Genomic DNA, 71,778 nt, shown 5'->3' with positions numbered 1-71,778 from the left:
AAATACACACTCGCGAAAATTCGTCGCAGTGCATGAATAATTAAGAGCGAAAGTCCGAAAGGGGAGCTTATGCCAGGGTGTTCGTTAGAAAGAGTGCACGTGTGTGAGAAAATTAGATCACACGAGTGTGGGCTTCGCAACACTGTAGAGTAAAGCAAATTAATGAAAATAGACCACAGAATCACTGTCAAAACGTGCGAAGAAATAGAACGAAAATATTATTGCACCTTTTCCCGTACTTCAACCAGTCAAGTATCACTTAAAGAAATATTCATCTTTTGCCGTAAACTTTATGAACCCTACTAGCACAGTTGTTATAAACTAGTTGTGGCAACCGATTAATGACTAATTTCAATCATAAATAGATTGCAGCAACCAGAAATGATAAAAGTGCTGCTTGGGAAAATACGTGGATACAAGCGCTTGGTCCGTAGGTCCATAGAAAATTCTTACGTTGCATTACAGATAAATCCGTACATCAGGCATCACAATGGGCCGTATGAATGAAAGAGTAAGAGCAAACTCTCCCATAAGATTTACGCGGGAAAAGCAAAACAAACTGTTTTTTTCACCGCCAATTCACCGTGCTAAGCAAAAAAAATAAGAAAAATGACTTACGACAGAAAGCAATGCTGGTCATCATTTCCTTGTTGTCTAATTCTGTTATTATTCTTGCGTTTAGCGCGAGTCTGGATAAAGAGGACCCAACTAACAATTCTAAAATCGCTTGGTTTATTTTAATTTTATAAAGGTGTTATTGCGATATGGAACATTACCTCTGGTTTATCATGGTGTTGCGCAATACCAAGATGATACAATTCAAAAACTATTTATAGCCAGCTATAAAACCAAAATAAAACTGTTAATAAAGTAAATTTATTGTTCACTCACTCGGGGCCCCTTGTCACTCAGTCACTTGTACATCTGTTTTCGTAACGAAAACTCTCATAATGCAAGAAACAAAACCCTTTTTTTCATTTGAATATGTCTACTCCCTTTGTCAGTTCCGCTCAGGTTGTCCCCCAACTTCTTGTAAATCTGTTTTCGTCTCGGTAATCCCTATAAATCGACACAAAGCCTTTTTTACGTTTTTGAATCTCTCTTTTTAATGGCCACCTTATTCCCCTTTCAGAAATAAAACAACTTGTACAACTGCTATCGTTCCAAATGCAAGAGAAATGCGCCCCTTTACCCATTTCAACATGTCTCTCCCCTTGTAAGAGACCATCTCCCTCTTTCGTCAACCACCGGTGCTGATTCTTTTATGCCAAAAAACGTGTGTTTGACAAACGACGTTTAATGAAGAACAGTTCAGAAGCTCTGGAGCAATGGCGGAACATACATTCATACTCACGTCAAGGAACATTTTGTGCCAAGTTTGATGAAGAATTGTCCAGCCATTTCGGAGTTATGGCTGGATCACTGTTATGAACCCCCTCCCCCTGTTATGAGCTCCCCTCTTTAACCCCCTGAGTTCGGATTCCGTTCTGCCGAGGAACATGTGTGCCAAGTTTGGTGCAGATCGGTCAAGGCGTTCTGGAGTTATGGTGGAACATATAAACATACTCACGCTCACTTATATATATACTAGCTGACCCGACAAACTTCGTATTGCCACAAATTAACCTGTGTTGTACATAAATCATGAATCTCGGATGATCTTTGTCACTTCTCGAGTTTTGCAAGCCCCCCAGTGGGCGGCGCCTCCGACGGCGGGTCACCGGCAACACTCGCGACCGGCTCGTCCTGAATGATCTAGTGTTACTATAGATAGTTTTTGTGGTCTTGTTATTGATTAATGTTTAATGGAAGAGTCTCGAATTTCTCAAGTTGGATTAGTTTTTGAGTTTCGCAAAAATTTCTGTTTTATTTGTATGAGAGTCCATATCCCCCTACCACAGGGGTGAGAGGTCTCTAACTATCATAAAATAAATTCAAGACTCAAAAATCTCCTACATGCTAAATTTGGTTCCATTTGCTTGATTAGTACTCAAATTATAAGGAAATTTGTATTTCATTTGTATGGGAGCCCACCCTCTTAAAAGGGAAAGGGGTCGTAATACACCACAGAAAAAAATTCTGCCATCTTAAACTCTCACATGCCAAATTTGGTTCCATTTGCTTGATTAGTTCTAAAGTTATGAGCAAATTTGTATTTTGTTTGAATGGAAACCCCCCCCCCCCTCCTAAAAAGGTAAGAAGTCCTAATTCATCATGGGAAAAATGGTTGCCTCCAAAAACACCCACATGCCAAATATAGTTCCATTTGCTTGATTAGTTCTCGAATTATGAGGAAATTTGTATTTCATTTGTGTAGAAGCCCCCCCTCTTGAAGTGTGGAAGGATCCTAATTCACCGTAGAAAATATTTTTGCCTCCAAAAACCTCCACATGCCGAATTTGGTTCTATTTGCTTGATTAGTTCTCGAGTTATGGGAAAATTTGTATTTCATTTGTATTGGAGCCCCCCCTCCTAATGTGGGAAGAGGTCCTAATTCATCACAGAAAAAATTCTTGCCTCCAAAAACACCTACACGCCAAATTTGGTTCCATTTGCTGGATTAGTTCTCGAGTTATGAGGAAATTTGTATTTCGTTTGTATAGGACCCCCCCTCCTAAAGTGGGGAGGGGTCCCAATTCATCATTGAAAAAAAAAATTGTCTCCAAAAACACACACATGCCAAATTTTTTTCAATTCGCTTGATTAGTTCTCGAGTTATGAGGAAATTTGTATTTCATTTGTACAGGAGCCCCTCCTCTTAAAGTGGGGAGGGGTCCTAATTCACCATAGAAAATTTTCTTGCTCTCGAAAACCTTCACGTGCCAAATTTGGTTGCATTTGCTTGATTAGTTCTCGAGTTATGAGGAAATTTGTATGGAAGCCCCCCCTCTTAAAGGGGAGAGGAGTTACAATTCCCCTTATAAAGAGGGAGGGGTCTCAATTTACCATAGAATAAATTCTTGTCACCGAAAACACCCACATGCCAAATTTGGTTCTATTTGCTTGATTATATCTCGAGTTATGAGGAAATTTGTATTTCATTTGTATAGGAGCCCCCCCTCCTAAAGTGGGGAGAGGTTCTTATTTATCATAGAAAACATTCTTGCCTCCAAAAACACCTACATGCCAAATTTGGTTCCATTTGCTGGATTAGCTCTCGAGTTATAAGGAAATTTGTATTTCGTTTGTATAGGAGCCCCCCCCTCTTAAAGTGGGGAGGGGTCCCAATTCATCATAGAAAAAAATTTTGTCTTCAAAAACACACACATGCCAAATTTGGTTCCATTTGCTTGATTAGTTCTCGAGTTATGAGGAAATTGGTATTTCATTTGTACAGGAGCCCCCCCTCTTAAAGTGAGGAGGGGTCCTAATTCAACATAGAAAATTTTCTTGCCCTCGAAAACCTTCACATGCCAAATTTGGTTCCATTTGCTTGATTAGTTCTCGAGTTATGAGGAAATTTGTATGGAAATCCCCCCTCTTAAAGGGGAGAGGAGTTATAATTCCCCTTATAAAGAGGGGAGGGGTCTCAAATTACCCTAGAATAAATTCTTGTCACTGAAAACACCCACATGCCAAATTTGGTTCTATTTGCTTGATTAGTTCTCGAGTTATGCAGAAATTTGTGTTTCATTTGTATGGGAGCCCCCCCTCTTAGTGGGGGGAGGGGTCTCTAACCATCACTAAAACCTTTCCTGGCCCCAAAAACCTCTACATGCAAATTTTCACGCCGATTGGTTCAGTAGTTTTTGATTCTATAAGGAACACAGAACAGACAGACAGACAGACAGACAGACAGACAGACAGACAGACAGACAGACAGACAGACAGACAGACAGACAGACAGACAGACAGAAATCCTTCTTTATAGGTATAGATAGATTAGAACTCAACACCGAAATCATTTTTTTTAATGCGATGCTATATTCCCGTTTTTAAGCACTTTTTTGGTCGCCAAACAACAATTCATCAACACAAACTGTGGGTTGCAGAGAGGAAGTTATTATTATTTATCGGTTTTCATGTCAGAATGCAACTAGAATAATTTTGCTAGGAACTCAGATTGTCTAATAATATATATTTATTTTATTTAAAAAACTGCTTTTCAAAAATTGCATAATTATGATGGCGCGTTAATTTCAGCTACTTATCATTGCAATATGCACGATAAAATTTAATGCGCATATGCTGCATAACTATGGAGACTGCTGAAAATTTATTATATATTCTATATTTTATTATAGTCGCAGTAAATATATTTTCAAGTTAATAAAGCTGTCTGGAACATTTAGCATTATACAAAGCAACGTTTATGCTTTATTGCTTTCTCGAACAAAACGAAAAGCTTCATTAGATTAAGGCGGTTGTCGAGAAGCAGCGAAAAGCATAATCGGTTTTATTACTGTATTCAGTAGTGCGTAATAAATCAACTTGAGCTTATGACCTGACTTTTCTAGAGGTTATGAAAATCTTCTGAAGAGTGTCGTTCATTGGAATTGGTCATGAAAACCAGTAGAGGAACGTAATAAACCTTTATTTCCTGCTTGGGTAATGCCACCAGTTCAGAAATCTTTTCAAAATATCTCTTCTACCAGCACGCTGAGTAGAAGAGTTGAGACCACTAACGACACCACATAGTTTTACTAAGGACAGCCCCACATTAAAGGGTAGCATGGTCAAAAATCGTAGTGATAAGAAGCTAGATCTGGCCAAAACAGCACGGAGCAACTGCGGCTCCTAAAAAAAAATAAAAAAAGCAATATGTGTTCTATAAAATATTAATTCATATAAATATTTGTTACCATTTTTTGACTGGTGGGTTGTTCAAATTTCAACTTCTGTTTCGTGGTTCCACTCTTTAGGTGCTTGAGGGCAATTGATCACCGTCAGTCGCAGTATTTTTTCGAAATAAAATTTTCCGCAAAAAACGAAAATTTCTGCTATCATGATGGCTTTCGTTTCAGATTGGGAAGCGACCAAGACGTGGATGAGGATAACGATGGCACTAATAAAAAAGCTCAACAAAATGGTACTGCCGAACCAAATTTCGATCAACTTGAGCATCATTATTCTTTGATGACGGGCAGACGTCTAGCACTAAACCAAATAAAAGCTATGTTTTTGAAAAAATACCTCAGCTTTATCAGAGCTTGGAAAATCTCATCGCTACAAACTACTCTCTCGATGTTCTACATCATAATGATAATAGCCATCGTTCGGTCTTTCCCCAACAATGTTGTGCTGCCACCATTGGAGATTTCGTTCAATGCTTACAAAAAAACTGTGACAGTTCTTCAAACGACGAACACAAATGGTTCAATTTTTACCAGTTATATGAACTTATTTAAAAATCTGTCTAATACTAACGAGCTGACCGTAATAACGTCACCTTTTACGGAGTACATACTGAATAAGGTAACTTTCTATATTTATATTTAATTCTGATGTTAAAATATTTACATTTTCAGTCAATCGAGAACATCAAGGCCGTAGATAACACCTACATGGTCGGTGCAACGCTGGACGAAGCAAACCGAAATCTAACCGCCTGGTTTAACAACAAAGCTTACCACACGGCTCCGCTATCTTTGAACTTAATTTATAACGCAATATTGCAAACATTTTGTAACAGCTGTGACTTAAAAGTATTTAACAAGCCTTTACCCTATAGTTCACGGGTCAGATTTTTGCGACTGCAGGCGGGTAGCAATATGGGATTCCAGCTGGCATTCAACACCGGATTTGCGATGGCCTTCGTGGGTGCTATGTATATTATGTTCTACATTAAAGAACGTGCTTCCGGAGCCAAGTTGTTACAGTTTGTTAGCGGTGTTCAGGCAGCGACGTTTTGGATTGTGTCCTTCCTGTGGGATTATTTGGTTTTCATTGTGGCGATGATGCTGTACATCGTGACGCTGGCGGCATTCCAGGAAGAAGGCTGGTCATCGGCTGCCGAATTGTGGCGCGTCATCTTGGTGATGCTTTGCTTCGCTTGCGCAGTGATTCCCTTCACCTATGTGTGGTCATACTTTTTCCAAGTTCCTTCAACTGGCTTTATTAAGATGCTGATATTTAACATTTTTACCGGAACTGTGATTTTTACGTGTATATTTCTACTTAAATACAGTGAGTTTAACTTGAAAGATGTAGCGGAAACTCTGGAATGGATTTACCTTATATTTCCGCATTTCGCTCTGAGCCATAGTTTGAACAACATCAATCTGGCTTTGACGATCCAGCAAATTTGCAAAGCGCATTGCGAAGCGATGCCCTTTTGCAGCGAGGAACTTTTGTGCAGTTTTGATAAGCGATGTTGTGGTAAACTTATCCAATTATAATAAGAAATTCGTATTAAATTGTTTTTTTCTTCTTCCAGATACTGACATTTACTCCTTCCAATCGAATGGTATAAGCCGTAATTTAGTGTATATGCTAGGAGTTGGAGTAATATCATTTGCCTTTATACTAATCAAGGAAATGAGGTTGCTTGAGTGCAGAATTAAATGTCGCATACCTTGGGAAAGTGCAGCGATAGAATCGACCGCAGGATCCAGGGAAACCATACCTATTAATGAAGATTCCGATGTAGCAGATGAACGTCACCGGGTGGCTCATTTTCAAGATTCCGATTTTGACCGACACTCTCTGGTATTAAGAGATGTTTCGAAAAATTACGGATCCTTTCCAGCAGTTAGTAGAATTTCGCTGGCCGTTGAAGACTACGAATGTTTCGGTTTACTTGGAGTGAATGGTGCCGGCAAAACGTCGACATTCAAAATGTTAACAGGCGATGAAAAACTATCCTCCGGTGATGCTTGGGTCCGTGGCATGAGCATTAAAACTCAAATGAATGAAGTGAACCGGCTGATAGGATACTGTCCGCAGTTTGATGCGGTTCTTGAAGATCTAACAGGTTACGAAACACTGAGAATGTACGGACTTTTAAGAGGTGTTCCGAATGTTATGATGGACACAATCATCCACAAGCTGGCTATAGATCTTAATTTCGCAAAGCATCTCGATAAACAAATCAAGTCCTATAGTGGAGGAAATAAGCGGAAATTAAGTACTGCTCTTGCCTTGATTGGAAATCCGGATGTTATCTATCTGGATGAACCTACGACGGGAATGGATCCGGGCGCCAAACGAAACTTCTGGAATGTGATTTGCAGAATTAGGCAAAACGGAAAAGCAATAGTTCTAACATCACACAGTATGGAGGAGTGCGAAGCTCTTTGCACGCGAATCGCAATCATGGTAAACGGCGAATTTAAGTGCCTTGGATCGTCTCAACATTTAAAAAATAAATTCACTGATGGATTCTTTTTAACGATCAAACTTTCGAAATGTGATAATAATGATGATCCTAACGATCATACGAGTCTAGTCATGCAGTATATTGAAGAGAATTTCGATGGAGCTCTACTGAAGTACAGAGATAATAACAAGTTGCAACATTTTATTTTAACTTTACTATATTTACAGAGAACAATACCAAGATTACTTAATGTATCACATAACGAAAACATCCCTAAAATGGTCGTCGATGTTCGGGCTGATGGAGCAGGCCAAACGACAATACAATATTGAGGACTACGCTTTAGGGCAAACTTCTCTCGAACAAGTGTTCTTGGCATTAGTCGCTTTTCAGCGAGCAAGTGATTAAAACTGTGTTAACAGAAATCTTAAGTATTATATCTTAGAATAGCTAAAACGCAATAGGTACTTCAATATTCGATGGATCTGATTTATGTTCTCGGGTGCTACACACACAACTGAATAAGCTGCAATAAATATTTATAAACAAACAAGGAAGCTGCAAGCACAGTTCACAACCTGAACCGTACTTCATCGAACGAAATAAACATTCTGGGATTCATTCGTCTTATTTTATCTACCTCACGCAACGTGAATCCTGGACAGTCGACTATTTTCAGACGTTGCAATGCGGGAAATCTTTTTACTATTATTTGCAGATGGTTCTCCAGTAACTTTAAAGTGAAAGTGAAAATAAATTGATAAACATTTCCACTCAAAATTTAATTTATCACTTACCCTCTTGTAATGAGTAACGGACATGGTTACCACATTGTAGGTTGGAGTCAACTTGAGCACTTCAGGATAAAATTTAACATTGTGCAGTGCTAATGAACGCAAATTATCGAGCAGCATCAGATTTTCGAATGCATATACAAAGGTGCCAGCACCCGTGGTTTCCGATCCCAACGTTAGTTGCTTCAGGTTCGGAGGTTTCGTATTCAGTAAGTTAACTTTTTCCGCAGCAATGGTCATCTTTTCCAGATGAATCAATTTGCTAACGTTTGATAGCTCTATCGTGCCTTCGCATACTTCCAATTTCAGTTCAACTAAATTTGGTACGCTCTCGTAGATTTCCTGCATAACATAACTATCGATAAATTTAACCAAAAGATGTAGTCTCGTTAGCTGTTTGAGCCTTCGGAAAAACGCTATACTGATATCCTGTTCGCTTTTGATCATTCCTTTCAAGCTCCTGTCAACGGTGAGCTCTATCAATCGAGGAAACTTTAAATTGTAGAAATAATATCCATCCTTAGAGTCAAAAACTACCGTCAACTTAATCAATTGCTCGGCGAATTGATGCAATATATCCATGTGTTCTTCGGAGCGTACCAAGAGCGAAAGCTCGGTTAGATTGGGTGCACCAACTCTAAAATATTCGACATGAGCAGCTTCGAGCTTCAATATCTTCAGGTTATTTAGAAACACTAAACACACTCCTCTGTCCGTCTTGCACGTTCCCGAAAGATGCAACTCGCTGACATCTTCCAAGCTAAAGAAAAGATTATCCAAAACCCATCCCAACTGCTGGTCAGAGCTACGATTATCCAAACGCAAAAACGTTGGTCTTGGATTAAAACCATTGATGAGCCTTAGATTTTTCATCATTTCATTAAAAAATTGGCTTTCAAGTTTCAACGACAAAGCTGGATAGGTCCTGGAGAATGTCATCTTTGCGTCCAGCAGTCGACAACCCTCGATGTGAACGATAACATTTTTTCGCAAATATTGATCGGACAAAAGAACATTATTCCAGCGAGTGCAAACAGGAGAAAGTTTCCTGCGGTTTTTGAAATCCATATACTGGAAAATGTTCTCCAGAATCTGCAATAGAAGAGGCGCATTATTCGTCAACACCAAGACAGGGTAAAAATATACAAACCTCATTAGGAAGCAATTCGAAACAAGCCATGGCATGCGAAAGGTGCACGACCTAAACTACGCCTGGACGCTCGCTATCAGGTGTAAAAACCAAATCCACACGCATGGATTGAAAGCGATAATAGACAGACATTCATGTTAATGTATCATCAGCAAGCATCACATGATAGGTTTTGTTTTCATTTCTAAACCACAGTATCATACTGTCATTTTCGCTCGATCTGATACTACTGTAACTAATGCACAATCAGAGTTAATATTCGCTTTTGCAATAATGCAGAAGTGATTTTTTTTTCCTAGATAATTGATCGGAATCAGTCAGTGTGTGGCTCTGATGAACAGTAAAGCTAGACTAAGTTAGACTAGACTAAACACGCGAATGCAAGCCTTTCCACCGGGAGATAAAACAATCTCACATTATTCGAGAGTTCACTCAAATCTTAAAATATTCTCTCGGGGGTTACGAATTTTGATTCTCTGTTTGCGTATTTTTTTCTGCTGCGCTATTATTAAAAAATTGACTTTTGAATGAACAAAATGTTTCAAGCCTAATTTCAAATTTTTAAAGTTGTCAAACAACCGAATTTTTTTGAGTGTTAAATCTTAAATAATGAAGAAAAAGCTTTCTATTTAACTCTACAGAACATTCGCATTAATTATATTTTATTTTATAATTTTACTTACGCATATTATCTGAAAAATTACTTCCCTATTCACAATACCAAAAACCTCAACCGCTTGTCGATACTAGTGATCTGGAGAACAATATCTATCTTGCAATTTATTTGCTACATTTGCCTGGAAAGCTTCTACAGAAATTATAAAAGGATTTCCCATTGGTGCTCTTTTGGTTTGTTTATAGAAGTTACCTCCAAATGTGAAATTTTGTATAATTTTCCTCCCTATAAACATTTAGCCAGCCGTTCGGTACTATCAGTTTAATTTTTTCTAATTGTTCTCTCTGGCATGCCGGACTGTAACGGTGCAACTAGAGGTGGCATTCGTTGCAGTCATTCATTTAAAGGGTATTACGGTCAAAATTTGGTTGATTTAAATTTGGGCTTCAAATGGTGAGTTGACAACCTGGAAGGAGCGTCAAACACAGCTCTGGTCCTCACAAGCTCCCGCCTCACGCCTCCACGAGTCATATGATACCAAATGCGGCGTAGCCCGGGCAATGTTGTCAATCTGACAATAGCGAAGTGAGGAGGTGCGACGCGAATATTGGCGCGGTAACCATAGCATGGCGGTAGAGGAAATGCTTCGTCAAACACTAGCGTCTGTTCACCAAGGGTGTGTATACCACAATAGATCTAACTAATGGTCGCAGTGATCCAGGCTCCCATAAAAAAGGGGGGTGCGGCTCAAACAGCGTCTGTTCTCCATGTTAGGGGCGGCTGATTATTATACTCGTCCTCGTGTCGGCAGGGACTCTAAACAGTGCTGTGCACGATGGTCCTCCGGCGAGACAGGGGGTTAGGGGCAGTCCCAACAAGCCGCCCTGGGAAAAAAGTCACCAGCAACGAAGAAGTAAATAGGGATCGGAACAATCGGCGACGACCTACGCGACGAAATATGGGCTACGATTGGAAACTCGGGACATGGAATTGCAAATCGCTCGGCTTCCCGCGTTGCTATAGGATAATCTATGATGAACTAAATCCCCGAAACTTTGAAGTCGTAGCACTGCAGGAACTTTGCTGGACAGGACAGAAGGTATGGAAAAGCGGGCATCGAGCGGCTATTTTCTACCAGAGCTGTGGCACCACTAACGAGCTGGGAACCGGCTTTATAGTACTAGGAAAAATGCGTCAGCGGGTGATTGGTTGGCAACCGATCAACGCAAGGATGTGCATGTTGAGGATTAAGAGCCGTTTCTTCAATTACAGTATCATCATTGTGCACTGCCCTCCCGAAGGGAGACCCGATACCGAGAAGCATGCGTTCTACGCGCAGCTGGAGCAGGTGTAGGATGGCTGCCCGTGACGGGACGTGAAAATCGTCATCGGTGACATGAACGCGCAGGTAGGACGGGAAGCTATATATAGACCGGTAATCGGGTCAAACAGTCTGCATGCCGCAACGAACGACAACGGCCAACGATGCGTAAATTTTGCAGCTTCCCGCGGTATGGTAGTCCGAAGTACCTTCTTCCCCCGCAAAGATATTCACAAGGCCCCCTGGAGATCACCAGACCAACGAATAGAAAACCAAATTGACCATATTCTAATCGACGGTGAATTCTTCTCTGATGTTATAAACGTTCGCACCTACACGTGTTCGTATAAAACGCGTCGAAGTCGTGCGCCGTGACCCAAAATCGGGCAGCTACGAGTCACCGGAGTTGCCCAGGAATACGCGCGGCAGCTGGAAGCAGCGCTACCAACGGAAGAGCAACTTGACGCAGCAACTCTTGAAAATGGTTGGAAATGCATTAAGACCGCCATCGGTAGTACTAGGTACAATGAATCCGAACCGAAAAAACGATTGGTTCGACGGCGAATGCGAGCAATTAGTGCAGGAGAAGAATGCAGCACGTGCGAGAATGCTGCAACACCGTAGGATGGCGAATGTGGAGCGATATAAACAAGCGCGGAACAGGCAAAACTCGGTCTTCCGGAGGAAAAAGCGCTAACAGGAAGAACGAAATCGCGAGGCGATCGAAGAACTGTACCGTGCTAACGATAACCGGAAGTTCTACGGGAAGCTAAACCGTTCGCGCAAAGGCTATGTGCCGCAGGCCGATATGTGTCGGGACTCAGACGGTAATCTTCTCACGAACGAACGTGAGGTGATCGAGAGGAGGAAGCAGTATTATGACGAGCACCTTAACAGCGATGTAGCTGAACATGAATGTGACGATATGGCAATAGATCTTAGAGCACGTGCAGAAGACGACAGAATACCAGCCCCCGACCTTCAGGAGGTAGCAGAAGAGATCGGACGGCTGAAGAACAATTAAGCGGCTGGGGCTGATCAGCTACCCGGCGAGCTGCTGAAATACGGCGGTGACGCACTGGCTAGAGCGCTGCATTGGGTCATTGTCAAGATTTGGGAGGAGGAGCTACTACCGGAGGAGTGGACGGAAGGCATCGTCTGTCCGATCTACGAAAAGGGCGACAAGTTGGATTGTTGTAATAACCACGCAATCACACTGTTGAACGCCGCCTACAAGGTACTCTCCCAACTTTAATGTCGTCGATTATCACCATTTGCAAAGGAGTTCGTGGGACAATATCAAGCGGGATTCATGGGTGCACGTGCCATCATGGATCAGATTTTCGCGCTTTGGCAAGTGTTGCAGAAATGTTGCGAATACAACGTGCCCACGCATCATTTATTCATCGACTTCAAATCGGCGTATGACACGATCGATCGAGATCAGCTATGGCAGATTATGCACTACTACGGATTTCCGGATAAACGCCAAAAGCGTGAGATGGTGTCCAAAGACAAGAACCCTCCCAACATGCCCAGAGGTCCGCCAGCATACTAGAGCTGATGCCAACTAGTGGAAATCGGGTAACCAACCCCAGTAAAAACCAAGATCGTCTGACAGGGAAGGAGTGCTAGAACAAGGAATAGCCCAGCCGTAAGAGTGTGGTCCAAGTCACCGGTGGCTCGTGACAGTGACCCCACTGCAAGGTTAAAGACAGCGTAGATCATGACCGTGGCTATAGTCATTCAGGAAGTGACGACCGGAAACGGGGGAATGCGAATTCTGAACAGTAGAACGGTAAACTTTTTAACTACAGCCTGATGAATGCATTCACACCGAGTAATGATTAATCTAATACTCTGACGAAGATGTTTTATGAGCTTCTCGAAAACATATACAGTCAACTTTTACTCGTTGGGCTATCTTTAAGTGGGCTACGTTTTAATCTGGCTCCCGTTAATTGGGCTATAGCCCATCTAAAACGAACTCAAACGTCATTTCTGACAGTGTATTTTTTCTTCCGTGGGGCTCTTGAATGAACTAATTTCAAATGCAGAAAATAATTTATATTTTTAGCATCACGGCGAAACAGTTAAAAATGTCAATATACGTTGACATTGTCGTATGAAATTCTACTTTTTACTTGTAAAGCAATCTAGAAAAGAAATTTCATCAACGGAAAGATAAAGTTTCAGTTTGATTCCGTGTTTAATAAGGGTATATATTTTTATAACCCTTTCTGCGAGAATTTCGACAAAAACATTCGATGTATGCCTCGGTTCCGACAGCTCAGCCCAATTAACGAAAGTCTTTCACTAAGTGGGTTAAGAGTTTAGTGCAATTAGCGAAAGTTGACTGTATAGATAGTGCTCGGGGCATGACATAAAGCTCGCCATTGAAGAGTTCTTTCGTCCCGTTCCTGTATAGAAAGCTTCCTCTTTGCACGGGGAACATTTGGGAGTGCATCTGGAAACATCCCAATATGGAAGCCTTCTCCCAGACCGGCCACATTTTGGTTGATGGTCGGCATTTTTCGGATGTCGGACGTGCGGTCTTTCCAAGGATCTCCTCGTATCTCGTAGTAAGCAAGACTAGCGCCCAGCTGCTCAACGTATTTAAAATCGAAACCAATGGGAAAGATACGATTGAACATATGGCGGTTATCGGCGAAATGAGTTACTACAGAATACTTTCGAAAAACTGAAGGCCGGATCGGTGAACAAGTTGAAGAAAACCTGAACGAGTAGAGGAATTACGTCCACCATGGGAGCACTATCGTGAGTGGTCTTGGGTTTAGATACTATCGCTGTAGTCACTTCCAGTGAGTGACTAGACTCAAAGCGCCACTGAGTGCTTGACGAGAGAAAACACACCAGAGTAGAGAATACATAGGAGCTGCAATTGTGACACTTGTCGACTCGAATGTAGCAATTATCGAGGTGTAACTCTCCTCAACTATGCATTCAAAAAATTTTCCCGTACCACGTTTCATAGACTCAGGCCGTTACAGGAAATGTTTACTGGCGAATACTGGTGCAGTTTTCGCAAATTATAATAGATCACTTTGGGACAGATCGTCGACAAATTTCGAGACTTTAACTTGCAGACTCATCAATTATGCATAGACCTTATGCATAGCTATAGCGGATTAGTCTTAAAAACGGTTTTCCAACCAAACCGATTAGATTTATACGGTAACAGACGGCCACAAGCGTGAACGCTGAAGCAGACCGGTCGAAGAGCTCTTCCCAAGTAACAATATGGGGTTTATTATACTCTTACGGTGGAATTACGGAATTATGTGGCGGATACTCCTGGATTCCGCTTGAGACCGATTTTCGGACTCTGTCATAAAACTAAAATAAGTAGAATGTTTTTACCTTTGTTTATGGTCCATTATGTTATATCTAATATGAGCAGAGAACCGAAGGTATTGAGTACATTGTAGCAAAATAAAAAAATCCGATAGCATTGCTTCAATTCACAAGCGTTTCTGGATTGTTAGAGTCAATAGGAGTCTAGCACTAGGCCCGTAATTGTGCTGTACACTATTTAACAGTTAGCTGCGAAGTCTGCGGAACAAAAAAGACCAGTCGGAAAGTAGCGCAAAGACTTTGCTTTTGGCGTTTAATGAACGGGTTGCAGTTGACGACAAATATACGGGTGTCGGGTTTCTTGAATCGATTGTTATGGGGTAGTAAAAGACGATTTAATTTCGATGCTAAATAGTTTTATGTTTCTCCTACGGATAACTATTGAAAACAATGAAAAATAAAAACAATTGTATTCTTCACAATACGTATTGTTGGTCCATGTCCAAAACAAAATGATCCAATCAAGTTCAAGAAACCAACGAATAACTGTCCTTGATCTAATCAATCATAAAGCAGAAATGTGTAACATACTGTTAGTGAATAATTCACCTTGAATATTCTTAGCAAAATGGGAACATGTCCATGAAGAAATACATTAGCTGGCAAGAATTGAACAAAACAGTTTTTTTCCTTTTTTAGTCGCAAAATGCCGCTAGCTGCACATCGCCTTCCCTTGTAGCATTGATAAGCGATTAGAATTAAAACAATAAATACACGGAATATTAAAAAGGCGATTGAAATCTATGTGTATACAAATTATATAAATAAAACGGCAAGGTTATATTCCCTACAATCTCGGTAAAGTGCAGTATGGTCTTCCGTCAGTTCTGCTGGATCTCTTGAATTGTTCAGTTCGTCACAATGCATGCTTGGGCAAGTTATTTGCTGCTAGTGCTAGTTCACGTAGTTTACTCAGAAGAAGGTAATATCAAAGTGTTACAGTTTTTAACATATTTTAATGTACAATATCCTTGAATCTGTCAAGTAACCAACAAACTACCGGCACCGGGAAAATGTGGTACCATGGTCACTGATAGGATATACGGCGGAAACCGAACGAATATCGATGCTTATCCATGGACAGTGAATTTGATTTTTCGAGAGTCAAGGCGGGATGCCGATCTGTTTCACTGCGGAGGAAGCTTGATCTCAGAGAATTACGTCCTTACGGCTGCACATTGTCTCGATGGACTCACTGATGATTACAGACTGTATGAAATGTCTTGCTATTGGAAAGTCTAGAAATTAAAGCTAAACGTTTTACTTTGCAGAGATCGCATCCGTTTGGGAGAGTGGGATCTACTAAGTGAACAGGACTGCGACTCAGAGTCCATCTGCTCCGATCCACCGTTGGATGTTGGAATTGAAAGTATGGTCAGTCACGAAGGGTTCGACAAATTGACGCTAGTTAACGATGTTGCGTTGATAAAGTTAAACCATAGTGTAAACTTTACGGAATTCGTATCGCCAGTTTGCTTGCCACTTTCGGAAACTGCAAAAGCCCTGGACACCGACGATACGAGATTCATTGCTGTTGGCTGGGGAAACACGGAACATAAAAATGGAACATACGGTGGAAATGTTTTTCAGTTGAAACTTTCACAAGTCTAATGGATTTATTTCTTTTTAGAATATGGAAGTCGCTACAAATTGTTTGTTCCGTTGAAAGGTGTTTCCAATGTCATTTGTGATGGAGCCTATGATGAAGATATTATTTCATCGCAATTATGTGCGGGAGCGGAAAAGGGCAAGGATACTTGTCAAGGTGACTCCGGCGGTGGCTTAGTAGCTGCTGTTGATGGTGTTTACTACGCGTACGGCATTGTAAGCTGGGGGTACGGTTGCGGACGGCAAGGTGTACCCGGAGTGTACACTCGAGTAACGAGCTTTATGGACTGGATTTTAAAGCATTTAACATAAAAAAATGGTTTGCGCGAACGAAAATTTTTGTTGAAATTATTCCGTGCATCAATTAAAAATGTCAAATTAAGCTTCAAATTAAAAATAAATTTTCGTGTAATCTCCTCGAATAGTTACATGTACATGTAGGTACATGGCCAGACTCAAGGTGTCATGTTTTACCGAGAATGGATTAAATTAAATATTTGGCTTTTTTCGCCGGTATAAGAGCTTTACAAATCTATTTCCTTTTAAAGGACTAATTATACGATGTGAATATTGCATTGCTAATCAAATAGAATAAAACCATAATATATTTGAGATTCGTTGCAAATGATTGACCTTTCTAATTTGATGGTAAGTGATGACTTATTTGCTGGTTATTGGAAATCTGTGTTGCAACAACCTGCAACAAACCTTGTTTATTCAGCTGGCGGTACGTGTATCTCAGAATCCAGTGGTCCGATTTGGCAGAAATTTTTGTTCAGCATGTACAAACGAATTATCTAAATTATTACGTAGCCGTTTTTTGATATCTCAATTTTTCAATTTTTTATAAGCTCGCAATGGGCGATTAGTGATGAAACAACACCTTTATTTTGGAAATATGCCACCATTTTGATAATTTTTCGAATTATCAAAAACCGCTACGTAACAATTTAGGTATTGACCTAAAGCATCAAAATCATCCTTGAAATTCGTTTTCCGATACTCCGTTGGTTCCCGGCACGTACCGCCAGCAAGGAACTATTAGCATCCAAGCGCCCAGCTGCCACCAGGTTAATAATCACTATTTTGGCATTCAAAAAACAGAAAATACATGTTCGAATATACCTCATCCTATAATCAAAATACCTCAACACTTAACCATTATTTTTCGACCTTCCAGAGTAGGGTCCCCCCTTAATACATGTAGGTAGAAGATAGGTAGCTAAACTGAATTACATTATCTGTTCTTATTAATCTTAAGCAGTACAAAGCATGGTGCCTCTTGCTGTATCAAGAATTCGTCTTCATTTCACTCGGTCCTGGGCTTTGGTTTGGGATCTACGGAGCGGTGGTCGGGTTGGATCAAACCCAAAGCCGGTTAGCGAAAAAGGTACTGTTATTGTTTTGTAAGAACCATAAGTGATGTGTCTTGTTTGTTCGTGTTAAGTTGTTCTTACGTTAAGCAAAAAAGTCAATTTATAAGTTGGTATGATAAAATGCTTATTTTTTTAATATTTGGCACTGAACGTCCGCTCTAGTGGGAGTGGGAGGACTAAGCTGATATGGACGAAAATAAACGATGGGGAGTGGGAGCGTTCTTAAACGCTGAAAAGTACCGCTTTGAACGATGACAAAGGAGGGAAATGCTCGATAAAAATACATGGTTATTCGAAGGATACTAAAGTAAATATTTAGGAATGTCGATCAAAGATAGTGTTGGTATTTAGGCAAAACGTGTGTGACAGTTATTTTTGTTGATTTTTCTTCCAAGAGTGATAAAATATTACTTTGTTTCAGCACAATTTAATAGTTTGAGTAAGTTCTTTAACCAAAAGCAGTGATAGCTGTGAAATAGAGGGGTGTCCTTCTTGCCATGTGCCCCCTCCCCCTAGTAATGCTACGTCATTTAGAAAAAGAAACGATATCATAATTTTCTCGAAGACAAAAGCGACCGACACCGCCTTTTTCAAGAATTTACTCATATACTAACGCCGTCTGGTGACAAATTTTGTTTCACTAACCAAAATGTCACGGCCCACTAATGAACTCTTCTGAAGGTAGTAACATTCTCGCGTTACAAAAGATAACGGTAGTACTGAAAGGTTAAATGCTGATACGTGCGAACATGTTGAGTTCAAAATTAATAAAATGTTGGTTTTGTCATTTGTGCCGAATGCCGTACCCAACATTTTCGAGCTTGGCTCGCGACTTTCATACACAGGTTGAACATGAATCATCAAACATGAATGTCAAACCTGAGAGCGAAAGAATGCACTGACGTCGGCGAGTGCTGGTTTATGAAGCAAATAACACAGAAGTTTCTTTCCTTCCTATCGTAAAAAGCGCAACTTTGACGAACACGGAGACATACCCAACCGACATTAAATTTGAAATGTCTGTTACAGCAAGCGAAGAATAGGACAGCGAGTGTTATATCTGTTTGTCGGTAGCACATACAGTTACGAATATGTTGGTCATAAAAGTTGGTGAATTCAGATTTGGTCAACATGCTCCGGCCACAGACAAACAGACATAAGTCGTCCATAGTCCGGCATAGTGTCATCGTCCGGAAAGTAAAAAGTAGTTAGATTAAAACTTCTCACTCGGTGGTAATCTGCAATTGATGTAGGAAGCGGCACAATATGTGTCGATAACCCAACCAAACGCGTCGCTATTCTTGAGAAGTGGATTTTGCGGTCTCCTTTTGTCCAGCGCCTCTATGGTTCAAAGGTACAAGTACCAGCGAACCACATGCCCTGGCGGGTGTTGTGGGTTCGAATCCGGTTATAATCTCAGATTACAGCTTGGTTCGACTCATGCACCTTCCAGCATTGGACAAAAGGTAGGAGTCAAAATGACTACTTGTCAAGCATAGCTACCAATACCCCCCCTCCTTCCTTTCCGCTCTTCCCCTCCTTCACCAAAAAATTTTCATTTCTTTCCCCTACCGTCCCTTCATCAATTGTAGAACCATCGTTTCAAAAAAATATTAATATATATGTATGACCGCATTTCAAGGTCAAGACTAAAAACTTGAGATTAGTCTAAAACAGACATAACTCTTGTAAGAAAAATCATCAAAAATTATCGTACCTCACATTTTGCTTGAACACAGCGCCATCTATGATCGACATTCCCAAGTATCAAATAACAACAGGAGTATCCCTTGAACTAGTATTTTGAAGTATTTTTTAGGGGGTTCTTTCGTTAAATTGGCTTTCTTTCATTAAAAAGCGCCAATTCGACCAAAACGGAGACATTCCCAACTAAGCCCAAATTTGAAATGACGGTTTAACTGGTGTGAAGAATGGAAAACGAGTGTTATGTCTGTTTGTCTGTGCTCCGGCTCTAGCTTAAATCATTAAAGGAAATGGATATAGACCAAACTCGTGTTTTTAGTCTTTGACCTTGAAATACGGCCAGGCATTAATATTAATTTTTTTTTGAAACGGTGGTACTACAATTGCTGGAGGGACGGTAGATAAAAGTAATGAAAATTTTTGGAATGGAGGGGAAAGAGCGGGAAGGTGAGGAGGGGGGGGGGGGGGTTATTGGTAGATACGCTTAACAAGTAGTCGTTGTGACTCCTATCTTTTGTCCAATGCTAGGAGACTGCGCTACCCCCTTGTTGTCCAGTGCCTCTGCGGTTCAAAAGTATATGGGTACAGTATAATCAATATATATAGAATGCCAGTGTCGCTGCAGTACGCGTGGTAAACATCACACATGTTCAGATAATGTATTTACACTAAATACGAAAATGTGTGTGTGCCTGAGATTAATCAAAAGGGGAATCTTATTGTCAAGCTGCCAAGTAATGTGATTGAAAACTTCGCTTGCTTCAAATTTCTGAAAAAATCGGTGCAAAAGGACGCAGTTGTGGGATTCTATTCATCCGGACGAAAAGAAAAATAACGTTTAAAACCATTTCACTGGCATAAAAACAAAGCGGAGAGCGCACTGATGACAGCACCAACCAGCGCACAGATAAAGAACAGATAAATAACAATGAGCCACTTTGACAATGAAGTTCCCAAATCACAGACTTGATACAGATTGTTAGCATCATGTTTACCACAATGAGTCCTGTAGAAAAACAGCGACACTGGCGTTCTGTATATATTGATTCTACTATGGGTAGCAGCGAGCCACATGCCCTGGCGGGTGTTGTAGGTTCAAATCCGGTTATAATCTTAGATTATAGCACAGACAAACACACGAGACACTCGCGCTAATTCCATCGTCCAATCAAAAACCACTCATTTTTCCAAAAAGCATGTTTCGCAACATGGCCACACCGCGGCGCGCGGGTGTTACTTCAAGTTTTCAGTATAAAACCATACAAATGTAAAAACCCTACAGCATAAAACCCTGCAAATGCAAGCTACTCCGCGACATGCATAACAGGGTGCTAGTGTGCAATCAAAATGTGTAGGACGATGGTTTTTAAGGGATTTTCTTTTATGTGTCATGTCAGTTCGTCAGTGATTATAGTTTGGTTCGACCCATGCACCTTCCAGCATTGGACAAAAGGTAGGAGTCACAACGACTACTTGTTAAGCGTAGCTACCAATAACCCCCTCCCCCTCACCTTCCCGCTCTTTCCCCTTCATTCCAAAAATTTTCATTACTTTCATCTACCGTTCCTCCATCAATTGTAGAACCACCGTTTCAACAAAATATTAATGATTAAATAGTGACCTGACCGCATTGCAAGGTCAAAGCACTGACGAACTGACACGACACATAGAAGAAAATCCTTTAAAAACCATCGTCCTACACATTTTGCTTGCACACTAGCACCCTCTGTTATGCATGTTGCGGAGTAGCTTGCATTTGCAGGGTTTCATGCTGTAGGGTTTTCACATTTGTATGGTTTTATACTGAAAACTCGAAGCAACGCTCGCGCGCCACGGTGTGGCCATGTTACGAAACATGCTTTTTTGAAAAATGAGTAGTTTTTGATTGGATGATGGAATTAACGCGATTGTCCCGTCTGTTTGTCTGTGGTCAAAGATTAAAACACGAGTTTGGTCTATATCTATTTCCTTTAATGATCTAAGATAGAGCCAGGGCTTGGCCGGGACATGTTGACCAAATCTGAATTTACCAACATTTATGACCAACATGTTCGTAACTGTATGGGGGCCTTAAAGTTTTAAGAGAATATTTGGATATTTACAGTGTCTGTGCAGCGGAAAACACAGAAGTTCACCATGCACCGTCACTTTTCATGCGGGTTCGGCGGGTTGTGTTTTTCGCGACTGTTTTACGGGAAGTTCTAAATTAACGTGGTTTTTATGCGAATTTTGTGATTAACGCGGTTTTCTACACGAATTTCTCGACTTTATTCGGTTTATTGATACGCGGTCTTGATTTACGCGGAACGAATCCTTCGAGTAAAAAGCACTTTGAGTGTAAATAATGGATGCACATGTTCACCTATATAAAAATGTCTTGGTAATTCCAATCGAGAATCATAAACTTGATCTGATGGCAACTCTGCTGTCACCAGCCTTGTACTAGTGTCAAGCATAGGAAAACTGCGAGTTAAACAGCATTAATTTTTCCTGCTTTTGGTGGCGATAGGCCACGGTGAATTTGGTATTACCGTAAATTATAAACCAACTCTGGTCCACTTGGGTTTGCCGTGAATTCACAGCGACTAGCTTCCCGAGAATAGCCTGATCTGGCCAACGATGGAGCTGCTCGAGCAGTTGCAAAAAGAAGGATGGTAAGGCGAAAAAATATTGATTTTTAATCCCTTTCCTTGTGCGTAGCCTTCAGCGAACCCTCATGGAGTGATAGTTTAGGAAAAAATAAACATTTTTCTTAGATTTATGTTAATAAACATTTCAATCAACAGGTATTTACTTTCATCTGGATTGGAAAAGCTTCTAGAGGAAACTACTGGAACCATTGGGCCTAAGCAGGTCATTAAACTGGCACTTGATGTAAGTTTCATACTGTTTATATTTCAGTAGCGACAGCAATCGTAATTATGTAGGTACCTACCTAGAAGCAAAAACTATTTCAATATTTAATAATTAAACTTTTTGATTGAAACAAAGTTTTTGATTGAATATAAAATTAAAGTGAAAAGAAAATACGTAGGTATTGAAACCTAGTGCAATGCGCGAATTTTACAATTTCTAGCGATTAGCGTTTCGAATGTAGGTAGGTATTTAAGTAATTTTTACAGTCTACTGGAAATAATTTTTTATCGCTTTATACTGTGAAGAATTTTTGAATTCTATAGGAAAATAATCAAAACTATCAATGTATTAAAATTGATAATTGAAGCATTGTGTTCAAACAATGCGAACACCTAGTGCGGTTGAATTTGCATGGCAAAGTTAATATTTGTTAATACGCAGCAATCATTTTGTTGTTTTTCAGGTTGACCTGCGGGAAATTGGAGGAGGAGCCTTGGCTGCGCTCACCAGTCGAGCCACCAAGGTTGATTCCATCGATGGTAATATTGTAGTGCAGGTATTGAAGATTCGAAACATTTCTGCACCGAAGGCCAACGAAGAATCCAAAGTAGCTCCTCGTATGCTAAAGTTGACCTTGACCGACGGCCAAACGCAATATTCAGCCCTAGAGAATCAACATGTTTCTTCGCTGAGCTTGGACACACCACCGGGAACTAAGATTTATTTGAAAAATGGACCCATTAAAGTTACACAAGGTTTGCTAATACTAAATGCTAATAATGTCAGTGTACTGGGTGGGAGAGTATCTGCGTTGGTAGATAAATGGGAAATAGGACGCACAATGGCAAAATACGCTAAAGGAGGTAGGATTCAGCTGAGTGCTAATGGACCTCCACCGTGGATTCCGTTTGGCCAGAAAATTCAACAAACTGTTCCTGTTGATAAAAACTTCAAGAGCTTGCAGGTTAAGCAAAAAGATGAGTCAAAGGAAAACGCAGAGTTTACCGCATTGCGAAACGATGCAATTGCTGAAGCAAACAAATTGGGGACACGCAAAACCTTTGGTGGAGGAGCGAAACAAATGGTTGACGCAAATGTTCAGAAGATCATGGATAAAGGGTTTACGGAAGATCAAGCAACGCATGCTTTAAAACTTACTCGCAATAATGTTCACCGTGCATTAAGTAACCTACAAAGAATAGAAGAACGGAAACAAAATCAAGCGGACATGAAATCTGGCAAACATGAACCACCGTCTAAATCGGGTAAACGAGGAAATAGTGCTAAACGAGATTCTGAATCAGAAGGAACTTCAAAACCATCTACTAAAGTTTCTCTTTTCGACTTTTTGGAAGATATTCTTCCGGAAAGTGACACAAGCAACAAAAAAAGTGATAGCAAAGAATCAACGCCATTCAGTGCGGCAGAAAATAAGCACTCAGGGGAAAATGTGGCGGCTAAAGCGATCCCTAATTCTAACCCCCATTACAATACGTACCCAACCAGTCGATCCTCTAATCGCGACAGTTCCTCGGCACAGCACCAGTCCAATTCGTCCAATCAACATTACAATAATCCAAGCAAAAACTACAATCAGCAACGTTTCGAAAACAATATCTCAAGTAGTTTTGCCAACAGAAACTCTCAGGCTGGCCCTAGTAATCGAAACTATAATTCACATCAGCAACAACCGCATCAATCGAGTTCCAACGCGACCACTGGGTATAAACCATCCAACGACTACAGTAGCAGTCGCTATCGTGGTGCTCCGAATGCACCCAGCAACAATCACGCTAGTGACACATATCAACGAGGTCGCCATGAAGCGAAATATAATCAGTCGATGTCTTCCTACCATACAAACCAAAATCAACAACCGCAGCATCAGTCGCACTACCATAATGACAACTACAATAACAACAATAATGCGCCCACAGCGGGACACGGATCCAAATATCAATCCAACGTTAACGGTAGTGGGAAACAATCTAATCCAAATTATGGTTATGGAAAAACAGAAAGCAAAGGATCTCAAGGATATAATAATCAAGGTGAATCCAGAAAGCAGCCAAATGCTCCGAGTCACTACCAGCAGCAGCAGCAACAACAACAACATCAACAACCACAATTCCAATCAACCCAACAGCAGCCACCCTATCCTACTGGAAGTCAGAAACAAGTGCAAGGTTATAATGTCAGCAACAATGCAACTGGCAGTCATCCAAACTCACACCACGGCAGTACGAACAATGCGTATGCCCCAGTAAATAGTTCGAATAACAATAATAACAATATTACCAACTTGAAGGTAAGGGTTCTGTACCATTTTTTTTTCGACTATCGACTATCTATGTTTTTCAGCCGCAGAAAGGAACCAGATTCAATAAGGAAGAATCACAGAAGTTTTCAGCGCCTCCGGCGGCAATGTCAACTGCACAAGGACGGAAACCGCCCCATCAAAAGATGCACAATCCACAGCAACCAAATTCAGCAGCAAGTCAACCTTCAGTAAGTGGAGGAGCACAGCAGCCATTTCAGGCCGGAAACAAACAAGCAAATACAGCACCCACTGCTAACAATAACAAGGTGGCTCAGCTGACGGAGGCTACTGCAAATATGCAAATCAGTAGTGGTAAGCCGTTTAATAACGGTACCAATAATACGCATGCACCGAATTTGCCGAAATCTTCTCAAGCTAACATGAGTGGCTCCACTCCAGTCTCGACAGCGCAAATTCCAATGCCACCAAAGAATTTCATTCAACTGCCAAACGGATTCAACTACAATCCGTATCAGATTGTAGGTTTTCAGAACAAGCAGACCAATGAGTTTGCGCTTAATGTGCTGAAAAGTCAGCAGTTCGATGCCATGCAAACGGCGCATCTTGCAGCGGCAACACAACCTGGTGCACCACAAGCCATTCCAGGAGTGGGTATGCCACCGACTACAGCTGTGGTTCCAGCTGTTTTGGGCACTGGACCTGCAGCTCCAAACGTTCATCCCGTTATGCCAAGCGGCGTACTACCCAGCTGGAAAATCGGTGATCGATGCCTCGCGAAGTACTGGGAAGATGGAGGCGTAAGTTAAAGGTTTAATACTTTAAGAATGAATCCTTTTTAATACGACTTTCCTTCCAGTTCTACAATGCCGAAATTACCGGAATCTCAGAAAACACGTTTGTCGTATGCTTCCTGGAGTACGGCAACTACGAGGAAGTACTCAAAACAGATTGCATCCCAATAGGCGCCCCTGCAATGCCGGGTCCTGCTCCATCGCCACACGTACATCCACCACCGCCGGCTGCTATTAGCTTTCATCACCCATCCGTTGCACCGCACCTTCCTCCGGGGGCACCATTGATGCCAGCTCCGCAACCGCCCACTGGTGCCTATCCCGGTCAGGGACCGGACGGGCAATCCGTGCAGCACTTTAATCATGCATACAAACCTCAACAAACGGGTCAATATGCGCACCATCAGCATCCTGTCCATCAACAGCCACAGTCACAGCATAGGCCTTCGAAATTTCGAGAACAACGGCCAATGTACGTACCTCCAGCGCAACGGAAATAACTTTCCCGGCTCGAGGGGGCAAAGCGTCATATTATGTATTTAAGCACACACAAACGTACGAGCCATCATTCATCGTATTGCTAAGCCAGAGGTTCGCTTTTCATGTACTAATCGTTTTTCTGCCTCACGATTTGTTGTGTCCGCAAAAGTGATAAAACGGAGGGAGAGGAGCTAAAAAGATGGGAATATTTTCGTACTGATCTTTCTGTTTATTTATATAAAATTGTTACTGTTTTGAAAGTACCATTCAGCAAAAGATCGACACATGTTCGCGTAATTTTCGGCATGATACTAGATTGCATTGTGTAGATTCTTCATTAACGCCAACAGTTTGTTCTAGTGGGCGACGAATGGTTTGCTTTGTCTCCGGTTAAAATTTACTGTCAGATAAAACGTGGAATAAACACTAGAGTATATAAATCGGAATGCATAACCCGTTTACAAACTATGTTGTATTTAATACATGATAACATTTTTGAATAAAAGGCGTTTTAATAATCCTAATTTCCATTTGAATCCATTAGTTATTCTTCATTAGGATGGCCAGCGGCTTGTTGGTGATAAATGAGTGTACATATTTTGTAAGCAGGACCAACCATGCCAACGATGCATTGACACTAAAGGTCGAGTTTAGATGTTGAAAATTCCCAACGACTGCGCTAGGAGTACTTAGAGGCACTGATCAGCAGATGCGACTAGTATGATCCCCGCCATCATGGGACTTGTGGGCGGACTTCCTGACTGTTGGGACGAGACAGAACTCCACAAGGGTTCTCAGCCTTTTATCTAGTAACTCCTATCCCTTCCTCTTCGTGGTACCAGCCGGAATACAAGCAACCTTAGCGGAGATCGACTAACCAACCCCGGTAGAAACTAAGGTCATGTGCAGACAGGAAAGGAGGCACTCTTGACGACTTGCTTATTCCCCAACCAAGTGAGCGGTTGTACTGCAGGTTAGGAGCGGCTCACAACAGCGATTGATCCGGTTCGGGCGGCTGAATTAACAATGTGTTGTCTCGGTACTAAAATTAAGATGTCAGCTTCACCACGAGATTCGGCAGCGAGGCCCCAGTAAGACAACCTACCTAAACAAAATTACTACCGAAAATTCGACTCTGAACAACTTGGACAAAGGAGATGAAAAAAGGACATGCAATGGATGCTAGGTACCTGAAACTGCAGCTCGCTGAATTTTATGGGTGGCTACAGGATGCTGTCCGAGTTAGTTTGTTAGAGTTCTACTGACTGGGCTGTTTTCCTTCGTCTTTAGACTTAATTGGCTGTCTTAAGATATAGCCTGGTGAACAAAATTCCTGTAATAGCCAAAATTCTTAAGACATCAGGCTGAACAAAATTTCTACAGTTTACTCGGTTGTGGGCTACCGGTTTTCAATTCCTTGGACACCGTGTACTCTCCACCAGATCTGGCTCCATCTGGTCTTACCATCTCGCACGCTGCGCCTCTGGTGGCCTTGTTGCTACCGGATTTAAAGCAAGCACTATTTTTGCAGGGTCGTTGTCCGGCATTATAGGAGCATGCCCTGCTCATCGTATTCGTCCAACTTAAGCCACCTTTTGAACTGGGTTCGTCATGGGCGAGTTCTTGGTTCTTCCTCCGCCTCTATACTCCGTTCTCCTGTACGCCGCTGAAGATCGTTCTTAGCACTCGTCGAGCACTCGCAGGTTCTCCTCGAGCATTGTCCTTGTTTCATGCCCGTAGATAACAACTGGTGTAATAGGCGTCTTGTACAGGGTACACTTCGTACGGGCCTTAGTCTCCACTTTTCGTTCCTTTCACGACCGTCCGTCAAAATACTGCCATTCTTATCTCGACACATTTCGGCTCGCGGCACAAAGCCTTTGAAAGATCCGTTCAATTCGTCAAGTGTTCTGGTCGAACACTTAACGTTCCTAAGATGCATCCGCTCCAATTCCGCATACCCCTGCTCTCCCGGATAGCACTTTTTCTCCCGAAATATTTAACCTTCCGTTACTCGCGCTGTTGTATTTTGTACAACACTTGTAGATTTTTGGATGCCATTTTGTTTTAAAGTAACAGATTGATGTCAAACCAAAATGTATTCTTCAATAAACTTATTATGAACAAAATGACATAATTATTCAATACGTTAATGCTTTAAACTGTTCAGCAAAATAGATGAGCATAAACCGAAATCGCAGAAACGATGCAAGCGACGTGTGAGGGGTACCGCATTTGGTCTCTACTGGAATTTTCTTTTATTTCTTCATAAGGGAAAATGGCTTCTGTATACAGCAAAGTTATTTAGCAGTTGATGGTCTTTCCGCAGGTGTGCAAAAGTTCATAATTTCCTGACTTCACGGCGCTAGTGTATGGGCTAGTTTTCTGAATGTATTCTCTCTACGGAAGCTGTTTATTTGTAAGATCCTGTTTTCACAAAATATTTTAGTGGACCAAAAATGCTAGGCTGATGAACGGAAGAATCCAATTTTCACACTATGTGTCATCACTGTGCAAAAAACTTTCCAAACATCCTACCCAAGTAAATCAAAACACCACATCAGCCCTACTTTCTAACCACAGAATGCCATTGATGCCAACAGCAATAGCAGAAATGTTGTCATAGTTCATGTGATGAGATGTTTTATGTGAAAAATATCTAAGAAAATATGATAACGGATTGAAAAAAATTTAATCAATAGAATGTTACATCATTTAGAAACGATAAAAGGATATTTCCGAATGCAGCAACTTGTAAATGGCCGCAATCGTAAGATGTACAATTTACAGCGGGTTTTGGCGCCACCTGGTGACAAACTTATAAAATTTTATACCCCTAACAAAAGGCCTTAACCTACTGATTACCTTTGCTGAAGACAGTAACTTTCTATATAGCCAGGATATTCCGGGATAAAAAGTGTTGTACAAAATACAACGCGCGAGTATCCGTGTTACAAAAGTTGGCGCGAGTAACGGAAGGTTAAGTTCGCTGCATTTTCTTCTGCCTGTGTCTTTCTAAGTTCCAACGTCTATCGCTGCGCTTTTTTGCTGCCCGCGGATCGTTTTCCTCATCCATCACTATCCTACGTTCAATCATCAAACCCCCTGCAGAAATCACACCTGTCTAGGTTTATTTGTTTTCCTAGGCTTACTGACCTCTAGTTCTTTCCTTCAATTGGGTCCGAATTAGCGATAGCGAGTAAGGACGGATCACTCTTTCTTTGTGAGGCGATCGAAGCACCAAACAACAAAATCTGGCTGGATTATCAATTATGCCAAAAAGTCGTTATGCCAAATAACCATTATGCCAAATGACCGTTATGCCAAATGGATTTATGCCAAATGGCGTTATGCCAAACTGCATTATGCCAAATGTCTTTGTTATGCCATATAGGGTAGCCCCGTTTTAACCAACAGTCCTCAACAAAAACTTCGTTCAGCTCGTCGCCATCCGGCATCGCATCTTCGAGTGAATGTACATAGTTAACGGTGGCGTCTGGCTGGTTCAGCCGCGCGAAATTTAGGCTGGGCTGGTGTCGGTACCGAATGTTATGCCCAATGAGGAGTTTTGGGCGCATCTTAACCACCACTAGGAAGTGCACAGAGTCAAGGTTAGTGGACATCAAAGACGTCTGAGAAGTGCCGACAGTCGATGAAAACGAAGCCGATCTGTGATTCTGTTTGACTTGATGACCTCTAGGTGTACTTGTGTAAGTATCTATGCTGGAAGAAGGGGGACTCGGTAGTCGCGAGGTTACCGAGTCTGTTTTGACAAGTGGTCGTTGGTTCGAATCTTAGTAGGATCAGGCCATTCGATGTCAAGTGACTTTAGCATGGCTTTATTCTCAGGCTCTTCATTACCCTTCCTTCATACTAAATTCTATATGACCTCCATAAAGCACTCTTGACAGTGCAAAAAGTCATTCTTATAGTTAAATGCACTGGTCAGTCTCGCCAAGGATGGCTGTAATACAGCAAACACCCAGGCGATATCACAATAGATCAACAATACAGGTCGCAGTGATGAGTCCATACAGGAAAAAATGCTAGAAGAAGGAAGTTTAGAAGAAGAAATTTGTGTTCCTCCTTCTGGTCGACCTGAGCATAGAAATCTTCGATGGCAATCTTGTTTTATGCAGCGGTGTCTTATTCACGCTCCAACTGCGCGTAGAATTGTGCAAATTGACGATGCTTATGTTGAAGAGCCAGTACTTGATTCTCAACCTGCACATTCGAGGTTTGATTGACCACCACCCAATCACCCGTTTCCGCATCTCGCCCGTCACCATGAAAGTTGTACCGAGCTTGTGTGTGTTGCCGCAGCAGCTTTGCTAGATGGTATGTCCACCTCTGAATGTACGTACTGTTGAGCTTTTCCAGCACACCTCCTGCAATGCTGGAGTGCTCTCTTGGAAGTTAAGAGAACGGCAGTTCCACGCCCCGAATATTTCCAATTCATAGTCCTTTTTTCGTCGCAAAGTTCTATTCAATTGTATCGAATTTCTTTGTTTATCCTTTATCGCTTATTAGTTTTTCATGAGGCTCCAGCCGAAGCTCAAGAATTCCATCGTACATCTGGCGAAAGTCGAGAGGCTCCCTACGGTGTCCGGTCTGTTTTTTTAAAAACCTCACCGGTATCAAAAATGAGGGGCCCAACGTGCTAGATAGCTTGACCAGGTTGAAGCCGGCTTGCGCGTGTTGAGATGCTAAACAAATTGGCGACGAGTAGTCCAAGATGTACAACAGTGCAAAAAGAAGTTATTTTTATTGGAAATAGTATCACTCTAGTCCCAATACTTGAAAGTGATTAATACTCATGTCTTTTCTTCAGTAATCAACAAGTTAAATGTTCAATTAAACTTCAAATCCAAATATAAAATTCAATACCAATATGTTGTAAAGACAAAACATAACTAGAAACAATTACCTGGTGACTTGAGTGATACGAGTAGTAATCTATAAAACACAGAAATATAAGAATTAATTTAATTAGTTTTACATCACGAGGTAACAATTGCAACTCACCAATCAAGTTTTCTCCATTTTATGAATTTCTTTTGACATTCAATTCCGATTATACACGATGATGTACGTTTCTCTTTTTTCATTAATATAAAACAGCTTTCTAATAGTGATGTTGTTTATGTTATATATAATATGGCTTAGAATAGCGATGCGAGGTGCAACCACCACTGTTTAAATTTCAGATCTGCTGTCTTTGTTTAAATTAAGTTCACTGAACACAGCTCGTGTAACCACTGAAGCAATTCCAAATTCCTCTAGATCTAGGATTTGCTGTCTCAAAGTTGGTTCCATATTGTTGAAGATCAACTATAAAATAAGAACAAAAATATAACCATTAAAAAACAAGAATACAAAGATCGACATTGTTCAGTACCTTTTTAAGAGGGTCCTTCTGAGTCTCGTTGGCGTATGGAAGCAATATCGCAGCCATACTGACACGGTTAACGTTGATGCAGACTTCGGCAATATCTAGCAGATTAAGCGAGGCCGATATTGGGCACTTTTGCAGTAGTATCAACGATTTGGACAGAACCGCATCTTCATCGATGGACCGCACACGGCTAGCATTCCGGAACGGTGCTTTGATTATCGTTTCCCAAGCCATCCGATAGCCTTCCAGTGTTATGAGCTGCTCATGCGCGGACACAATGTCCAGCAGCATTGTCAGATGGGACACCATGTTAGTGCGAGCCATTTGTTTTAGGAGACCGTTCCAGATCTGAGGTACAAAAATGTTGTAGCCTAAGCAAATATAGGCGATTACTTCGAGACCCTTTGAGTTAGTTGCATGCGACTGCCAAAGGCGTTTAAGCAAGCTCATTTTTTCCGTTTCTTCAAATTTGCTCATGGTGAGATTGTTGAAGCCGAGCGATTTGAGGAAGTAGATGCACTTCAACACAATGTAGTGGCTTGGATTGAACACGTGTACGTAGGACATGCAGTGATCATCAATTAGCTTGCTGAAGCAATCATAGATTTTTAGCTGTTTCTTAGCATCTATGTTTGCATCATTTGTACAAAGCTGCGATATGAGAAACTGGACACTCTTCTCTCTATCCCAGCTTTTCAGAATGTAGTGAGCCCTTGCGACGTACTCATCGGCGGACGTAGTTGCCAGAGAGTCATCTTCCATGTTGTGATCTTCATACAAAGTTTCTTCCATATTTTCACTTGAATCGTTGGCTGACCCGAAAATCGAGAGCCATTTCTGAATCAAAGTCACCTGAATGGCATCGATGTCTATCTGGTGTAGTTTCGAGATTTCGCAAACCAAACTGTTAATGTCGACTTTCCGCTGCAGTGTTTCGCTGTAGAGAGCATGAATTAGCTCTTGAGGATTTTTCACCAAAGCCAATAGCTTTTCGTCGTTGACACCATACTGTAGCAGCAAATGTTGAGTTTTAAAAATGGGATATTTTCGAAAAATTTTCTCCACTTTGTCTTTTGCATCGACACTGACGGACAGTGCGTCCTCGTTCTGGCTCGCAAATTTGTAACACTCATAGGCTGCTTCCACCTGGTCGGCACCCTCCGGTGCATTGTTTGTAACGTAGTACAGAATGAAAAGTTTCGACAACAGATCCGACACGCAATCGACCACTCGAAGGATCTGGGAAAAAAAAATCACAGACAAATTTAATAACGTTTATCGTAATTAAAAATAACCCTTACCGATTGTAGAAACGCATTATTAACAGGATGCAAATGCCAGCCCCTGGCTGGTGTTAGCTCATCAGCTTGAATCTTATACTCAGAGATCGAATTGATTACAGCTGCCTTACAGAAGTAGTCCTGCAGGTCAATCGGGTCCATGTTTTCGAGCCGAGCCTTCAACTGTACAAGCACCAGCAGTTTCTTGTAGTTATCGATCGTAATTTCTTCTTTCAGCAGAGTCTTCAACGGGTGACGGATCAGTAGCATGAAGGGAAGACGATATTTTGCAATTTTCGGTAACATTCCGCCATCGGGATGAACCTTGAGCCACGCGTCAAGTTCAACTTGTCCGGCGCGATGAGCTCGTTTGATGGTCAGACCATCTTTCAGATAGTCCAGTATTTTCTTCCATAGGGACATTTCTTCCTGCAGTTGATTGATTTGAGAGAAAATATTTAGCACGCAAAGGAACTTTTCGTAGAAATAGTAGTTCATTTCTTCCAGATATTTTGTCAACCGTGTAGCGAGTAGTACATGGTTTGTCACTTCATTTATGTACGGTTGGCATTGATTTAGGATACCTTCCACTGTTGTTTTGATGGTTATGAGCTCCTTGCCAAAATTGTCTTGGGTTACTTCAAACTCAAGCTCTTGTAAACTCAGTATCGTTATAATCTGAGATACTAAGACTTGCTGGTAATCCCAGGAGAAATTTTCACTCATTTTACGAAGCAGTTCTATGCTGAGCACTTTGCTTTTCATTTCCTTGGTCAGATCAATAATATTGTGGAAAGACAGCGTCTTTTTGGATTTTAGAGATGGATCTAACTTACACAGCTCGTAGAAGAATTTAAAGCGCATCCGATTGCCACGCTCTTGCACAGCTCGTTCCATTTCGCCAATATTAATATAGTAAAATTCCAGTAAAGTGTGGAACGCTGCTCTCTGGGATTCATTTACCATATTGCAACGTAAATATTCTAAACACTTATCTTTATGAATGCATTGGAACAAAACGAAGACGGCCACTGAAATGAAAAGAACGTCTTAGCATTCAAATCAAAACGCACTGCTAACTTGTGATACTTACTGCTGTAATCCGGTTCTTTTTGCGATAAAAAGTATTTCAGCGATTTCCGTCTAAGATTCTCAGCAAATTCCGCAGGAATTATTACCCCCGTCTCCTTTTCATAGGATAGAACCAATTGAACTAACTGAACAGCTGCTGGATACTTTTTATGTTTTATCAACGTTTCTAGGGTGACTTGAAAGTCCATTTTAATGTCATCCAGACTGATGGGCGACATTAGTTCATGCAAATAACGTCGTGGTGGTTCCATTTGGTCCGATTTGAAAGCTCTAACTACCACCTGCAGAGCTTGTCCAATGCATTTGATAGTTGTTTCCTGATCGTCCAGCTGTTTGATTCCTTCCATGGCATCATCGTTAATGTGAACGATATCGAAGGTTGAGAGGGAATCTCGTTTGTAGCTTTTTCTCATCGAATCATTTTTGCCATTAGTTATGGCAAACATTTTCGTAAATATTTTCTCTGGCAGAGTAGGTCTTTTTCTGTATTCTTCCAGTACATCTATCTCATAATACTGACTGCCCAATTGAACCCACCGTAACAGTTCTAGTTTTACGATTCCACTGAGAGTCGATTCTTTGTAGCAACTTCTTAATAATTTATCAGCCAGAGGGTATGTCAATGGATCTAGTTCCCAGCTGGTATTTGATTCGGCGAAATACTGTATTTGTTGCGTAAGAAGCAAAGCTATCAAACGATGTAAATTTTCATGCGTACCACTGTCCAGTTCAATCATTTCTGCTACTCTTGCTAGAACCGCACAACTGAGGTGAATATTTCCAACCAACTTCAAAACTTCATATATTCCGGTCAGCAAGTCAAAAGCTAGTGCCTCTGTCAACCGTTTGATTCCTCCGAATAATGCAGGCAGAAAATTCACGTGGTCACTATTAATATGCAACAGTAAATTTTGAATGCCGCTAAGCAAAAGCTGCTGACGACCGCCTGCATCGATAAAGTTATCTCGACGAACCTCTAGTTTGAATTCCTTACGAAGGTTGACTATATAAAGTATTTCCTGTATTTCCAGCTGGCTCATGGGAGGACAGCGTGATTTCAGTAAATGTAGCAGTTCAATATAGTTTTCAAAGTACGTCTCGAGACCGGTAATTTCATCAAGCATGTGCTAAGGGAAATTCGAAAACATGAAATGTTGTTAGAGATCATTGTAATCCTTGAATTTAGTTTGTTATAAAATTATTGTCATTTGTTCTACCGTTGTTATTGGACGTCTTATCATTAGGTTATGGGCAATCAGTAGCTCCCTTAATAAAGAGCTAAACAAAGTGATTTTTTTGGAATGTCGGTACAGTATTCTCCTAGAAACGGAATTGAGTCGAATTCAAATCCTGGAGTAGAAACAACTAGAACCGTAGAAAATGATCAAACAGGAACAGTTCAAGGCGGATCAAGTCAAGTAGAATCAAGTTAAGCATTAAGAGAAATGTTTCCGAAAGTATGACCAACAAGTTGGAGCGCTGGTCAAGAATATTATAGCTCGTGGGCATTTGCTATCAAGATGGTGCTCATTCGTGAAGGGAGCTGGAAAGCAATCACCGCGAACAATCCACGGAGGAACTATCGGAGCGGGGTCTTGGAACGATATGTTTGAGTATAGCACCCTATGAATTATGAAAATGAATTTTTAAAAAGGGTCATCGATTCGAGTGTAAAAACTATCGAGGAATTACATTGCTCAATTCTACCTCCAATTCTAAGGTGCTCTCCCGTGTTCTGCTCTGCAGACTGAGACCGTTAGCGGAGTCCTTCGTCGGCGAGTACCAAGCTTATTTTCGTGAGGATCACTCCACGACGGATCAGATGTTTATCCTGCGTAAGTTACTAGAAAGATAAATTTTGGGAGTACAGCTAGCTAGATGGGTCCAAATCATGTGTTAGAATAGCGGGTGAGACCTCAGCCGCTTTCGTGACGTTGGATGGACTGAAGCAAGGTATGCACTCTCTAACCTGCTATTCAACATTGGAAGAGAACCAGGAAGAGGCCGTGGACTGCGGGCAGACACCACACTCGACACCCGGTGTGCGCTGGTGTTCGTGGGGATTGGAGAACGGCAGCCCAGAACCGACAGTACTGAAGAACCATAATTCGTTCGGTGCAGGATCGGTAACGGGCATTTGCCACTAAAGCAAAGTAAGTAAATCCTTATGAATCTGGAGCAAGATCCAGGACAGCGGTTATAACCGGGAATTTGGTGACCGTTTTACCGGGAAGTTAATGACCGTTGATGTCCAGTATCCAGTATTGATGGGATTCCCGCAGACGTACGATTCTATTGTCATTGACCTTGAAACACTCGGTATCAAGCTGACAGCGGATACTGTTAATGCGAAGATTCTCCAGGATACCAAGATGTCAAGTGGTCAAATTAGTCGGAAGCATGGGATGTTGAAATGGTATTCTATGGCCAGAACAAAAAGAAGGCCGTGAGAAAGACAAGTCCAAGCTGAAATGTTACCGGTGTAAGCAGGTCGGACACTACGCGTTCGATTGTAACAAACAACCGGAAGTTTTTAAAGGAAACGGGAAAGAAGAATTCGACGCACTCGGCGTTTGCGGTGTCGAACGGAGGAAAACTGATCAAGGAACATTGGATTTTCGACTCTGGAATTATTACGATCAAGGTTGCGGATGTGCTTTGTATTCTGGAGCTTGTCATGAATCTGACGTCAGTGTCGAAAATTTGCGGATTTGGTCATCGAGTTTTCTTCAAGGACTGGTGCGAAGTGATCAATGGTGCTGTTAGTTGATGTGATTGCGAATGGTGAACAACAAAGTAATTTGAACAAGCTGCCCCAGAAAGGTAAAAATGTTTCGTGGGACACCTGAATGTGCAGAGTCTTAAGCAATTTCTTGGCATGGTGTGGGAAGTGCAATTCAGTGAGGCGGAAGTGAGGTTAGGTGTTCAATGCCTGCATGGAAAACATCACCCTCAACTATTTCGATACAAACGTGTCCTAGCGGATAAACTTTTGGACTTGGTCCACTATGATTTGTGCGGCCATATGAAAACGACTTCGTAGACCGGAAGCAAGTATATTTTATGTTCATTGATGATTGCAGTACGAAATGCTTTGTGTACTTTCTTGCGAACAGAAACAGAAGTGCTGGATTGCTTCAAAGATTATCAAACTTACGTTGAGAAGCAAACTGATCGCGGTGTAAAGCGATTGTGGATTGACAGGCTCAGAGTACGTCAGAATCAGAACCAAGAGATAAAGAAATACCTTCGAAACTGTAACACTCATCATGAAACCAGCGTGCATACAGCCCGGAACGAAAATGGTTTAGCTGAGCGTGTGAACCGTTCCATTGTAGAGCGGGCACTATGTCCTCTATTCGATGCTGCTCTGGCTAAAACTTTTTGAACCGGAGCAGTAGGAACGAAGATATATCTGATCAACCAATCGCCGATTAAAGGGTTTGACGGTTTTACCAGATGAAAAAGGTAGTACAGCAGTAAATCGTTCATAGACCAGCACAAATCTTTCCGCACTACTGTGCTATCAGGCCATCCCACTACAAATCATTTTGGAAGATCAGCAGGTGAAAGGCATAGACTACTAGAAAACCTACGCACCTGTGGTGAGGTATGTGGCGGTCCGTTACCAGGTATGTTATAGTATACCGGCTGGATGCAGTTACTGCGTTTCTTCAAGGCGACCTAGTTGACGAAGTTTGCCGATTAAAGGCGTCATACGGACTAAAGAAAGCAAGTCGCATTAGAAATACCTACCAAAGTTGACGAAGAGCTGCGAAAATTGGGCTGACGAGATCGAAACTAAATACCTAGGTAGGGTAGGAAGGGGCAAGATGCCCACCCGGGGCAAGATGACCACCCTTCCAAAAAACGTTATATACGCTATAAAGGCATATAATTAGTAACCGTACGCGTAAACAAACACTACATCTAACAATCATTCAAACAATTACAAAAATAAAATCATTTAACTCTTCGATAACATAAAAAATAGATCGATGATTAAAAATACTGCATTTATTATAAGATTGCGCAGCCATAAAATAAGGTTTTAATCATGATTTAAAAAAATTTTCATCTAACGAAAGAGTAATCGTGGCATTGATTTTAGTAATGAATCAGATGTTGATATTGCCGCAATTATGCAGATAATGTATTTACCACAAATTGCTTTTAAAAAATACATCGCGGGGAAAAATGCGCACCGCTTTATAGACCAAGATTGCTACCCTGAATTGCATAACCATAACCTTAAATCAGGCTCCTGTACAAATGAAATACCAATTTCCTCATAACTCGAGAACTAATCAAGCAAATGGAACCAAATTTGGCATGTGTGTGTTTTTGGAGACAAAATTTTTTTCTATGATGAATTGGGACCCCTCCCCACTTTAGGAGGGGGGGTCCTATACAAACGAAATACAAATTTCCTCATAACTCGAGAACTAATCCAGCAAATGGAACCAAATTTGGCGTGTAGGTGTTTTTGGAGGCAAGAATTTTTTCTGCGATGAATTAGGACCTCTTCCCACATTAGGAGGGGGGGCTCCAATACAAATGAAATACAAATTTCCTCATAACTCGAGAACTAATCAAGCAAATAGAACCAAATTTGGCATGTGGGTGTTTTCGGTGACAAGAATTTATTCTATGGTAAATTGAGACCCCTCCCTCTTTATAAGGGGAATTGTAACTCCTCTCCCCTTTAAGAGGGGGGGCTTCCATACAAATTTCCTCATAACTCGAGAACTAATCAAGCAAATGGAACCAAATTTGGCATGTGAAGGTTTTCGAGGGCAGGAAAATTTTCTACGGTGAATTAGGACCCCTCCCCACTCTAAGAGGGGGGGCTCCTGTACAAATGAAATACAAATTTCCTCCTAACTCGAGAACTAATCAAGCAAATAGAACAACATTTGGCATGTGGGTGTTTTTTTTGGTGACAAGAATTTATTCTATGGCGAATTGAGACCCCTTCCCTCTTTATAAGAGGAATTATAACTCCTCTCCCCTTTAAGAGGGGGGGCTTCCATACAAATTTCCTCATAACTCGAGAACTAATCAAGCAAATGCAACCAAATTTGGCATGTGAAGGTTTTCAAGAGCAAGAAAATTTTCTATGGTGAATTAGGACCCCTCCCCACTTTAAGAGGAGGGGCTCCTGTACAAATGAAATACAAATTTCCTCATAACTCGAGAACTAATCAAGCGAATTGAACCAAATTTGGCATATGTGTGTTTTTGGAGACAATTTTTTTTCAATGATGAATTGGGACCCCTCCCCACTTTAGGAGGGGGGGTCCTATACAAACGAAATACAAATTTCCTCATAACTCGAGAACTAATCCAGCAAATGGAACCAAATTTGGCGTGTAGGTGTTTTTGGAGGCAAGAATTTTTTCTGTGATGAATTAGGACCTCTTCCCACATTAGGAGGGGGGGCTCCAATACAAATGAAATACAAATTTCCCCATAACTCGAGAACTAATCAAGCAAATAGAACCAAATTCGGCACGTGGAGGTTTTTGGAGGCAAAAATATTTTCTACGGTGAATTAGCCCAAGCAGCACCATTTGTTGCATGAAGGGTTACGCAACTATAATTGAAACATTCAAATATGGTAAAAGTTCGCATCAGTTACCTTTATCGAACTGTTATGTGATTGAAAAAGCGCAAGAGGTGGAGCCTATATGCAACCAATTGTTACACAGATGTTTTATGGAACATCAATGCGCGTTATCTATCCATTCGCGACTACGATACTAAAAGAGATTTTAAGCCTGTTCGCACTCCCACGAAATCCTATGCCGCGTTGTCAAAACTTGCGTGAAAACAAAAACAAAAATACTTTCTTCTCTTTTTTCCTCGCACAAAAACCAAACAATTATGAGCAACTTCATCACGAATTATGTTTAGCGGGAACCGGAATTTCCTCTCTGGGCTCCAAGACGAAAATTATTTACATTAATATTCTTAATGCGACTTTAGTTTTTTGGGCCTATTATGAGCTAATCTCCATGCCATTCAAAATTTATCGTGCAAAATATAATTTTGCTTTGTATTATTTGATGCGCCTCGTGAAAGTTATTAATTTATTAATTTTCAAGTTTAAAGAATTAACCCAGCCAGATTAAGAATTCGTTTACCATGGAAAAATGCGGTGTAAAATCGAACTAGATACTGTAATCAAATAATATTTTAGTAAATGCCATGGATTCCTGATGAATGTTCGTGTAATTATTGTTAAAATAAAAACATTCCTTCGTTGAAAAATATTTTTTCATAAAAATATGGCGGAATATGATGTTACATTGGTTGTATTTGTTTGGTTACATTTTATTTAACAATATGCCGTAATCAACATGATGCAACATCATGTGACATTATTGTTTAACAGTGGCATTATAATAACACGATGTTGCGATAAAGTTTCATGTTACTGGATATAGACTAATATATTTGTGACAGCCAGTATAAGTATTGGATAACCTGAATCTAACGTATTAATAACATGAAGCTGCTTATTTGTTGCGTGTTTCAATACTGTAACCGGTGAAGTTTTTTGCAATTTAAACAAGACTAAATAGCAACATGAAAGATGTTGCAAGTGCTGCTTGGGTAGGATCCTTCCACACTTCAAGAGGGGGGGCTTCTACACAAATGAAATACAAATTTCCTCATAATTCGAGAACTAATCAAGCAAATGGAACCATATTTGGCATGTGGGTGTTTTTGGAGGCAACCATTTTTCCCATTATGAATTAGGACTTCTTACCTTTTTAAGAGGGGGGGGCTCCCATTCAAACGAAATACAAATTTGCTCATAACTTTAGAACTAATCAAGCAAATGGAACCAAATTTGGCATGTGAGAGTTTTAGATGGCAGAATTTTTTTTCTGTGGTGTATTACGACCCCTTTCCCTTTTAAGAGGGTGGGCTCCCATACAAATGAAATACAAATTTCCTTATAATTTGAGTACTAATCAAGCAAATGGAACCAAATTTAGCATGTAGGAGATTTTTGAGTCTTGAATTTATTTTATGATAGTTAGAGACCTCTCACCCCTGTGGTAGGGGGATATGGACTCTTCCATAAAACATTAATCAATAACAAGACCACAAAAACTATCTATAGTAACACTAGATCATTCAGGACGAGCCGGTCGCGAGTGTTGCCGGTGACCCGCCGTCGGAAGCGCCGCCCACTGGGGGGCTTGCAAAACTCGAGATAGTGACAAAGATCATCCGAGATTCATGATTTATGTACAACACAGGTTAATTTGTGGCAATACGAAGTTTGTCGGGTCAGCTAGTTGTCTAATAATGACCACAGAGGAATACGTACATTCAATGAACAACTTTTTTATGGTTAACTAAATATTCCAAATTATTTAAATAATGTTTAAAATAGTTTATGACCAGCTTGAATCCATAATATTTATTATTTAGATTATACGTGAAATACAATGAAGGTTTAATAGCTTTTGGAAAGGATGGCCATCTTGCCCCGTAAGAGTGGTCATCTTGCCCCGCAGGTTGGAAAAATTCCCAAAAATCGATGAATTTTTGGTCGTGAATATTTGATATGCGTTATAACTTTTAGCACCCAATATGCATACAGGTTATAGAAAAGACTGTAAAAGATAACGTAGCGAGGGTATTGAGCCCTTTGCTGTAGATTTCTTCGGATATATTGATAGTGAGCTTAAGGTGGGCATCTTGCCCCGTGCTACCCTACCTTTGATTTTCTGATTGACGAGAAGATAATCATAGGTGCGGTTTATGTCGAAGATCTTCTGATATATTCTACCGTGCAACAACCGGTCGCGAAGGACAAGGAGCATCTGATCGCGACATTCTTGATAAAAAGTTTTGGCGATCCAAAGCAGATACTAGGCACTCGTATGATTCACTCGGAGAAGAAGATTATACTTGACCAGGAAAGCTATTGGACGAATTGCTGCATTAGTTCGGTGAGATCGACTGTAACAACGTAGCAACATCATTCGGCCCGTATCAGCGATTGACCTAGAATGTGTGTCCGAAATCTGCTGAGAAAGCTAAACGAATGAAGAAGGTACCCTTTCGGAAGCTCGCAGGCGGTTTGCGGTTTCTTGCTCAAGACAACAAGCCAGATATATCGTATGCTGTCAATGCTGTAAGTTTCTTTAGCAGCAAACCAGGAGAAGTCTGCCAAACGTATCCTTCAATACCTCGAAGAAACGGAGGATCGAAAGCTTCCCGACGAAATACAGCGGCCGAATACAGAGGCTTAGCTGTGTAGAATGGGGAAACGACGCTGGAACTAGAAGGTCTGTAATCGGATACGTAATTGTCCATGCTGGAACCCCAATAGCGAGGAATTGTAGGCAACAACCAACCGTTGCCTTATTAACAGGGGCTGAATATGTGGCTATTTTGGCCGGAAAGTAAAAAGCTGAGCTGTCCGGAACCGAATAACCACTAGCACTGTATTGGAACAACAGGATGTTGGTTATTCTGAGAACGAAGCACATAGATTTGCGTCATCAATTTGTTAAGTCCCATTTAAGCTACACCATGTTGAAACTAGATTGCAAGCTGCAGATGTCTTAATGAAAGCTGTCCCCACCAAAACTACAAGAAGCAAGACGGATGTTAGGAGTTACGGGCATTCTTGGTTGAGAAGGAGTATTAGAGATCCTAATAATCCTTGAATTCAGTTTGTCCATAAACTAATTATTATTTGTTCTACCGTTGCTATCGGACGTCTTACTATTAAATGTTAATACAAAAAAAACATCAATTTTTAATACTTACCATAATTGTTTCCACCACGGAACGGCTACAATCAAGCTTGCGTTGTTCCGGCAAGTCGTCGATATAGCGCACAGCCGCTAAAAATTCTCCATATTCTGCCAGCCGTAACATCACATTCATGTCTACCGCATAGGCGATTTCGGGAGCCGACTCAGTTAATTCCTTTATATCCTGTAGCATGTTAGCATCGCGCATCTTTAGCACACGATTAGCCAACATTCGTAAACACCCTTGGCTCTTTGCTGCCCATCCGTATTTCACTTTTATGATTTTAACTACCTGTGTACGTTGCTCAAGCAATATCTGCGCAGCAATCGGATGATCGGAATTAGCGTACTTCACTAATGGAGTAATCGTTTTGGACCACGGCACAGGAGATGACTTCAGGATGTCCAATATAACGTTCAACTTTACGGCTTCGTTGTGAAGTACCTCAACCAGAATGATGCATCGTTCCTCCCAGTAGCTAATGTTTTGGTTGGATATCAGAAATTGAATGTATTGCGTAATGGATTTTTGTAGCTGAGTTTCTTGGCCGACGAACATTGGGTACAGAAACTCAGTCACGATTCGTTTCAGATTCGAAAGTTGTACAGTCTGCAGCAACCGGAAGGCGGTGTGTTCTTTAGTTTCCTGGAGATAGTTGTCAATGTTGGCAGTAAGGTTGAAGTTTTCCTTTAATAACGTGAGATCTTTGAGCGTATCACTAAGCATCTCCATCTCTTCCATGTTAGTTTCATACTGCAATCGCATATCCATGATAGGGAATTTTACATCCTTAAAAATTGCAATAACATCATCGATGAAGGTAAGTCCTACTTTCGGCCAGAAAGGAGCAAATTGCAGCGCTTTGGTTTTTCCAATTACAAACGTTACAAGAATACGCATCATTTGGGGTAGATGTTGCAGGATTGGAGGCACGAAATGCATTAGCCACTGGATCAGCTGCAATGGTGGGGTACCTTCAGGTATAGATTTTAGCAGACTCGTTATTTTCAGCGAGTCCATGTGCAAAATAAACGACGAGATGTGGCGGGACCAGATCAAACATGCTGCCTGCATATCGGTTTTGAACAGTTCGATGCAATGCTTAGTAAGGTTTTGATGAAAAATAAAGTTTTGCCATTCTGCATCTACCTCGTACGGGTCGATTAGTTTTAGAGTATCCAAACGAAGCAGTTGTTCCGTAATATCGGCAATTTCTGGGCGATTTTTCTAAAACGGTAAGAAATAGTTAGAGCTTATGTCTGTTATCGCTGCTTATACTATTTACGTCAATTTTCTGTTGTAAAAATTGCAGAAATCGTTTCTTCATATTTCTTTCAGGAATGCCAGCTAGCCTAATGGAGAGAAAAAAGGCGGGGTCTTCAATCACATTTAAAATTTCCATCAAACTGTCAAATGTGTGCTGATGCGTTCCGTCGGAAACATGCCGATTGCTAGCCATCTGTGCTAGGAGCAATCGAACTTTCGCTTGATAAATAATCTGCAAACTAAGATCGAACTGTTTGGCAAAGTCTTCGGCTTCGTCCAATCGTCCTGTGCGTATGAGTTTTTCTAATCTCAGGGACGGTTGCGTTTCTGATAATATCTTCATTTCGATTTCTTGAACGTGCTGTTTATCTTTGGCATTGCCAGTGATGTAATAAATATTGACCGCACTTTTTGGTTGTTGAACCAGCCACACGTGCTCGGCCATCTCCAGATCATATTTGCATTCCATCGCTGAGAGATTACAAATAATTGTTAGACAGTTTATATTTCTAACTTATCAACTGAAGAAAAGAAACTTACAGGGAAAGTCCACAATTTTCATCGATCTGACTCCGTTAACATCTGGTTTTGTTAACAAAAGCAATTCTACTGTTTCTTCGGTACATTCCATAATAATGAAATCATCTATTTTATATGGAACTTCCAATTCCCACGCCAGTTTTACGACTGGACAAATCTCCACCAACTGGCCGCTATAAGTTAGACCTACACTGAAAATTAACATAAATATAGAAATTTGATCCAAGACAATAAAATTAATAAAACATACAGACAACGGAAAAGATTGAAAATCTTTTTGATTCCACGATATTCCGGTTTCAGAGGAAACTTTTCAAAAGCACTCGTTCTTTGAAAGTACACAGATTCATTGCTGGTGCAAACAATAGAAGGAAATGATACGTCATTTCCTAGATCGTACCCCAGCATCGGCACGAAACTGGTAATCAGTTCGCGCAGATGTTTTTCCAATATGCGATTGATAACAACACAATCGTCCAAGTTAAGCGTTACGTCCAAATTACTGGAGTCCAACTGCTTCATTGATTCGTTCACTTTGTCTTCGTCGACCATAATGTGATACACTGGACCGCGGCGACACTGAACAAAGAAGCTTCCATTCATTTGACGAATCTCGGCAAAAGTGTTATCCGGGTTATAATCGTCGGAATGAATGGTTCTACAATAGATGGGGATTAGACGCTGATACTAGTAGATTTAAAAGATGCTACTTACAAGCTGAACAAATTAAATCCTCCCACATGAAAACCAACAATAGTTCCATTGGACAAAGCACACAAAATTAGATCACCGCTATCGGAACTGGCAAAGCACTCGATATTGCAGGAAACGTCCAAAAACCTTGCATCGTTACAACGGTTTTCGTCCTGAAACAGAACCAGGGTCTTATCGATAGAAATAATCAATCGCCGGTTTTGCAATATTCCAGTAATACAGGGATTTTTCTCCACCTATAAAATTGTCAAAATAAATTCAATAATATCGAGCGCAAATAAAAATGACAGAAATACCAGCTCCTCACTGGAAATCCGGAATAGACCGTTGGTGCAAAATGCACTATTTAACGTTTCATCTTCGAACGAAACGAGCTCAAAATTGGTCCACATATTCTTTACCGCGATTAACAAGCAACACTTTCAGTAAACAAACGATATTTGCTTCTTTAAATTAAAATTTGTTCACCATAGGAAAATTAAAACAATGAAAACGGTTTAAAAACATTCACTGCGCAAAAATACGGTTGTTACCCGCCGTTTGCTTAATTTGCTTCCCGTTCGGGTTTGAGATTGAGAGAGGGAGAGAGACTGTGAGAGCAGTGTTACCAGATATTTCAAAAGATATCGATACTACTCGAAAATTAAAAGAAACCACTCGAAACCCATTTTACTTGAGAAAATTTGAAAAATTAAAATTTGACGAAACTTTATCATATATCTTCGGTAATCTATCAAAAACTTGAACCACATAAATACGTGTGTAACTTCTTTAAAACTGTGTTTAAGACTTTAAGAGCTCTATAAATTTGTGAAAAATCTGTGGTTTTGGCATCCCTGCGAGTGAAGAGAATCTTTCTCGCCTGTCAACAATTATCATTTTCCGCGTGTTCCATGGCACAGTGAAAGTGAAACATGTCTTGTTTTGTAGTCGGAATCAAGGGATGCTCAAGTTCATTGTTCGGGAAATATTGCTGATTGCAAAAAAAGTTTTATCTACTATCAAAAATGCTCATCACTTATATAAAAGTGCTATTATATTTTATTATATTTATTATATTATATTTATTTATATATATTATTTATTATATTTTAAATTAAAATGTTTCGGTGTTTTTGGCGCAGTTATTGCTAGAATGATAATAAAAAAGTGCGCCGAATATACCGAAACGGAAACGGTTGTCGCAGTGCATGAGAATATCAGAAAAGAAATCCGAAAAAGTGCTCATGCGTGTGTGTTAGGGTTGCCAAGTGGCCGGTTTTTGGCCGGCTCGACCGGTTTTTCACTTGCAAAGCCGGTGACCGGTCAATCCGGCAAAAAGACCGGTTTTCCGACATGTGAAGCCGGATTTGTACTTTTTACCTGGTTTGTTAAATTTTCTGATAAATTTATTAGCAATTCTGAGTGAATCATTGAAGCACAATTGAAGATAATCAGTTTAACAGTGACAATACCTTGCTTCTGGCTGTAATGTACATTAAATTGTCCACTAGCGCCAGAAGCAAGTAGTTGTCACTCTAAAACTAGCTATCTTCAATAACCCATTCATTGTTCGTTGTGGTTGCGACTGTGATGTCCTGCCGTTCGCTATCTCCACAACTGACTGCTCATCCCATTTACAACTGTCAATCGACTTCCACTTTCTCTGTGCTGGTTACTCCAGGCAAATCCTCTAATATGCTGCTACAACCCCTCCCCTCCGCGTTTTTTTAAGGCAGGACCGCCCGCCGGCCGGTTTTTATAATTTTCAGACTTGGCAACCCTAGTGTGTGTTCGTTAGAAGAAAATCGTGAGAGAAAATTGGACGACACGAATGCGGGCTTCACAACACTACGTTTCAGTTTGCAAATTCTCATAATACAAAAAACAAAGCTTTTTTGCTCATTTAGACATATCTATCCCTCCCCCTGATTAGTTCTCCTCGGTTTTCGGCCCTTTTGTCTACAGCAACTTGTACGTCTCTCCGAAGATAATGAAAGAGAAACAAAGCCTTCCTTATATTGTTCTACTCCCGTAGTTGTGACCCTCCCATCTTTTCACACGCTCGTCATCTTATCTCCCAGCCACTTGTAGAACTTCGAACGGTCCAAATGCAAGATATTATTATTATTATTATTCTATATTTGAGAGGTTTTCAGCCTATGGCTGGTTCACACCTTAATGAAGATGATCGCAACCACTTTTTGGACTCCCCCCCCCCTTTTTAGCGACCACCTCCTTTTTGTCAACCCCCTGTGCTGATTCACTTGTATCAAGAATCATGTACGCCAAGTTTTCTGAAGAACAGTCAAGGCGTTCCGGAGTTATGGCGCAACTCGTTTACTTTTATATACTTAAATCTGTTAAAACCCAACATATTCAAAGTTGATTTATTTAAAATAGACAAAAATCCACTCTGCAATTTTTTGATATTATGCACAAAAAATCACGATCTTTCAAACGCAATAAACCGATTTTAATTCTGCTTGCATCTTTCTAAGATACTAACATTTGAAAACGGCCTATTTTTATCACAAAATTTAATATAAGTGTAGAAGTAAATATAAATCCATATCCATACATACTAGTGTGCCGCTCGTGCTCACGACCTATGGATAGCTCGTAAGCTTTGGATTCGCGGGCGGGATGTGCAGAATGTTGCTATGAGGCTGTACACTCGCGGGAGTGTATGTAGCAGAATGTATGCACACAGTACCAGCAGTTGTTTGTTGTTGGCTTGCGTCAGTGGACTAAGCTTTGGATGCTTCCACACTTGCTCGCCTAAGATTTTCAACCTTATCGAAAATAGATGTACAAGTGGCTGAAAGACAAAAGGATGGTGGCCTCTGTTGAAAGGAGAGGTGCGAATCACGGAAATCCTCGTCGAGGGTAGAAAACTTTTTAAATTTCTCATTCGGTAGTTCCACTGCATGATACTAGGGTAGATGATCCATTAGTTGCGCCACTAAGCACAATACAACTTCATTTTTCTTGTTTATTGAGGTACATGCTTCAATTAATGCTTGTGGGATATAAATTTATCAAATAGAAGGTATTTGTCACAAGGCAATACAATTGCTTTCGTTGTGCGAGAAGCTTTATAAAGAAAAAATGAATTTTCCGATTCAATTATATTGTACCAACAGTTGCGCTAATGTTTCGTTAGTTAAGTTTGATGTTCCTTTAATTGTGGTATTCCATATACATTGCTAGGTTGCTAAGTGAAAAAACATCGTAGCAAAACTATAGATGAGCGCCTATAGTTGTGCGCTCCAACTGCGTGTTGGATTTTGGAAAATTGGCATTTTAGCAAATAATGCTTTAATTTTAAATGGTGTAGTCTAACTACCAATACTTCTAAAAACCTGTTTTATATAATGAATGTAATTGTTTTATCTAAAATGCTACGGTGACGAAAATATGCATTAATAATGAATAGTAGCGCAACTATTGGTACTACCACAACTATTGGATCAACTACCCTATGAAACATATATGATTTCATTACTTTGTCTACCATTCCCTCTGTTCATTGGATAGTCTACCGTTTATAAAGTTCAAATCACCAAACATGAGGTTAAGTTTATACATTCTCTTTTAGATTTGGACCACTCACACAACTTATAACGGTCTAAATACAAGATAATTACAGCCACTTTTACTTATTTCTACCTCCCCCTCCCCTTTTTAGCGACCACCCCGCTTTTGGCAACCCCCTGTGCTGATTTACTTATGTCAAGAAACATGTACGCCATGCTTAATCAAGAACAGTCAAGGCCTTCCGGAGTTATGGCGCAACTCGTTTACTTTTATATACCGTGGACCCCCGTTCGTTTGACCGCTTTTAATCTGAACACTTTTTAATTTGCACCCCGTTGGTTTGCACAACGTGCAAATTAAAAATGGTTCAAATGTCATTCTCAACATGACATCATTTGCACATGCAGACAATGCGCATAAACGCGATTTGTTTGTATTGATCTAATGTGTTTAATCTGTTTCACATTGCTTTTTCCCAACGATTATGATAGAAATCCGATCGGAGAATGAAATATTCGCTGCTTCCAACTTCTAACTGAATCAAACCACCAAAACAATAACAAAGAGTAGGGTGACCAGATCACACAAGTTTCAGCATATGTAGAGTTGCCAGTTGTTCAAATTAAAAACTAACCCCGTTAGTTTGCATGAGGAATTGTTCAAACGAACGGGGGTCCACTGTACTTAAATCTGTTAAAACCCCACATATCCAAAGTTGATTTAGGCCATTGCAAATCATTTCGAAGGTTTTTGGAAATTGGCTTGAAAAATCGGGGGGCAAAAAAATAATTTGTAGGATTTGAGTTAAATTTTTTTTTGTAAAATCAATTGTCTGTGGACTCTACAGCCTGAAAAGCTTGAAAAATGAGTGTTCGAGTTGAGTTAACGCTTCTAGCATGAAATAGAAATGGAAATTCAAACAGCGGAATTTCCGAAAATCGGCCAAAAAAAATTTCTTTCGTTTTTGTCTTTTTTTCGTAGATTTTTGCATGGAAATTAACAACGTATATACGGTATGTTGCTGCTTCGTCGTAATTGCCTATTCCCGTCCTATCCAACACAAATTATTAAAAAATATCAGCATTTTTATGACACACAATGCAAAACTAGTTATTCCCTAATATTTTAGTTTGTTGTCTATCATACGCGATCAATCAAAGTAATCTGAGATCTATTTAAATGCTTTTTATCATTAAAGAAGTCCTGCCAGCCAAATTTCCTACGTTTTTTCATGCGACGAAGTAGAAAATGTCGACTAATCGTTTTAATTTCCGTCATTCATAAATGAAAATAACTCATGCAAGGCATTGTCGTTATTCTACAGCCAGGAAAACTTGCCTGACTTGCAGAATAACATTTGTCATGCCGTCCTACACAAATACATGCGTGTTAGTTTCGTGACCCTTGTTGTGATTTTTAGTTCGGACGATGAAAAATTTGGATGGACGGATTTTAAAATGGCACGACGAATTTAAGAAATAAAGTCAGTTGCGTAATTTCAATAATATGCTTTAATAATCGCTTTTCAGTGCTTTCAAAGTTCACGGATCGGAAGGTAAGTGTGTTTTGTCAAATCAGCACAAGAATTTCTTGAGTATTCATAAAATCCATCAAACAAATGATGAAAATTAGAATGGCTTTCCTTTCTACGACGGGAATTAGAAATAAACCCTGCTAAAAGCAAGAATAGATTTGGCTTTCACGCTTAAACTTAAAATAAAAATGCCTAAAATCCATATTTTTTTGCTCGATTAAAAAATTTTCTTTGTTTTTTGCGACAAATGTAAAATCTATCTTGTTTCGTTTGGAAGATATTTTCTGGATCTTGGTTAATTTAAGGGTCACCCTAAAATAGTTCATGCCAAAAAAGCGGCATCCTAAATCAAGATTTTGTTGCTAATGCTAACACGTAAATAGTCTAAAATCAACGACTACTGAGTAAACAATTTTACCACCTAATTTGGTTTTCTGGACCATAGTGCAGTGGAAGTCACGCGACTGACGTAACCAAGCCAACGAAACTTCATCAGATATGTATCAATTATGTGATATGGAAGTGAAGATTTTTTTTAAAGACGGTTCATTGATAATAATAATTTACATTCAACTAAGAGCAAAATCTCATTTTTCAGATGAAATAGATGATAACCCAACGAAAATTACTGCTGGTGCTGCATCCAGTGATCCAGCCAATGCTGTCTTCACTTATTTTGTTCGCAAACGTCATAGTTACTACCGGGGTGGCTACAAAAGCCTTAAACTAAACTAATATTTATTTTAGTTTACTGACAAATGTGGTGTAAATTGTCAAGAAATAAGCCACATAAAATAAAAAAAATTGAACAAGCGAGTATGTTTGGTTCTCCTTTCTTCTAAATTGATTATGAAGCATAAGGTTTTAAAGTAGTGTTTTACATGTTTACAATGTTTGCTTATATATTGAGCCGAGTACTTTTTAGTTGGACATTTGAGAGAACAATTTTTCTGTTCGCAAATGAGGAATGTCTCGCCAAAACGCTGATCATATGGAATATTAGATAACAGTCAGCATAAGCATATGTTCAGCACCGTTTCGTACAGAAGCTTGAACAATGACTCTATTGTCCATTGAATTTTAAATCGTTATGTGCTGTTTCAGCATTAGATTACTACATGCATTACCGTAAATAACCTTCCGTCTCCATCCGTCATTGTATGCTGCGCGCTCTGCATGTTCTAAAGCTGCTGGTCCGCTACCAACCGTTTACAGCAGCTCGTAGAAGTAAATTATCGCCCGCCGGTTCGGCATGAATGAAACAGTTTGTTATACACAGCTAAGCAACGCCAAGTCCTAGCCGAGCGAGCACGTGGCGGCGGCAGTAGCCCGATTCATGTGCATCTGTTGCTTCTTACACACGATAACGTTATCCGTGCGTAGTATGCGTGGTCGAGTTTGTTTACGGTTAAGCGGTTCCAGTTTTGCCGCCGCAGCTGCTTACTAGGTCGCCGGTTGATGTTTTTGTTTGCGTTTGCTGTTCGGTTATGTTCGTGTTGCTATGCTTTTCGCGTCGCGATGTGACGCGAACGCCCAACGGTTTGCCCAGTGGGAGATGGATTTTGAAAAAGTCTGTGGCGGTTCGAGTTGTATTGTAACAACGTTTTCCACTCTGCACTGCATCCGCTGGGCGCTATATGAAAGGATGGAGCGGTTACAACGTTCAGTTTGTCGTGTGACTTCGCCGGGATCGGACGTGTTTTAATAGTGCAAGCAGAGGAAGTGTCACTGTAGTGTCTGTGCGCTCAAGTTGCATAAAAAGTGCAGTTAAGTGTACGACGGATGGGGTTGCCGATCAAGTGATCTGAGTGTATTTGTTTTTAGTGGTGCGCGCACATGGCGATGCATTCGCCTTATGTTGGGCGTTACAGCAAATAAAAAGGAAAAAATGCAAGAAGTGCAATTCACTTTCACCTGAGTGGTTATTAAGTTGCAACAGTGAGTTGTTTCCTTTCTCCGTGCGTGTCTTGTGGCGGTCAGATGAAATGTTCGAGATTTGTGAAATTCAACGGAGCAGTCGACATTTGCTGGCGTCACGAATTTGAGTCAGATTTGTGTGATTTTGGCACTCACGCACGCACGACAGGTTCAACGTTCTCGTCGGAGTTTTGTTTTCGTCAGTTTTATGGATTTTTTTTAGCGAAAAGTAAGTAAGAATGTACATGCAATAAACGGACGAGATTTATTTTTAAAATAAGAAGATTGAACGCAGATCGGCTAGCGCTAGAACGGGGTCGTGCCGCCGTGGGCCGGTTTGTTGAACGTCGAACGCGACGCTGTGTTCTAGTTTTACAATTTTAGTTTTCATCTACTATAGGCACTCTATGGTCGATTCTGTGTGTATGTAGAAACCGCGTGCGAGTTTTCGTCTCTGCTTTGATTGAATAGCGAAAATAACCTTGATTGCACCGAGAAGTGAACAAGATTTTCAAGTTGGGACTGGACATTTTTCGCACGTTTTTCCTTGCCAATCATTGCATAGCACCGCTCTGAGCTGGCACCGTGCGTGCTGGCATGTCCGTGTTGAACTTTCTGGTAACTATGGTAAATAAGCAGGTGGCCGGGCAGCAGCGTGGTACGTAGATTGCGGGGGCTGCAAAGAGCTGATTTCACCCGGCTCTATGACATGTGTTTCGAATAAAATTTCGCATAGGATCGCATTGAGGAACGCTTCCAACAATACACGGTCGAGGTGAAGAGATTTGCTATTTATGTCTTAAATGGCAAATATTATTTTTATTTTACTATTTTAATTCTTTCTACTTTACTAAGTGGGAAAACTGAAGAAGAGAGGAGAATACTCGACTTAATGTTTAAAGTGACATTTGAAGCGTCATTCACAGTCATTTAAAAATAATCGAATTTACTCACCCTGCTTGCTTTACGCATATTCAGTAAAGACTAATTCGTGTAGATCCCCAGTCCCTAGTCTTACTGCAGCAAAAAAAGGCGCCCTCGAAGATCGTTTATTCAATCACGCAATTTCCATTTTGCTTGCGGATCAATTAAGCTGTTTAATGTTTTATTATACCGTCATTTTCCAGCCACTTTGCAATGTAATCCCCTGCAAATCTCTCGTCGCTATCGATATTACTGCTTGCTGCATGTCCGCAATTGTCAGCAAATGTTGTTCTTCAATTACTTTTACTTGTGTAGTTTGCAGTACGGCACATCAGAGAGACAATTCAATTATCGAAAAAAAAAGAATAAGAAAGACGCTGACGCTCGTGTAGCTCGTTGGTCTATGATAGACCAAATCCGTGCCAAATAGTGGCTATTCCTGTCCATATGAAACGGTGTCTTAAAATTATAGAAATATTACAACGTATATAAAAAGCAAACGCACACGAGCGACCCCATGCAAACGACTGTACTTTTTGCGTAAATTGCATAATGACACCTCTTGGTGGGTATAAAATCAAGGGTAAAATACTGTCAGATGTGCCACTCGAGTAAGGTGAGCATGTCTCGTAAAAGTCACTATTTTGCGTCGATCCGCCCGCCAGCCCGTGCAGAGTGTGATACACGTCAAGACAAGATCTCTGCGAACTCATGGGCAAACCTGTAATCGCAGTTTCCATATGAGAACGGCACGGTTTCTGGCTTTACCTTCTGGCCTGCTCGCTGGTCGGCATATCGTGGCAATCCACGGAGCCTTGAAAAGTGACCTTGATCAGAAGCAGACCCACTTGGTCTGGTCGGTTAATTTTGCTATGCACACCGTATTTAGTATGTGGACTAGTGGATGGGAGCAAAAACCAAAGTCGGCAAATATTTGCACACAATCAATCACTTAAACCCTCCTTCAGATGATGACGTAAGTTGAATCTTGCCGGTTCAGTAGGTTATGTTGTTCCTTGCGCGTGTTTATTTGTTGCTGGTTTTGTTTTTGTTTTTGGAGAGCTTCTTGTTCTATTGTAAGGTTGCGTTTTGGTTAGATAAATCTCTTCCAGGAAGAACAAATATGTTCTCGATTGCAATATTCAGCGTGAATTACACTTGGATAACAAATAAATTTTTGGATTTGGACACTTGCATAATTCAATGACGATGCAATTACAGGCGTTTTTTTAAATTGTGCATTAGCGTTTTGCCACTACCCACATAAAACCATGTTGTATTATTTTATAAGCACTACATTGTCACTATTGAACTAAGACGGTTAAAGCTGGTCAATTTTTTCTACACTTTTTGCTTCAGTTCACTCCATATAGGGTTAATCGAACGTCGGATTATCGATATCGACATATAGCACTCAATTTATCCTGTCCGAAGCCTAGTATTTCTGCTCAATCGTATTTTATAAGCACACGAAAAATATAATACCAATCCTGCAATAATAGCTGCTTTACAAAACCTGTTTCGATACAGAAGTGTTATCGTCATAAGTCGTACTCATAAATTAATATTTTCCTAGCAAAACTATTTTGATAATCTGAGACCCAAAAATTGACCAATGTTATTCAGAGCTATCTCGAGAGGCAGAGTCTTCTCGAAAGCGGCTAAACTGCTTGCAATTTATGGATCATTGCGTCACTATTGGCAATAATCTTTCCTTTTTTGGGCGGCCACCGTGTACCTACCTTTAACGGGCTTGTGCCAAAAACTTACAACAGTACAGACCTGTGCCCGTGTCAAAGCTCATTAATTTGACGGGCTCTCGAAACTTTTGCTGCCAGCGACGTTCATGCTTCAACACTTGCGGGTCCAAATCACGTTGATTTTTTTTTCTACAAGGGTTTATCAGTACACGAAACTATAATGCCGACACGAGAGAAAGAAAGAGTGTCTGAAACAGGCAAGACAAGAGATCGATTTTTTTTGTATGCGGTTTGAACCGGCTAAATGTAGGTCCCTCTTGGAGCCGGTTCGCTGAAATGAATGAACGTAAGCCCCGTTTGCTGCGAATTGTACCTACCTGAAAGATACATGCTGCAGGCTTCGTCTTATGGCAATGAATCGAAATCTTTATAGTATCAAACAGAAATGAAATGCTGAACGTGACTAATTCGCGGTGTTTTATTTTATGATGTTTATTGCCAACATTTGTCCAATATTTTGGCGTTATTGAATTAAGCCAATAAACCTCATAAATAGCTTTGAATGGTCGAAATGTGATTCGAAATGTGGGTTAAAAATAATAACTGTTTTTGTAAAAATAGATTTTCTATCGAGCAAAAATTTTGTTAATCAATAAATTGTACATTAATTTTAACATATCTCAAATGCCTGTACAGTGTACACTTTAGTCACGCTCAGTTGTATTTGCGTCTATATTTTATTTTGAATGCACATCGCAACAGTTGGTCTTACTGGCAGGTGCAGGAACACATAAGGTAGAAGCACCATTTTGCTTATTGCTTCTAGCATATGAATGTGTTAAATTATTAGTTAACCCATTCTGAGGCGGTGCAACAATGTTACCACAAAAGGCTTTCATTAGGCTCTATGCTTACAACCATCTCACTTCACTTTGTTAGTAAGAGTACCGGCAATTTGCGATTCTGAAAGTCACCTAAGTGAAGTGTAAAAGTCGCATTAGGGCTGTAAGGTGAGGCAGAAGTGAGAGAAGTTAGGTGAGGTGAGTTGACTGTGAATTACAATTAGCATAAAGCTTGAATCATTTAATATCTGGATGCGAAGAAATAGATCTATCTCGAAATAATGCTAATGAAATGAAAATGTTGGGTTCTTAAAATGCAGGACATTTATTGCATTTTAAAGAAAAAAGAGAGAAAAAATATTATGATTTGGTTTTGATGAAATCTCTAACTTTTCTATGAACACCACTCACTTATCAACCTTGGTTTTGTTCAATTTGATTAGGATTTTATCGCAAAATAAGGGATCCTGATCAGGAGGCCATAACAAGATTAAATCTGTTTTATAACACATTTTGGTATTTTTAACATATTACGTTACAATTCGAAATAAACTAATTAGGAAGCAAATTCAAGTTTGTAACAGATTCAGATACATGTAGCACATTAAGTTATGAATGAGCTGTAAAGATTTCACCACTAAGAATGACACATTTTGCTTTAATAACAAAATATGTTACTTGCAAATTACTTTTATAACAAAATATGTTACTTGCAAAACTTATTTTAATTACCATCATCATTTTAAAAGTATATTCAATACGTCTCTTCACAGCTACTAAAACTTGCTAATATAACTTTATTAGCTGTGTTATTTTTGGAATATCTTGAAATGTTGACAATTAACCTTTAACACAATGTATTACAATTAAGATGAAATTATTACATGGTTTGCTATGAATCAGGTATTAATTAGAGGCTGTTTAGTTATAATTTTTGATATTTTAACCACTTATGGAGGCTAATTTACGTTGTTATGTAATTATAACGTTGTTATAATATGATCAAATATATCAAATTAATAACAACTGTTCTTAGAAAATTTGATAACAAAATAACAAGATCTGTTAATTTTGTCAGACTATCCTGATCGGGATACCTACAGCGTTATCCGTTATGGTGGTCATACGCATTGCCAAGAAGGCCGAGACATATGAACTACTTATAACTGGCTATTAAACTCAAACAGCATTTGATTTTGATATAGAATATCAATTCCTAATTAGGAAATAAACATCTTAGGAAACAAAAATAAAGTACGAGTTGCACAAAAGAAGTTATTATCGATGTATTATCGATTGTAATATTATTCTAACTAGTAGTATTCTAACCAGAGCAATGTTGTGGAAAATTAAAATTGACTAGTCAAATTTTCTTATTTTCTTTTTTTGCTTACATTATAATTTGGTATTATAATATGATTGAATGTGGATGCCAGATGGTTTTTAATTGGCCATATACATAACTGCATGAAATTTTGAGACCCTTCGAGTTGTTTTGACCAATGCCAATTTATTAGGTTTAATGGCTGTATCAATCATTACCTCTGGTTTCATTCATCGTGGTAAATTATGGCGGTATCTGTCAAGCAGCGAAAAGCATAATTGGTTTTATTGCACCTTTTTGTAGAGCGTGATAAGACTACTTAAGCTTATAACCAGATTCTTGATTGATTGATTATTTCAGCCGAGAGCCGGGGTGGTTCTTTCCGTATCAAGAATTCCTCTCCATTATACTTGGTCCTGGGCTACTCGTCGCCAATTCGTTGCGCAATTCAGCTTCAATTTGGTCGAGCCATCTGGCATGTTGGGTCCCTCTATTTCTGGTGGCGGTGGGGTTCTTGAAGAGAACGGATTTCACTGCACATTCGTCCGCCTTTCTTGGGACGTGACCGGCCTGCCGTAGTCTCCCAAATTTCGCCAGATGTACGACAGGAATCTCTCCAAATAGTAACAGCAACCAGGCTTGACATGCAATTTTCGCATCGATTTTGCTCTTTTGATTACTGCACCTAAACCAAGCAGGGTTTGAAAAAGTGATGTATGGGGCATTTGTAGAATTAGTTATTATCTGCAATATTGCTGAAGAAAGTAATAGTCTATCTTTTGTATTTACAGCGCTATAAGGCTGCCACCCTCTTGGTAGCAAAAAGAGCGCTCTTTCTGCTACCAACGGCATTGCAGCCCTATAGCGCCGTAAATACAAATGATAAACAATTACTTTCTTCAGCAATATTGTAGACAATTACGTGTTCTATAAATACCCCATACATCACTTTTTCAAATTTTGCTTGGCTGAGGTGCAGTATACAAAAGAGCAAAATCGAATAGAAAAGTGTATGCCAAACCTGAGGGTGGCAAATGCTCCTTGATCGAAGCGTCTTGCGGAGGGAAAAGTAGGCTCGATTTCCAGGTTCAATACGTCGTTGAATCTCCTTACTCGTATTATTATCGGTGGTGACCAGAGATCCCAAATATACGAATTCATCAAACAGTTCCAGTTCATCGCCGTCAATAATCACTGTCAGTGGGAGGCAAACATTGCTTTCTATGGTGCCTCTTCCTGCCATATATTTGGTTGTCGACTCATTGATTTGTAACTCTATCCTTCTAGCCTCCGTTTTTAGGAGTGTCCTCGAAACGCGCACGTAGCACGTCACTCGCTTCAGGGTAGCTTTGATCAGCCGCGTCAGTTTGTTCAGAAAACCGTACTTGTACATTATTTGTACATTAGCTGTTCGCGTTCAACTGTATCGTATGCTGTTCTAAAATCCACGAAAATATGATGCGGCACGTTGTATTCTCGACATTTCTGGAGGATTTGTCGGAGAGTAAAAACTCGATCCGTATTAGCACGGCCCACCACGAAGCCCGCCTGATACTGCTCTACGAAAACTCTTGCTATTAAGGATAGACGACGTAACAAAATCTGGGGGAGCACCTTGTAGCCGACACGACCTTGACCAGCGTAGTGCCGCGGTAATTACAGCAATCTAACCGATCGCCCTTTTTGTAGATGGGACATACTACACCTTCCATCCACTCCTCCGGTTGTTTCTCCTCCACCCAAATCCTTGAAATTATCCAGTGAAGTGCTGTTGCTAGCGGTTCTTGGCCATTTTTGTAGAGTTCTGCCGAGAGTCGGTCATTTCCGGCGGCTCTATTTTTCTTCAACTAACCGTTTTTTTACCGGATCTCTTTGAGATCGGGAGCCGGCACGTTGTCGTTTGTAGGTACTTCGTCACTTTCTTTGCGTCTCTTTTATTATATCGCCGTTGAGATGCTCATCGAAGAACTGCTTCCACCTGTCGACCACCGCGTGGTCATTTGTGATTATATCCCCTCCCTCGTCCCTAGTCCCGTACTCCTTCCGTTTTCAAGGGTCGAAGCATCCAGCTCCACAGAGAAAGGCCCGGGAAATGGTCCGAGTTGATATCCGCACTCCGTAGGGAGCGTACGTTTGTGATGTTCGAGAAAAACCGGCCCTCGAAGAGAATATAGTCGATTTGGTGCAAGGTTTGCTGGTCAGGTGATCTTCATGGGGGGTTTGTGGATATCTTTGCGGGGAAAGAAAGTGCTTCTGGACACCAAACCTCGAGAAGCTGCAAAGTTGATGCATAGCTGGCCGTTATTATTCGTGTCGGTGTGCAGGCTATGGCTATGACTATGGCGATCTATAGACTGTCTTGGACGTTCACATCCCCAACGACGACCTTGATGTCCCATGATGAGCAGCTGTCGTACGTTGAGTTTTCAACTCGTTGGTCGCCTCACCACCCAGGTAAAATTGAGCTTTGCCGCCATGGATCCTCCATACCTCCTCGCCTTCTCTTTTCGGGGTTCTAACTGATCGAGCAGCACACTGTCCCCACCAACGAAATTTAGCGATCTGCAGTTCCAGCAATCCAGGTACCAGGTTTCCATTCCATGTCCTTATTTCGTCGCCTTTGTCCATGCCGAATGTTCCGAGTAGAATTTTCTTGATTCTTTTCAGTGTGTTGGATTTAGATAGGTAGCCGTACTAAGGCCTATGATGCCGAGTCTCGTGAAGGGGGCGTCATTTTATAGTGTCAAGACAACACTGTGCTTCTTACCTGGTTGATAAACGATTTTAGATTTCACCGGGGTTGATTACCCGATCTCCGCTAAGCTTGGTCGTATTTCAGCTGGTACTAAGGAGGCTAAAAACTAATATGGAGTCTGTTTTGCGCATTATCCAACCATATACCACCTATTTACCAGATTCCTAAAGTGGTTATAAAGATCTTCTGAAGAGTGGCCCCTTGAGCGGTAGGCAGTTTTTTAACGGTCATTAGGAACTTCTGGTGGACGTCATAGTTGTATTAGCGATTTTATGAATTTGGTCATGAACTAGAGCAGACTAGAGGAACGTACTAAAACTTAGAATTATTACCTTGGTCCTCCTCCTTCTACTCTAGCAGCATAGAGCTGGGATGGCTCGTGCTGAATCACGACCTTGTGTTCACTGTACTCAATCCTCGGCTACTACTCACCAACTCGTTCTGCGTCTCAAAACACGAAAGCCGACTTCAACCTGATGGAGTAATTTAAGACGTTAGGCCCCTGGTATCGGTGTAGTTCTTGAATAGAGAGATTGGGCAATAACAGTCGGTCCACCGTAGCCTCCCCACTTTCACCAGGTGTACGATGGAAACCTCTCCAAGTGGTGCCTGCAGCTCGTGGTTTATACTCCTATGTCACTCTCCGCTTTCCGTTTATACTCCGCCAAAAATTGTCCGCAACACCTTTTGTTAAAATATTGTACATAGTCCCAAGTTCGTAGAGGACTGCTTGTCTGATTCGTTAGTTTTGTGCGGCAACGTATGCTTCTTGATCGAACATTAGGCTGGACTTCCAGCTTGAATGCATTGTTGCCCGTCCAGTTAGCTCCTGGTCTAACAAGCCAGTCGTCGTAGGTTCGACTGGATGGTGAAACTATTGATCTTTACACTAGCCCCGTAGTTAACTCGAACAACCGGCTGCGAAGTCTGTCGATTAAGAAGGGTCAAGTTCAGTTCTTAGGGACGTTTATACCCATGGCTTTGCTTTGCTTGCGTCGTTGAATCTCCTTACTCGTATTGTTGTTAGCGGTAGCCAGCGGTCCCAAGTGTCTGATCAACCACTTCCAATTTATTGCCGTCAATATTCACAGTACGTGGGAGGCGAACGTTATTTACTCTGGACGCTCTTCCTACAATATACTTGGCTTTCGACGCATTTATTAGTAACCCTATCTTCCTAGCCTTCGTTAATAGTCTGGCGTAGATTGCCCCCGCCGTCCCAAGGCTTCTAGTAATGAAGTCTAGATCATCTGCGTAGCCTAGGGGTTGGTTACTTTTGCCAAAGATTGTACCTTTTGTTTCAATGTCCGCTATCCGGATCACACCTTCAATAGCGATGTTGAATAACATACAGGACAGTCAATTCCCTTGCCGCAACCCTCTATGCGATTCGAAGGGACTTAGAAACTTTGACGCAGATTCAGTTTTTTGTCACATCTCGAACAGAGGAGTTTGGTTACCGGTCGAAGCCCCCAACTAGGCACTTGTGATCCTTAACACTATACGGACGACGTTTATGTCCGCATCTCTGCTTACGGTCGACAGTAAGACGTTTCTAACCGTCTTATGACACGTGAGACCGTAGAATTAGATATTCTTAACTTTTTATCGATTGCACTGTGTGATAGATGATTATTTTCTTTGTATTCGTGCGTATTTTTTGCGAACGAGCTGTTCTTTGGTTTTAACCAACGGTTCAAAGTTTACAGTAATTTGAGTGTGTCGCAATTTTACCGTGGACACTCTTTAGCTTTGATCAGTCGCGTCAATTTGGAACGGAAGACCGTTATCGTGCATTATCTGCCATAGTTGTTTGCGCACGACTTTATCATGTGCTGACCTGAAATCCACGAAAATATCATGCGTGGGCACGATGTACTCCCAATATTTCTTGAGAATTTGTCGGAGAGCGAAAATTTGATCCGTAGTAGCACAGGCCTACGTAAAGCTCGGCAGATACTGCCCTACAAATTCTCTCACTATTGGGGATAGACAACCTAACAAAACATGGCAGAGCACCTTGTAGGCGCCGTAGATCTGCGTAATACTGCAGTAATTACAGCAGTTGAGCCGATCGCTTTTTTACAGATGGAGCAAACCGTACATTCCATCGATTCTTCCGGTGGTTTCTTCTTCTCCCAGATCTTTCAAATTATCCAGTGAATTACCGTTGCAAGTGGTTTTTTTTGTTATTTTTGTAGAGTTCTGTCGGCAATCTGTCCATTCTGGCGGCTTTATTATTAGGTTACGAAAAATTTCGTCCTTTTGATCAAGCGCTTTGTTTTTAAGTTATATTTTTGTATCACTGACTGTCAGCATAAACCGAAAGAAAATTTTATAGTGTACTAAGTTACTTGTTACTTGTATGCTTGTTATAGTAAAGTCTCGTTAAAATCGATTGCTTGTTAGCCGATTCTGTGCGGTGTTGTTCAATTCAATCAGCCTTATTTCTTATGAGAAAATAAAAATTCTTCAAAATAGGTCTCACATCAGTGAACAATTTGTATAATCCCTTGTGCTAGACAAACGCTACGAAAACGTAAAAAATAAATAAATAGGTAGGTACACAACTAAAATAAAATAAAAATAATTTGACAAAAATTATTTTACATGAGTTAGATACTATCGGGCTCGATTAGCTAGATGATGTTTATTGATGTTTATTATTTTATTGGCTTATATAATTTCAATACATTCGCATTCGCAATCACATACACAATGTTAGAAGGTTAAAATCATAAGTATTCAAGTTAGATCTCAGTGCCTTAAAAAATTTAGATTACTTTCCTAATATTAACAATTGGTAGTGAGTTTTAATTATTTCGGTCCACACAATTTGAGATTAAAACCTTCAAGGAACTGAACCGAAAAATCGGTCAATTCTCTATGGTGGTAAATAGAGAATTGGATATATCCTAACTAAAAGTGGGTAATTTCCTTCACTTGCTTGGGGTATGGCGTAGACTTTCGTAGACGTCATATAACACAACAAATACCTACTAAAAGATGACAGCAACATCTCGGTCCCATCATATTGCGCTATCGCTCAATGATGTGATCCATTGTTGGTGTTAAGCTCTAATTAGGTGACATTTATGTCTCACTAAAAATAACCTTAAACATCCAAGCACCTGTATAACGACATCCGATTAGGTGCCATTTCAGTAGGTACGTAAGTTATTCAAATAGCTCACCGAATGCTGGTTGTGATGAATTCACGCTATGCTATTGACCTAATTTGGCTTCCCGGCTTTACTGAAACTCGCTCATAATCTGCCATCATACTACTAACATATACAATAATCAATTTTCGGTAAACGTTAATGCAAACGATTGCCATTCAGTTCCAAAATATGTATTTCGGGTTGTGATCGGCGGGTAATTTAAATATAGCAGCGGGAGATTTTGTAAATGGATGCCAACCTCATGATACGCCCCGCGTTTTCCACTCGAGCCGCGGCGTATTTCCACTTGAACCTAGTGCCAAGCTGTACGGGCATTTGCCAGCAGGATCACGCCAAAGAAAATAGCTATTGGAACTAGATTCCGAGTGCAAAATGAGCACGAAGCGAGCGGATTCGTAGTCGTAAATTATCGCATAATTGTGGCCAGTCGGAGCTTACCCACCACCCACGCAACAAGTGACTTGCCTTCTTTTTGCCTGAGTGATTACTGTAGTAGGTACTAGCGTACGGTTTGGTAAATATGTAGCTTGATGGGAAATACTCGAACACAATCAGCATGACGTTGAGTGGCATGCCCACCCAGCCAGGGGCAGTAATGCACTGCAGTTGTTGCAAAGGGAGTGTGTTTTTATGTCTACTTTTAACAAATGTGCAATGCATCGTTTTGGTTGTCGCGAACTCACAGGCATGCGATTTTGCAACTAATTTCGTGGTTGTCGTGCAGTGGTGAGTGGTTGCTCGATGTTTTTCACACGATTTTGATTATTTTATTTTGCAAAACGAAATAGCCATTAATGAATTCACCGAACGTGCAATACCAGCCCATATTATGGATAACGGTATCATTTAATGTCAAATAACATTTCTTTTTTTGTTCTAATGTTATTGACATCACTTTTCCTAAAAATATTCTGATGACACAAAAATGTTTAAACCGTCTAAGTATACTAGTAATTGAATGTCTAGACTCAAATCAAAATATCAAACCACATTTACCCACAGTGCCAAACGGCGCGCATACCACGTATCAGTAGCTAATTATCAGTTTAATGATTTATTCCAACACCATTTATAGGTCATTGAATAATCTTCTCTACGATGCTACTCCTCGTAAATTCGCTCGGTTTCCTCCTACCGAGGCGAGATCACAGATTGTGTGGCCGCTCCGTGTGAACGTGAATCCTTTATGTATGTTACCGCATGCATCTGCAGGCTGTATCGTTCGTTACACTACTGAAAGTGAGATTATCCTCTCGTGCAAACCGCCTCGGATAAGCAACCCGTGTCCTGTTAGCGAAATGCAACAGAATTATCTTTTCCGGCAGACAGCTTTTCGTTTTAGCTCAATGCGATCGCCACCGCACTGGGGAAAACGATATGTCTATTCCCCATCCCGGTGAGAATTTGAGAATCTTTTGCCTGCACATCATAATGCAAGAAGACTACAACGCGGCCATCCTTTCCATCGCCATCGTCGCCGTCGTCGTCGTCGTCGTTCGTCCGCTATTGAAAATAAGAAAAAGGAGTTAGGTTGGACTCGTTCCGCCGCCCGTGCCGTGGGAGCACCGGAGCATATCGTCCTCTTTCGTATACGATACGGTCGTCGCAGTGAGATACTCATGTTGAAAGAAAATCTGACGTATGATGAGGATGAAATTCAAGAACACATGTGTCTAGTTTCTCGATTGCCGCTGATGTTAAGTAGAACGGGAGTCGTCTTTTATAATTTGGCTAACGGCCACGGTAGTATTTAGCTTGTTGCCTCTGTGCGGTAATTCTCCCGACGACAGTGGGTTGGGTAGGTTGATAATGCTACTCCCTGGGTGAAGGATGAAATTTCGAACACTGATGGAAGATTGCAGACGATTATAACTCTTTCAAATTTATTCAACGATAATGCGGGCTTGTGTAAGCAATTTTAATTTTCTGGAAGGGCGAAATCGGCTGGAAAATTATATCGCGTGTGAGTATTTAATGAATAAAACATTATTGTTGCCGGTGGATTTACATTTAAATAACTAAATTTCATGGACAAAATTTTAAATATTTTAATTCATCCTTCAATAGTATTTGAGCTTTGTGAAGAGCAGACAATGGGTTCAACTTTCAATGGGTTTCGTGCAACCAAAAATGGTGGCTGGATAAATGTGAACAGGATATGCTAAGAACGATAAAGCAATCAATTTTGTGGAAAGATTATATTTTTGTTCTGAAATAGGTTCCATTAATATGGTCCGATAGAACCACACAATTGAGGTTTTATATTGCACTCTGGTACCAAAGATGAAATTGAATGGGATATAAGTAGTTTACCGAAATGGGGGAACGCTTTCGATGGGTCAGACATAATAACAGATGGCCACCCAGGCACATGAAATTGTGCGCCATTCTCTGATGGCTATTGAACGTTTGCGAAAAAAATATTACGACAAGGTGCAGTGGAATGCTTTTGGATTGCATCTATTCGCTTCCCCGCAAAGACCTGTGTTAGCGAAACGCGATGCAATTAACGTCCGTTGATGTATGTGAGTTCAATAACAATAATCTATAACTCTTTTTTCTTCTGGCATAAATTGTTCAGTGCAGCAATGCCGACGTCCATCATTCAAGCGCACCTACGTCCAAATTGAATACTACATTTTATAGTGGTAAAAATTTCTTGGGATAAAAATGAACCTTAAGGACTGCATCTAAAGTAAGTATTTTGTTGACGTAAAAAATGTACTTCACGAGAGTCGAATACATTTCGTTTTCTTACGATCATCAAGTTTGGCAAATAGTAAACAGAATTTTGCACAAAATATTTGAATGCTTGAAATTCGACTGCGGTTGCGGCTGGTACATAATGTAAAATATTCGGGAAAATACAATTCAGATGGAATGACATCGCGTAATGGTGCATGCTTTCGACCGTTTTGTGTTTACCATTAGGCTCTATTTCTAGAGCAAGAGGGCTTTTGTAATGTCAACTACTAAAGGAGCTTTGGTGTGCATCTTTCTTGCAGCTAGCGCCAGCAGCGCCTTGCAGTAAGTAGGTATAGCAAATATCTGTCGTGCAGCCAGCTGTTGAACGATGCAATGTAGGAAGGAATGCGACAAATTTGGTCGTTAAATAAAATACCCTATCCGTGGCATTTGGACGTACTTCTCTTTTGTTCGTTACAGTTTCGAAACTAGCAACAGCAGAAGTAGCTGCAAAAAGTAGTCAAATAAATGATTATAATCAGTAGTTTCAATTCCATAAGGTTGACATTAGCAGCATCGTTACTAATTCAGCTAGCGGAAGCAATGTGCATCATGTAGCACGTCGTTTCTAGTTTAATAGCGTTTATTGATTTGTCAAATTGTCGTGGATTATTTTGTAATTTGTGATCTATGTAGTTTGACCTTTTTCAAACATCTCATGTTTTTATTTTATTATTTTTAGTACACGATTTGTATACTAAAAGCAAAAATAGTAGAAAAATTGAAAAACACTAGATGCACCCAATGAGCTTGTATTTATATACGTCTGCTTGCTGGGCTATTTTCGCTGCTTAGGATGAGGATTTAGTACGTTGGGTCGCTGCTAAGAGCAAACAACGGTCATGAATTTAGAATTGCCTCAATTTGTGTAAGAATAGTGTTGTATTCCCCAGAACAATTATCGCGAGAGTTTGTTTCATGCGCATTTTGGACACTTTTAACAGCCACTTCCCAATACCCACCGAAATGAGAAACTGGTGAGGAGATTAAATTCCAATTTATCTCTCGCGATTCACACAGTTCTGATTTTTGATTTAACATCTGCTGGTTACTGAATAGCTAATTTAATTCTCGAAGATTGTTTGCTTTGACATAATTGAGATCGTTATCCGAATGCAACTAGTGACTCGACGTGAAGCACCAATGAAGGTTTCGGATTCGATCACATCTGATACTAACTAGAGATGCATTGATTTCGTTGCCACACAAATAAAAACTGATATGTACAGGGATACTCGATTTAAGGTAAGACAATTCTCGTCTTGATATAAGACAAATTCTTTTGACATGGTTGTCGGCGATATCAGAGAAAAACTGCATTCCAAAAGCGACGGCATGAAGATGTTTATTATGTTATAAATTGTAAAAAACAATGATAACAAGTTCAAAAAATGTAGATATACAACATAAGGCGAAATTGGTGAGCGCAAATGTAAAATGAATTGTAAAAATCATAATTCAATAAAAGACAATTTCGATATGATAACTTTTTGAAATGATAATTTGTCTTTTTAAAGCATTTCACACATTTACGGGTGATTTTACGCACTGCCGATTTTTCTTTTAGTATCCAATAATTCTGCTGTATAATCATTAATAGGTCTGAAGGACCTGGACCATCGTCTAGCAGTTCTGGTATCTTCCGGATACGGGTGGGTTTGAGTCGGAAAGAGTTACCTGGAAGGTCAAATATAGCTTCTTACCTAACGACTTCTTGCAGATCTAAGTTAAACCATGATAGTCGATGGCAGGCAGGCAGCGTCTGTTTTGAAGCGAGTGACAGCATATGAAAGACTGCATCCCGTTAACTATACCTTAGATGGCAGACTCATTAGCGGGATGTAGGTATCACGACCCCGGTAAGGTAGTATAACGAAACTCCCTATACTACGAACAACCTGGAATTTCCGAACTCTTCATGAACCGAGAGGAGATCGCTTGCTTGCTTGAGAGCTACAGTGACTTGGAGTGGTGATCGCTGCTATTTGGGAAGTTCTGTGGTTCCAATTTCCGAAGAAAGAGAGTTCCGTGCACTAGACCCTGCAGGCAGTTTATTCAAGTATCACATCTACTACAGGGTGTTCAATCCATGTCATGACAATCATTATCGGAGATGCAAATGTACAAGCTGGGTGGTAGGAGTTCTTCCGTCCTGTCGTTGGATTTTATTCATTCATTCACGTTTGAATATTCGGAACACACCCGGAGGCTTCTAAATGGGGATTCAAGTTCCTAGATTGGTCACGTCCTGATTGATGGTTAACACTTTTTATATGTCATCTACGGTCTATTCGGAAACCAATTATTGACCCTAACCACTATTGCGTCGGGTATAAAATTCGCTCAAGCTTGGCGAACGCGACGACCGCTCGCACTGAGAGGATATTTCGTTTCTACATCTAGCGGTTGGCAGATGAAAACACCAGAAAGCTCAATTAACGAATCGCAGTATAGCAGGAATAAAGCGTAATTTCAAATTTGGGCTTAGTTGGGAATGTCTCCGTTTTGGTCAAAGTGGCGCTTTTTAACGAAAGAAGGGGAATGCCCCACAAGAAATATTTGCTAGTGCGAGGGATGCTCCTGTTGCTATTTGATATTTGGAAATGTCGATCATAGATGGTACTAGTATTCAGGCTAAATGTGAGGTACAATAATTTTTGTAAATTTTTCTTACAAGAGTTATGTCTGTTTGTCTGTGCGGTAGGTATTGCGTGTGGGAGACCCCAACCAGGCCCGAAGTCGCACACGTCAGAACTGAGAAAGGTTAGGCTATAGCTGCGGGAAAAAGAAGTCACCGTCTAAAAAGCGCGAGTACGAGGATGACGTGCTCACCGGCCAGCGCAAAGTAAGACCAGACCAAGTAAAATAAGCATTTCTAGACACTGTTGAATGGAGATGTAAACAAGGAGAATAGCAGGAACATGATAAGAACCTCAGCGATGGTCAAGCTATGGAGCCTCCAATACAGGAAGTTATTAGGGAGGTTATAAAGGTAATTAATGAACTGAAAACGGCAGTCTGCTGGGAAGGAGGGTATCCATGCTTAACTTCTAAAAGCGTCTTTATGAAGCAATCCATCGGATCATTAGTAGGATATGGGTGAATGAACAAACGCCGGATGACCCGGTTTTCATAATTTTGCAACGGATCAGATGATTACCCAGTGTCAGTTAATAAGCCAATTCCGGGAATACAACTTGCACCCCTTCACCTGACTTTAAGGTCGCCTACGATTCAGTCAAACGAAATGAGTTGTAGCATAGCAGATAATGCTACTACATGGTTTTCCGACGAGACTAGTTATGCTGATTCGAATGGCGCTGGAAGGGTCAAAATCATACATCAGAACAGCGGAAGAGACCTGAGTCGCTTTCGTGACATTGGATCGACTCAGGAAAGGGGATACACTCTCATAGTTCTTGCGTTTGTGCATGACGTCGATATCATCGGAATCAACCGTAAAGCAATTAAAGAAGCTGATCCATGATCGCTTGGAGTTTTTAGTGTATAACTGCGATCAATCATCATGAAATATGGCGCCTCATCAAACAAATATGTATATTGTTATAGTGAAGATAGGCTGTGGTGGGCTGTCGAGGATGAAGCATGTTCAGCTGGTATTCGAGAAAATTGGAGAATGGCAGCACAGAGCCGACAATTCTAGGCGACCATAATTTGTTCGGCGCAGGATTGATAACGGACCGACGCCGCTATGCTGAAGCTATGCAAAAGCACCTTATTTTGAAGGTGTGTGCGTGAAGAATGAAGACTATTTTGATTTTGACATTTGTTGTTCACTAATTAAAATGGCGCTTATGCAAGCAAGCCATTTTATGCTCATGCATCGCAAAAATCTGAATTACTCGCACGTCGAGTTAGCGAAATCTCTAAAATTAGCCTCATTAATTGTCACCAATGTATTAAAAGTGTTTGTAAAACGCTTGTTGACAACCAGGAAACCTAGTTCGGGGGAAATTGAAAGCCGGAGGCCGCAGCTACAACAAAAACAAAAAACATCTCTCTGTTCAAGATGTCGCGAACAAGCTGGGATTGTAGTCTTCAACCGTACATCGAGTTAAAAATGAGCAGGACGGCTTATGAGAATTTAGTGGCTTCCCTGATAGTATTCTTTCAACAGTCCGCCAATGTACATCACTTCTGAACTACTGATAGTGTTTTTCTTTCTCAGTTTTCTACCCTTCAAAACAATTCATTCATGAATTGCAGTGCTGAATGATTGCTCGACTAACATGCCAGTCAATTTTCTTGCTATTGACTGATATTTTAGATCTCTAAGTTTAATTTTTTAAGCTGCCTGCTTTTTGAAATCAACCAAAACCTGACGGAAGGAGATTAATTAAAACTTGAAGTAATGTTTTCGTTTATTGTAATTTTGTTTGCCATTGTCGGCAGTTCTTAATGAATGAATGATTCACATTTGATTTCATTCACTATTATCGAGAATGCATGAATGTAGAGAGTAACACGATCGTGAACGCTAGTGATTCGCTCGAATCGATGATTTCAGGTTGGCAATGCTGAGCTCTTTTCATCTATAGAGTAGGGCGGGGCATAAGTGCGATGTTTGAAGTTGTCATCAATTTTCGTGAGATATAAAGAAGGACAACAACATAATATATTTTATAATGATGCAGTAACTCTATGTCTTCACATTCAACTATAAATCATCTGCGGTAATAGTGTTTTGCAAAATAAATTCTTCTTTCTTCTGATCAAGTGCAGATTCGCACTTTTACCCCACCAGCGGGGCAAAAGTTCGAATACCGCGGGGCAAAAGTTCGAAGCTAGAATCCATGAAATTAGCCCAGCAGTAGCTAACAAAACCATATTATATTTAATCTGCGTTATGCTTTGGTAAGGAATATTCTCAATTTGCACCTTTTCTATTTTGCGCTGGTGTATTGCAGCCTCCGTTAGATAGAAACTTTTCCAAACCTTTGTTTTTTGTTTCATCAGCGGAAACACATTGTTTTTCTTCGGCCAACATCTGTAGAGCACACAGTTTTCTGCAGATCTTTCATTTCTAGTATCTGTAATATAGTGCCTAAAGCTGTATATAATTAGCTATACATTTTTGCCTCGTCCATGAATCGTACTTTTGCCCCGTCCGTGAATCGAACTTTTACCCCGCAAGGCGCTTGACGGGGTTAGATAGAATTACGGAAAAGCGAAATATATTTTGTAAATTATTTTCGCCGTATTTTCAAAACAGATATCTGAGTGATGTGAAACGTTGCTACAAATTTTCAACAAGTAATATCCTCCTGTTAATATCGTATTTGCCGTGTAACGAAAAATTACATCAAAACCGCCCTAAAATAACATTTGCACATAACTCAGCAACTATACTTCGTAAGCAACCAAAGTTTACGTTAGATTCAAGCTGTCAAAGTAGTCACCCATCCATGCCAATGTAGAAAATTTACTCGAAATCTGCACCGATAAATCATTGAATCGCACTTTTACTCGCATCGCACTTTTACCCCTCCTTACTCTACTAAAAACCACAAAGAATGAGCACCGTATTGTATCAATTCAGGCGTATTGCATGAATTGAAAATGAGATTTCTAAGCACTAGTCAAGGTAGACTTCAAAAAACTTTTTGGGCAGGAGTTTTATATGATAACCGTTAAGGGAAAGATGGCAGACATTTTCAAGCATATGAAACTGTCAAAGTTAGCTAAAAAATACTAGACTACCTGTACCAGAGGCTTAAAAAGCGATATTATTATTGCATTTGGGGATGCCCACTGCGATATCTCAGCTATTCATTGACCAATAAAGTTGTTTTTGGTAATTGATTAGGCTATTGCAGATACTAACAATATCACCTTTATTGCTTAATGGGCAACTAAGAAATCAGCACCGCCCACCGCCTAATTCGGGGGACTGTATATCAGTTTTGTTTGGGCTCAGCATCGAGGGGCCGTCAGTATGGAGGTACACATGGTAGGTAAAAGTGGATTGGTGACATTGGGCCACAAGGAACATCATATAATTTATCATCAACATCGTTGGATACCAGGATTATCAGAATGTCCAGATTTGAAGTGATTTTTCGTTATGCTAAATTTATGATTGATCTCTACTAAAAATTGCAATAAAGAAAACAAAATTTAAACCAAAATCATTATTTGCAGCGTATTTTCAATTCACGAGTTTCATATAAATTGTATGACTAAGAAATAGACAACATGCTTCTTTCCAATTAGGTACAATTACATTGCAAAATTGTTATTGTTTAACTATTAAGCAAGTTAAAAATTGACTTCGTCCATGTTCATGTCCAAACTAGTGAAAATTCATATAATAATTAATATTATCTGTTGGGGCATCAAAAAAGTGGAACATAAACTAGTACATTCTGTACAATAACGACATTGCTTATAGAAGCCTTTTGCCGTGACTGCGGTAAAGTGTCTTCAGCTGATATGAAACAGGATAAGGATAAATTTATTCGACTGTGAGCCTTTGCCCTCTGGTAAGCTGGAGCGGTTGACAGAGATTGCAGAAATGAGACACAGAGGCTGCGTTTCCCACACAAAGTTTAATCCGGAAAAATACCAATTTTCCTTCCACAGTGATGGCCTGGCCTGGCATTCATATTGCATTTGATTTCGGATTTGT

At 40.4% G+C, this 71,778-nt stretch overlaps 5 protein-coding genes across 5 annotated transcripts in view; 3 read left to right on the top strand and 2 right to left on the bottom strand.

Annotated features, from left to right (window-relative positions):
- Nucleotides 1–7,818, top strand: part of LOC128738574 (phospholipid-transporting ATPase ABCA3-like) — a 12,256-nt gene extending 4,438 nt beyond the window's left edge. The window contains exons 7-10 of the mRNA XM_053833820.1: nt 4,965–5,415; nt 5,469–6,318; nt 6,377–7,430; nt 7,486–7,818. Coding sequence (XP_053689795.1) covers nt 4,965–5,415; nt 5,469–6,318; nt 6,377–7,430; nt 7,486–7,666 — 2,536 coding nt within the window. The 3' untranslated portion in view covers nt 7,667–7,818. The remainder of the gene's footprint in view (nt 1–4,964; nt 5,416–5,468; nt 6,319–6,376; nt 7,431–7,485) is intronic.
- LOC128738575 (uncharacterized) lies at nt 7,545–9,484 on the bottom strand. The gene is made up of 3 exons (XM_053833821.1): nt 9,203–9,484; nt 8,056–9,144; nt 7,545–7,991 (listed from the first exon to the last, which is right to left on the bottom strand). Exons 1-3 carry the CDS (start codon nt 9,230–9,232, stop codon nt 7,830–7,832), a joined length of 1,281 nt encoding a protein of 426 aa, XP_053689796.1. The 5' UTR covers nt 9,233–9,484; the 3' UTR covers nt 7,545–7,829.
- Nucleotides 9,485–15,333: 5,849 nt separating this feature from the next.
- On the top strand, nt 15,334–16,738 carry LOC128738891 (CLIP domain-containing serine protease B4-like). Its single transcript, XM_053834354.1, has 4 exons — nt 15,334–15,436; nt 15,500–15,725; nt 15,786–16,087; nt 16,145–16,738. Exons 1-4 carry the CDS (start codon nt 15,376–15,378, stop codon nt 16,432–16,434), a joined length of 879 nt encoding a protein of 292 aa, XP_053690329.1. The 5' UTR covers nt 15,334–15,375; the 3' UTR covers nt 16,435–16,738.
- Nucleotides 16,739–21,674: 4,936 nt separating this feature from the next.
- On the top strand, nt 21,675–26,063 carry LOC128738890 (tudor domain-containing protein 3). Its single transcript, XM_053834353.1, has 5 exons — nt 21,675–21,856; nt 21,989–22,076; nt 22,522–24,366; nt 24,420–25,136; nt 25,196–26,063. The coding sequence occupies exons 1-5, from the start codon at nt 21,822–21,824 to the stop codon at nt 25,628–25,630; spliced, it is 3,120 nt and encodes a 1,039-aa protein (XP_053690328.1). The 5' UTR covers nt 21,675–21,821; the 3' UTR covers nt 25,631–26,063.
- Nucleotides 26,064–30,806: 4,743 nt separating this feature from the next.
- LOC128735440 (uncharacterized) lies at nt 30,807–45,076 on the bottom strand. Its single transcript, XM_053829926.1, has 10 exons — nt 44,981–45,076; nt 44,685–44,920; nt 44,221–44,628; nt 43,971–44,161; nt 43,450–43,901; nt 42,177–43,391; nt 33,379–34,504; nt 32,307–33,316; nt 31,009–32,244; nt 30,807–30,941 (listed from the first exon to the last, which is right to left on the bottom strand). The coding sequence occupies exons 1-10, from the start codon at nt 45,074–45,076 to the stop codon at nt 30,807–30,809; spliced, it is 6,105 nt and encodes a 2,034-aa protein (XP_053685901.1).
- Nucleotides 45,077–71,778: the final 26,702 nt, after the last annotated feature.

This window comes from Sabethes cyaneus, chromosome 2 (assembly GCF_943734655.1).
Source record: "Sabethes cyaneus chromosome 2, idSabCyanKW18_F2, whole genome shotgun sequence".
Taxonomy (NCBI): Eukaryota; Metazoa; Arthropoda; class Insecta; order Diptera; family Culicidae; genus Sabethes; species Sabethes cyaneus.
The sequence above is the reverse complement of the archived record's forward strand: the minus strand, read 5'-3'. Positions and strand labels throughout refer to the sequence as shown.

Excerpts from the sequence above, each read along its gene's own strand:
- LOC128735440 (XM_053829926.1), bottom strand. The coding sequence starts at position 45,076 with ATGTGGACCAATTTTGAGCTCGTTTCGTTCGAAGATGAAACGTTAAAT. Across the intron at positions 44,629-44,684 it reads GGATTTAATTTGTTCAGCTT|AACCATTCATTCCGACGATT; the intron begins GTAAGTAGCATC and ends CATCTATTGTAG. Across the intron at positions 43,902-43,970 it reads GAAAATTGTGGACTTTCCCT|CGATGGAATGCAAATATGAT; the intron begins GTAAGTTTCTTT and ends GTAATCTCTCAG.
- LOC128738890 (XM_053834353.1), top strand. The coding sequence starts at position 21,822 with ATGGAGCTGCTCGAGCAGTTGCAAAAAGAAGGATG. Across the intron at positions 22,077-22,521 it reads TCATTAAACTGGCACTTGAT|GTTGACCTGCGGGAAATTGG; the intron begins GTAAGTTTCATA and ends GTTGTTTTTCAG. Across the intron at positions 25,137-25,195 it reads AGTACTGGGAAGATGGAGGC|TTCTACAATGCCGAAATTAC; the intron begins GTAAGTTAAAGG and ends CTTTCCTTCCAG.
- LOC128738891 (XM_053834354.1), top strand. The coding sequence starts at position 15,376 with ATGCATGCTTGGGCAAGTTATTTGCTGCTAGTGCTAGTTCACGTAGTT. Across the intron at positions 15,437-15,499 it reads CGTAGTTTACTCAGAAGAAG|TAACCAACAAACTACCGGCA; the intron begins GTAATATCAAAG and ends GAATCTGTCAAG. Across the intron at positions 16,088-16,144 it reads ACATAAAAATGGAACATACG|AATATGGAAGTCGCTACAAA; the intron begins GTGGAAATGTTT and ends ATTTCTTTTTAG.
- LOC128738575 (XM_053833821.1), bottom strand. The coding sequence starts at position 9,232 with ATGGCTTGTTTCGAATTGCTTCCTAATGAG. Across the intron at positions 9,145-9,202 it reads TCGAATTGCTTCCTAATGAG|ATTCTGGAGAACATTTTCCA; the intron begins GTTTGTATATTT and ends CTTCTATTGCAG. Across the intron at positions 7,992-8,055 it reads CCGTTACTCATTACAAGAGG|TTACTGGAGAACCATCTGCA; the intron begins GTAAGTGATAAA and ends TTCACTTTAAAG.